This window comes from Phragmites australis, chromosome 4 (assembly GCF_958298935.1).
Source record: "Phragmites australis chromosome 4, lpPhrAust1.1, whole genome shotgun sequence".
Taxonomy (NCBI): Eukaryota; Viridiplantae; Streptophyta; class Magnoliopsida; order Poales; family Poaceae; genus Phragmites; species Phragmites australis.
The window spans coordinates 13,441,200-13,513,288 of NC_084924.1; the positions used below are offsets into that span (position 1 = coordinate 13,441,200).

Consider the following 72,089-nt stretch of genomic DNA (forward strand, 5'->3'; position numbering starts at 1 on the left):
TTTGCAATCTCTCTACAAGAAATAGTCCCGCATTCTCTTTACTTCATTACCGGATCATCTAGCATGTACTTCAACTTTTGCTTTTGAGCTGAAATGCTCCGACATGGAGTCTTCCTAAGCGCTGGATAATCCAGCATGTACAAATTGCCCAACACCGGACCATCCCACATATGCAATTCTCCTGGACTCAGAGACAAAAATGCCAACTATATTCTCTCTGTAATTTTGGTTAATTGTGATAATAATTGCAGTACATAACCATGCTCATGCAATTCACAAATCAACAAACCAAAATAATAACATTATCGATCACTCGTCACATATAAACCAAGGCACATTTTAACTTGGTTTCTCAATCTTATCTTTGATGAGTGCATTGACAACCCTCAAAGCACAAATATTTTGGTTTGACAACTTTCAACAAGAGAAGCTCATCCAAGTGATAAAAATTCAATAAAAAGCAAAGAATGTCACTTGGTATAAGAAGGATTGCAAAAACCTGAAGAGAGGTAAAGAAAAAATTCAATGCCAATGGTCCCCCTTGATGAATGCACAATTTCATTATGCAAGATTCTTCTTTGTGATTTAGTTCATATTTTCTCCCCCTTTTGCAATGCAAACATCAAGAACAAAAAACAATGCAATGCATGAACATGCAATCCTAATGAGCTTTCACAAGTATACCACAAAGTATTTGCAAAAGGTAGAAACATCAAGGGGCTATGGAGTGTAGAATGGGGAGCTTACAATCGCATAGTGGCTCAAAAAGAGATAGTTTCATAAGAGCATAAAGCTTTACAAGCTAATTCTGAAGAATTATTAATGCATTTAAGGTCACATAGCCGAATCATGTTAAAGGCGATCACCACATAAGCATCCGCTCGTGCCGAGGAAAGACAAGCATTAAGAACTAGCAAACTTCAATCTCGAACTAAGAAAATAAGCATTTATGATAGTAGGCTTTGCAAATGCTCACATATGAAACCAAGACTTAGTTAGATCAAATGATTAGAAAAATTGATCATTTAAGCACTTTCCTTTGTAATTCATTTTATCCTCAAGTTACTCCTTATCCAAGCGAAGTATCACACGACTGGATACGGCAAATACCTCGAGGCCTCAAAGCAACCATACTGGATCACATTTGAGCGCAAGAAACTTTAATCAAGATTATTCAGTTTACACAATTTATCAAGTTTTTCACAAGATCAAATCAAGTAGTGTATTTGCGACACAAGGAAGACATGTTCCCCCAAAGTTCTATAATGAGCTAAATATTTAATAAAGACAGAAAATATAGTGCAATATTCTCCAATCTACTGTCTTGAATCAAGAAGCTTAGAGCAAAATATTCATCAAACTAGCCTTAACAAAAGCATTGTCTAAGCCAAAGAAATTACTAACATGATGATCAAGAATGTAGCATTTCATAGTCTATATGATTCATAAAATTGCAAAATTTCATCTTTAGAAAAGCTAGGGTGCTTGAAATATTTCATGTCAAAGCATCAAGAGAAACCTAAGATTAAAAGCTTGCTCCGCACAACTACTCAACTTAGTCTAAATTCAAGTCTAGCAATAGAAAATGTTAAAGAAATACAAGTCAAAGCTCAACTACTATGATTATCTTATATGATTAAATGCAATGCAAATGTGACAAAAGTAAGATGGAGTATGTACAATGACAACTCCCCCTCACACAATACCATAGGGATGACACACTCCAAGCTCTCCCCTTAAATAGATAAATTTGGTTGTATCAAGAGGCTTGGTAAAGATATTGGTTAGCTGGTGTTGAGTATCTATGTATCTCAAATCAACGTCTCCCTTCTCCTTATGGTCTCTCAGAAAGTGGAGTCTTATATGTATGTGTTTGGTTCTTGAGTATTGAACTGGGTTATTAGCTAAACTTATGGCACTTGTGTTGTCACACAAAAGTGATACACTCTTGAAGTCTAACCCAAAATCTGTCAAAGTAGCAACTATCCACAAAATCTGAAAACAACAGCTAGTGGCAACATTATATTCAGCTTCAGTAGTTGACTGCACAACACTAGACTGTTTGCAAGAAGACTAACAAACAAGAGAGATACCTAAGAAATGACAAGTACTAGAGGTACTCTTACTATCAATTCTACAACCAGTAAAATCCGCATCTGAAAAACCATAAAGAAAGAGAGAAGAGGATGCAGAAAACTAAAGACCATACTCAATGGTGTATTTGAGATACCTCAATATGCGCTTCACTGCTTGGCGGTGACATGTCCTTGGTGACGCTTGGATGCGGGCACACAAGCACACAATGAAGTGGATGTTAGGTCTTATCGCTGTCAGGTACAGGAGGGAGCCGATCATGCTCCTATACTCACGCTGGTCCACCTCATTACCATCTTCATCCGGATCAAGCACGCTCGAGGTAACCATCGGTATCGCCAGGGGCTTCACATCACTCATATCAAACTTTTTCAGCAAATCCTTGGTTTACTTCGTTTGATGAATGAATGTACCTTGCTTGCATTGCTTGATTTGCAGTCCAAGGAAGAAGTTGAGCTCACCCATCATCGACATCTCAAATTTCATACTCATAGTTTCTGCAAACTTAGCCACAAGAGCATGAGAAGAGCCACCAAAAATGATATCATCCATGTATACTGAACAAGTAGGAATTTATTGCCATGACTGAGAGTGAACAATATTTTATCGACCAACCCCATCACATACACATGCTCTAGCAAGGACTTAAGCCTATCATACCAAGCCCTAGGTGTCTGTTTAAGCCCATACAAATCTTTTTTAAGCTTGTATACTCTATGTGGGTATTTAGGGTGCTCAAAAATGGGGGTTGCTTTACATAGAACTCTTACTCTATGACTCATTTAGGAATGCATTTTTGACATCCATTTGGTACAACTTGAAACCTTGAGATGCCGAAAATGTAAGGAGGATCCTAATGGCTTCTAGTCTAGCTACCAGTGCAAATATCTCACCAAAGTCTATCCCCTCTATCTGAGTGAAACTTTGAGCCACAAGTATAGACTTGTTTCTCACTACAGATCCATTCTCCCTCTGTTTGTTTTTTAAAACCCATTTGGTGCCTAAGGTGTGAACATTTGGGGGTGACTCTACAAGAATCTAAACTTGGTTTCTCTTAAAGTTGTCTAGTTATTCATACATGGCATTGACCTAATTTGAATCAGAAAGAGCATGTCTAACACCATGGGGCTCAAAAAAAAGCAACGAATGTAGAATTAGTACAATGAGCATGATGAGTAGATTTGGATTTTGTTACCCTCTCACCAAAGTCACCGATCATCTATTGAGGGGGATGTATCCGCTGAATGTGCCAAGGGGTCTCGCATTGTGAGATCACCTCCCCCTCAAACGTAGCTGGCGGAGGCTTGAATGCACATGAAGTGGAAGTAGAGGCTGCAAGACCATCTACTGGTGTAGAAGAAGCAGAAGCCAGCTCGGGAGCAGGTGTGATAGAAGCAAGTAGTGGATCATCCTCATCATCATTGAAAGCTGAAAGGTCGCCATCTAAGAAGATGCTATCGTCAATCTCTTTGGCACCTGCACACTTGAAAGCAGAACTAGCACATGGGATTGATTCATCAAAAGTCACATCACAGGATTCTATGATGGTGTTAGTGTCGAGATTATAAACCCTGTAAAAATGATCATGAAGAGAATACCCCAAGAAAATCACATCGGAAGAATGCGACACAAACTTATCAAGATTTCCACACTTTAGGATGAAGCACCGACAGCCAAAAACTCTCAAGTGAGAAACCTTCAGCTTCCTCCCAAAGCACAACTTATAAGAAGTCAAATTTAAGATCGAGCGTAAGAAAATCTAATTGGAGATGTAGCAGTTGTGTTAATGACCTCTGCCCAAAACTTCCTAGGAGTCTTATGCTTATCGATCAACATTCTAGCCATCTCCATCAAAGTTCGATTCTTTTTTTTTCAACCACGTCATTCTGTTGAGGAACACGTTGGATAGAAAATTGATGCTCAATGCCATATTCAAGATAAAAAGCATCAAAGAGATATTTCTTGAACTAGGGTGTCATTATCACTACGAATTGATTTCAATGTATTAGCGAGTTCTTTGAACAATCTCAAAGCTAAGATCTAAAAGTGTGAGAATACTTCATCCTTACTCACATGAAAGAAGACCTAGGAGTAGTGAGAGTAGTCATCAATAATGATAAGTACATACCACTTCTCACCCACCGAACGAACTCGGGAAGGACCAACAGTGTTCATATAGAGAAGTTCTCCTAGTCGTTCAGTCATCACCAGATTGACTGGTCGGTGAGAGGTAGTAACCATCTTGCCATGCCGACAAGAAACACAAATAAGGTTCTTCTCAAACTTGAGATTGGGCAATCCTTGGATCAAGCCTAGGGATCTCAAACGAGTGAGCAAATCAAAACTCATGTGTCTTAGTCTCCTATGTCACATCCAAAGCTCAGAAGAGAGTTGAACAATCAAACATCAAGAAGAACTAAAAGACTCAGAAAAATCAGCTCTAAAAACTCTCCTAACTCTAGAAATTCGACAAATCAAAGCGTTCGAGGAATCAAGAACTCGAGAAGCATTGCGCTTAAAGCGCACTTTCAAGTCCTTATCTAGCAACTGAGATACAGAAAGCAAATTGTATCCCATATGCTCCACCAAAGCCACATCCTTGAGTGAAATTCTCACTCACTCTTATTATACCGTTGGCCTTCACTCTACCTTTTCTGTCATCCCTAAATGTGGTGTACTCATGTCGCTTGGTCGAGGTGAGGCTAGAGAACCATGATGCATCTTCGGTCATATGGCGCGAACAACCGGAGTCGATGGGCCACTTGTTCTCTAGGAATCCACTTGCCACCTACATATGAGAAGAATAATAGATGGATAGCTCAGTACTAGGATTAGACAAAAACCATCCAGTATTGGGTCATCCACCCTGAAACAGTAGAAGCAGATGCATGTAAATCAATACTAGTGCATTAAGGGCGAGTTCCACAATAGGAAAAACGTGATCTGCCAAAGCGCTGCAACTCAAAACCTCTTACACGTGAACCAAAACCATATGAATCATAGTAAGATCCACGCCGGGTACCACCTCTAGGAGGAAACTGAAAAGCACCGAAACCTCATGAGCAAGAGTAAGAAAAAGGCTCATGCACACTAAAAGAGGGCTGGTACATGTCCTGAGTACTCCACTCCTACTCACGCCACTCATCCCTCCTACGGCAAAAGTACAACCCAACTAGATGACCCTCTCTCTGGTAGTAGGTGCAGTGGTAGCGTCTCTCAAAAGCTGGACTGCCGATCACTCTAGGCTCTCTCACAGGGACTTTTATCGTTGGCTGCAAAGCTCTCTTGGGTTGTGGTGTTGGTTTCTTCTTTGTGGATTGTTGTGGGGTATTGTTATTGGATTTCTCAGCCTCAAGAGTAGTAGGCGTGGTGAAGACAATCTTACCATCCCCATTGTAAGCCATTCTCTCAAAACCTAACCCCAAAGCTATACATGTCTTATATGCGCATATTTTGGTCTTAACCAAAATCAAGTTCATCTTGCCCTTGCCTTCTGAGCATTTCTCCATAAGAGAAAGGAGATACTCATTCTCGACCATGAGCTTTTTCACTTGCCCTCTAATCCAGCTAAGCTTGTCCTTAAGGACGATACAGGTGGAACAGTTTGGTTGCACATCCTTAGGGCACTTAGCACTCTCTAATCTAGACTCTAGCTCATTTATGTACTTGGCTTTCACATCAACATCCTTTGAGAGCAAAGGAAAATTTTTGCAAATGCCTAAGAGAGTAGGTCTAGACTCCTACTCAAGGAGCTTCTTCTTGGTAGTCTCAAGCCGACTAGCAACTTGAGCATGTAAAGTCTGAAGCTCGGTAAGCTCACTCATGATCACAAGAAAACTATCACACTCCTCATCCCTGGTCTAGACCTAAGCAACTCAAGCTCAAAAGATGAACATTCTAGCCTAGACTTGAGTTACTTGACTTCACAAACTGCTTTCTTAAGCAATCTATCCTGGCTAACAAGCGTATCATTCAAGGTGTCAACTTGAACAGAAAGCTAGTAGTAGGAGGGTGATACCTCAGAAGAATCAAGCTCGAGGTCGTTGTCATTGTCGTCCACCATGAAGCAAAGGCCGGTGAAGTCTTTGTCCTTCTTCTTGTTCTTTATGGGCAGCTCCTCCTCCAAGCTTGAGGAAGTATCGACATCGCTGAGTGCTACCACAAAAGCTCAAGATGTCACCTTGGCCACCTCCATGGCTAGCTTTTTCTTGAAGAAAAGCTTCTTGTTCTTCTTATGCTTGTCGTGGTTGTGGTCACGATCTTCTTTCTTCTTGAGCTTTAGGCAATCAGCCTTGAAATCAGTGGTATCACCACACTCATAACAAGCCCGAGAGCCATCTCTCCTCTGGTCTCTTTTGTTATTGTAGAAGCGGGTGGACTTCTTCATGATCAAAGCAAGATCTTCATCATCAAGTGTGTCCACCTGCTCCTCTGTGATAGAAACCAAGGAACACAAAACAAAGCCACTGGGTGAAGGGTTAGCGCAAAAAAAAAGCCAACTCTAGCAGGACTATCACCACTAGATCCTGAAACCAATGCTATGTTCTGAGATAGGGGGTTTCCTAGACCTATTCTAGCCATATTGGCTATCTCGATGGATTTGAGCTTGCTGAAGAGTTCATCACAAGTCAATGTATCATAACTGGATAACTCTTCAATGCTCGAGATCTTCACTTCTAATATGCTACAGTCAAGAGTATAGAGAAGCTTGATCACCCTCTCATGATCAGAGTAGGGCAAAACACGGATGAATCTAAGGTTGTTAATAATTCCATCAAATCTAGCAAATATAGCATCCAAAGATTATTTGGGCCCTTGCACAAACATTTAATATTCTTGTTTGTATGTGCTTTGCCATCTAGCCTTTATCTGATTAGTTCCCTCATAAAATACACTTACAGTAGACCAGATCTCCCGAGCAGTATGGATGTGCTGAACCATATCAAATTCATTCTGACTCAGGCTGGTGAAAAATATATTCCTAGCATTGTTGTTGGTTTCATATTGTTCAATTTGAGCCTAAGAAGTACGAGTAGCAGGGATCTCATAATTGGAGTCCACAATCTCTCATACTGTACTTCCTTGGTTTAAAAAATAAGCCTCCATGCGCACCTTCCTGTACGAGAAGTCACGACCTTCAAAGAGCAGAATCTTCCCATGTCTCTCTATGTCACCTACGGATCACAAAGCCGGTTAAGGTCAACTAGTAATCTAACATGGTTCTAAGTGTAGGACCGAGAATAGCGACTAGAGGGAGGGTGAAAAGGCATCTTACTAGTTTCTTTCGAAAAGAATGGCCTTCTCATTTTTGTCACTCAACACACCTAAAAAATCAATAGTTGAAGCAAAACCGAAGAGAATCAAGTTACTATAGAAATTTCTAGAAAAACCCATGGCTCTCGTGGATGTATATGAACCCTAGGTTCTATTAAAGCTCATCTCACGGGTCATCGCCACAAATACTAGCAACTTGAGGAAAGAATCTTTTGAATCAAAGAAAAAATCATTAGAAGAAGAAATTCTCAAGTTGATGATCTAGGGGCAAGGGAATTCAAGACTCAATTGTATACATTTGTATGTGAATTTTATGCCTCTAGCAAAGAGAAGAACAACTTTCAAAGGTGGGAGAATTTCAACTCAACAACCGAAATAAAAACACCACCGGAAAAAAAAAACTCGCAACAAAGCAAGAGAGTCAATAGAAGTAAACTAGAAAGAGATGAACACAAGTATCAAAGGAAACAATCTATTCATTTCTTGCGGAAGACAGCCCTCTTTTCGGCAGATTACAAGATATTTTTCTCACAAAAAGCTCTCACATATTACAAAGACTAAGCTCTCATCTTTCATTTCCTCTAAAACCCTAGCATACAAACTCAAGTGGCTAACTCAAACCTCTCATATAGCCTTACCCCTCTATTTATAGACCTAGTGAGGTTGCTTAGCCCTTAAGCTTCATTGTTCCCAATATACCCCTCTCTTCCTATGGCCTCCTACCTACCACTGGGATATTTTGGTCTATTTTTCGCTCCATCCATCAAACGGTTGTGACTTCTTCATGACTTAGCTTCACCTCGATGCAAGCTTTGCGATGATGCCACGTGCACTCCATCCTTCCATGGCTTTGAGGCCAAACTGTAAAACCATCTCACGCGCTTCTCAAAGCATGACTCATTGCCACTTGCTATCACCTCAAGCAAGTATCCTGATGTCGACGCATGTATTCCATCTTGCAATCTTGACCAACGGTAAGGCTCTCCCGCTCTTGATCCCTCAGGCCGCTTTATCACTTGCACCGGCATCCCCTTCGCTTGACTTTGTAAACACATCATCTTCATCTACCTTCTCATTCTTTGCTTGATCTCCATATGCACGGCTAGGATCATCCTTGACTCCACCCGCATCCTCGATCATCCGGCACCAAGCACCCCGCTTGGCCCCGATCATCTCGTCATCAGCCGTCAAGTTGCATCCATCACCTGCATAACACTAGACAAACAAACATGCATCTCCAATACCATTATGGATTATTCCATACTCAAAATCCTCAGTTAAATCACATCTCAGAAAAATTATGAACGCCGGATGATTCGGTGTTCACAGCTTCTGAGCGTCAGACCATCCAGCGTGTACCTTTTGTCTGGACCAGCCAACTCACAATCTCTCTGCAAAAAAATGCTCCGATGAAGCATCTGGCGTTCATCCCTTTAAACCTTGAACCATCCGGTGAGTACATGTCCACTAGAGCCAATTTCCAACCTTTCTGCAAGAAAAGCTCCAGCGTTTACTTCACTCCATAGCCGAACCATCCTGTCTACACTCCAAGCTTTGCCTCTGGGATGAAATACTCAAGCGTGTACATTCTTGCCAGAACCCATTTTGCAATCTCTCTGCAAGAAATAGTCCGGCGTTCTCTTCACTTCATCGCCGAATCATTCGGTGTGTACTTCAACTTTTGCTTCTGAGCTGAAATGCTCCGACGTGAAGTCTTCCTGAGTGCTGAATCATCCGATATGTACAAATTGCCCAACGACGGACCATCCGACGTATGCAATTCTCTTAGACTCAGAGAAAAAAATACCAACTCTATTTTCTCCACAATTTTGATTAGTCATGATTATAATTGCAGTATAAAACCATGCTTATGCAATTCATAAATCAATAAACCAAAATAACAACATTGTCAATCACTCATCACATATAAACCAAGTCATATTTCAACTTGGTTTCTCAATGAGGAACCTCTGCACTCCAATTTAAATGGCCACTGTGGTATCTCAACTGCCTCGGGGTCTGGTCCTTTCGAATTTCGAGAGGTTGTGCTTGGGGAATTGAAATTCCCTCAGGTCCAACGCCATTTTGTTTTCCCCCACGTCTCTCCCTCTCTCTATGAACGTTTCACCTCCTCTTGGGATGCGGTTTCCTGAATCAACCCCTAAAGCGGGTCGCGTCGACGACCACTCCCCAGGGTGGACATGCGCTCACCTAGGGCCTAAGTGGCGTGACCAAAATAGACCACAACCCAAAGACACATAGCGACCATGGCCCCTACGGCAAACCACTCAGTCCACCACGTTCGCGATAGAGCTTGGGGGCTACTGTCTACGTAATAGGTAAGGGATTACCCACCGGGCGGGTCCCAAGCTATCAAATGTCAGCCGTCAGTTGATATCCTCAAGACCACGCCTTCACCCTACAACCAGGGTAGGGCTCATTCAACCAGTCCCTGCTTGTTATGGAGCAGGTATTCACCTAACCAGTGAAATCTTATTAAATATTGTTCACTCAAGTTTTTTCCTTCTCTAGGCACCTCTTTTCGGTGAGTATGGTCATGGGCAGGTGTAAAGTTGGAGTGACTCATCTTGTAGCATGTAATGCTACGGGATTTAATGCTACGGGACGACCTAGTAGGTAAGCGTGACAGCGCTTGGTGGATGTGACAGGGCATATAGGGCTCCCAAGGCAGGTTGGGAGTGCATGTCCTCTGTAATGATGACCTAGGAGTAGTTGGTTTCGTCATGAGTAGGTTTGCTACAGAGCTTGACACGGTCAATTTGTATGTACTTATTTTCCCTTGTTATATAAAGGGGAGGATCCGACTTATAAAGAGGGATATTCTGTAATAAGTTCACTCAATTCATAAGAAAATAAACATGATGTAGGGTTATTATCTTACGAGAGGTCTGAATCTGGATAACTCCCTACGTTCTTGTGTCCATCCGATCCCACCACAAAGAAATGCCGATCAATGCGAACATCGTCCAGTACACCCTAGATTCATTATCAGGGATCATCCCTGAAAAAAGTAATGACTATAGACATGACGTTCTACTTTGGAAGTGTAATGTCGTATTGCCACATACTCTCTCCTATCCGAAATCAGTGTCGTTTTAGACATCAACACGGTCGCAAAAATACAAATTTGACTACTATTTTTTGTTGTAATATATTAATAAAACATAGCAAAAGTATAATATTATAAAAGTATTTTTTGAGACAAATCCATTCATGTCATTTTCAAGTATACAAATTCAATACATAAAAAGTAATTTGTAGCTAAAATTTAAAATAGTTAATTATATGTAACAAAAATAACATTTATTTTGAACTGGAATGAGTAATTCATAGAAATCGGTGGGGTGTTTTATAAGGGTGTTGCTAACGTTCTACTACCTCCGGTCAAATTTAATTGACGTTCTGACAAATCACTGTAGCACAAATTGCATTGTCCATCCGATCGGAAACGTCAAGCTTTTCCGACTCCGATCGGCAAGTCAAGCTTTTTCGACCAAAGGGAGTAGCTATTAGGCAATCCTAATCATTTTCTCTTTATTTCATTTTATTTTTGATTCTCTTTTTCATTATTATTTCCTTTATTTTCACTCCATCTTTAATAGCTTCTCTTCGAGAGATTCGTGAAGAGAAAGAGTGAAGAGAAAGAAAAGAGAATTTTAGAATAAAGAGAATGAAGGTGAAAATTCCTTTATAATAGAAATCGCAAAAAAAAACTGTTAGAATACTAAAGAAAATTAAAATCTCTTAAAAAAAATCCTAGGAAGAATCCATTGAAGATGGCCCTTAAGCGTTTCACTCATTATCACCGCTCGACATCCTTCTCCCTTGCCACCCCTGTCACCGTACCATCCTATATATTGTATTTCCAGTGTTATGTCACCTATACTCACCGTCGGTCGCCGCTGCACTCTCTGCCTACACTAAGGTCTTCGATTTGTTGTCGTTGTGCCACCAATTGGAACCCCCTCTAGTTTTACCCTAAATATATATACCCAGTACCCCTTACTTCTTAATCCGTAATTGTAGCATAAACTCTTCATCGGCAGTTGGCCATCACTTGGGGAAGCAACTCATGGTCGAATGTTCATGTGGAAGCCTTTTTTTTAATATAAAAACGAGACCTAGCCTGAACTAGGTGGGTTTTCATTAACAAGAATAGACATCTAAATTCAATTTGAAAATAGCTCGAACCTGAGAGCATATTTGTTACAAGATCAATTTGAATTGGCTCTTGGCTGTTTAGAATATACGGTTCAAAAAAACTACCCATAGAGTATTCATACATCAATCCAAACCGACTCTATAAACTTGGGTAACTCCAACTTCGATTTTATTAGTAACTACTTATGAGACTTTTTTGTCGCATACCCTTTCATCCGCAGTTAGCCATCACTTGGGGAAGTAACTCATGGTCGAATGTCCTTGTGCAAGCCTCTATTTTAATATAAAAATGAGATTCAACCTAGAAGAAACTATGTGCTTTTTTATTAAAAAGAAATAGACACTCAAATTTAAGTTGAAGAAGACTCAGGGTCCATATTTGTTATAATATCAATTCGGACTGGTTCTTCGCCATTTACAATATGTGGTTAAAAAACTATCCATAGAGTATTCATAGTCAATCAAAACCGACTCCACAAATTTTGGTAACTCCAACTTCAACTTTGATTTTATTAGTAACTATTATGAGACTTTTTTTTGGCATATACCATTATCTCAAGTTTTTTTATCAAACTAATCCATCAACACAACTGTTCATGAGAGAAAAGTGAGTTGTTTAGGTCCTGGAGGATTGACGGAGTCTCAGTTCCTCTTTTGATATAAAAAAACCCTAAAATGAGAAGCATTAACTAAAAAGTTTATTAAACTGAACAGTTTAGGTCCCATTCGGAACTAAGAAATGCAAAACAGAGGAAGCTTGAAAAACGTAGGAATAAGATAGAGTGAAAAGTGTAAAACTACAGAATCTAAAACACAGGAATGAAAAGTTTAGGTTGTTTGGATGGTAGGAATTTTTTTATTTTCACAAATGACATGCTACTTTCTTTTCTCTTTTCTTCACACACGCTGCCTCTGGCGCACGGAAAGAAAATCAAGAGATCGGAGTAGATTTTTGTTTCCCGTGAAATGAGCATCTAACTACAGTAAAACAGAGAAAGTAAATCAATACTTCCCGTGTTCTAAACACTCAGTTAACTTCCTTTCCTCCGTTTCCTCATTCCTGCGATTTTCCTTTGAAAATCCTTCTATCCAAACAAGGCCTTAACCGTGGTTTGCTTGGATAGAGTGGGAGTAGACCCAATTTACTCGGACTAGCAATTAACTTATTATGCTCTTCAAATCCGAAAGTATTGCGCATAATCCCATCTGATTTTGCGCACCATTTGGAGAACAGGATAACAAACCCGCCCAGTGTAACGCTCACCAGACCCACCACAATATACTACTGTTTGTTGCTAAAAGAATCCTGACGAATACGCTACAAGGCGCAAGACGATAAAAACCAGCCAATACTATCAGATTTCTATTGTCAGACACTACTACCGTCAGGCATTTGCACCATGCTAACAGACAACGTACTTTATGATCTACTCCACTCCACCCATGTACAAAGAAGAGAAGCTTTGCTACACCCACACTTGATTTTATCTATTTCTTGGTTGATGCGTGCATTTTCTTTTACATCACAAAGAATAAAATCGTCGTGTCACCGCTTTCCTCACAACTTGCAGCCAATTTACACTTAACTTATCGTACAAAAGATAGCACAATCATGATCGCAAGTACGACCGCAATTAAGTAGCGGTGGTTAAGACATTGCACTTCTATCAGCAAACATCACATCGAATTGGCATGTATTCAAGCAGAAAATTTAACAAATTTCTGACGATTTGTTGGTCTGATTGATCATTGATGTATGAGTCCCTCTCTGCGCGGGTGTGTGCAGGTTTTAAATAAGAGCCCCCTCTCGTCCTCCGTTTCCCCTTCCTCAGGACGAAGGAGAGGAAGCCCTGCTCAAGAACTGTTCTTCCCGTTTCCCTCGGGGAAAAAGATTAGCAGAAAAACCCACGCTTCCAACTTGTATAAATACCCAAACCCCATCACCCAAGAGCAGCAAAATCGAGCATAAAGGAGACGCCTTTCCGGGAGTTCCCCTCCCAAAGTTGCATTATTGGGTTTTTCGATCCGGGGGGCCTCTGTTCTTGTGGGTGGTTTCCGGTGAAATTTTGAGTCCTTTTTGTTGGTCTAGATTCTTGGTGTGGTTTCGTTTCCTTGTGTTGTTTCTTCTTCGTTCTTGCTGTGTACCTTCCCATTCATTGATCGGAATCCGTCGCCGGCGGGCTTCTTGTCTGAGTTTCTTACGTTGCTGGGAGAAAGAGAGGGAATAATGAGTAGTAAAATTTTGGTTTTCGATAAAATCTGAGACTGGGGCAATGTAGTAGAAGCAGCCATTATAGCCGGAGTTTGATCCATCCAAGAAGACCGCTTTCTGGTGAGCTTTTGCCTCCGCGTCGTCTCTGTTTATTCTTTAAAGCTACACACAACAAAAGCTCTTGCAGCGGTTGCCATCTTTTTTCTTTCATGATTGGTGATGGCATGGCCTGAACGCACAGGGACTCCCGAGGCGCGCGGGATGCTGCGCAACAGATCGAGAAGAGCTGTTGCTGCCAAGCAAGGAGGAGGCCTCATGTCCGAGCCACCGGTCAGTGCCACTAGCGCCCAATCCCCGAGGCACCCTTCTTCCGTTGTTGCTGCTGCTGGTTCCGCGCTCCCTTCCCCGAGGCCGTTCATGGCGATGGCGCTGCCACAAGCCGGGTTCGTTGACGGTACGGAGGGCCCCTTGTCGGCCATGAGCCCCACCTCCATTCTGGAGACCACGCAGTTCTGCTGCTCCCCGCTGCCCCCGTTCTTATCGGAGAGGAGCCTGAGGAGAGCGCATATGCACGCGGCCGCTCCGGAGCCGGCTGGCGTCGGCCTCGCCGACGTGCTCCGGGAGCACGGGGACGCCAAGATTGGCGGCGGCAAGGTGGTGTTCGGGTCGCAGCTCAGAATCCAGGTCCCCTCCGGCAGGGCGGTTGAGCTGGTGTCCTCCCCGATCGAGTTCGGCGTCAAGAACAGGGACGCGCAGCTGGCAGTGCTGTCGCCGGCCTGGAGGTTCCTGCCGGAGGTGGTGAGCTCGCCGTCCGCCCGGGTGTTCGCCGGGGGCGTGTCCCCGGGGGAAATGGCGATGTCGGAGGACTACACCTGCGTGATCTCGCGCGGCCCCAACCCGAGGACAAGGCACATATTCGATGACTGCATAGTTGAGAGCTGCGGGGATGTGCTTGTGGAGAAGATGGACAAGGGGGCCGGCGCCGTCGATGACGGCGGCGCGGCTGTAGCGAGTGGTTTCTTGAGCTCTTGCCATGCATGCAACAAGCAACTTGGGCATGGCAATGACATCTTCATCTATGGGTGAGTAGATGCTTATGGAGTTCCCTCCTAATTTCCTTACTTCTGTTTTTGCAGTAATGCTTCCTGTATGAAAAATGAAAATCCATTCGAGATCTTGTCAGTTCAGAAAATGGATGCTTTTTTGAGCTACTGCCATTAACTGACCACAAGAACTATTCGTAGTATTTCAGTGGTTGATTTGGGTTCCTCTGCTCCTTGCTCACATGGTTGCATACATAAATGATTTGTTCATACACTAGGAAGGTGAATCCGACTACTGCCTGTGCTAAAGGAAGCATGAATGAAAAGTACATAATGATCTTCTGAAGTTAGGACACCAACTTTGACAACATGACCTGTACCACACAACAACAAGGGATTCAGGGACATCTCTACATAGTATATGCGCTATGTTTAAAGCATAAAAGCGTTGAGAAGTGAGAAATTAGTATTATATACTAAAATTGACATCATCCTATTTTCTCACTGTACTTATTTTCCCCATTAATTATGTAGGAAATAAAAAAAAAAAGCATGATTCCTGAACAGCTAGTTAGATGATAATGAATATATGACATACAGTGTAGCTCGATGGCCCAAGGTCTCAAATTCTTATCTAGTGTTATTTGACATGGAGATTACTTCCGTCGTTGCGAAGTTTATGCCATCACCGATCCACATCTTGGTGATCCTTAGATGGTTCGCATGCATGAGACCTCGATGGCTACTTCTAATGTTAGGATCATCAATAATTTTCTGATTGAGGTGTGGATTATATAATACACCTGTAGTGGATCTTATCAAGATTATATGGGCTTTTATGTAATCAATCTTCGCTGATAGTTTGATTCCCTTTTAGTTTAATAGTAGGCCGTGTTTACTGGAAACTAGTTACTTGCTCATTTCAGATTATGATGTTTTGATTCCCTGTTGCTTTCTATGGGAGACTGCCCCTTGTTTCAGCATATATATTTTACATTACAGTGCTATTAGGAATCAAGAGTTCCCTCTGTTTACTTGTAGTAGGTGCTTGACATTCACAATTCTAGATTGCGATGTTTTGCCTTCCTTCACATAGAAAACTATGCAAATAAGCTTATTATGCTAATGCATCGAGGTTATATTAACAATTTCCAAGGGAGTAAGGGATTAAATTATATGGTGTCCATTGATGTTGCTAAATGAGGTCCATGTCCCGAGCTGTGATGGTCTTGGTGCTCCTACTCCTGACCATGAGCAGGACCAGTTATCATCACTAAAAACAAAGGTTTCCACATCGTAGTTGCAAGTTTGACAGCCTTGATGCCAAAAGATATACCGAATTTGCTTGGATAAGACGGTGAAAGGGATTTTTTCTTGCTTGCTGCATATGATCCATGGAACTGCTAAACTTGAGCTTTAAGATGTGCTCGCAAAACATTTTAGTTTCACATGTTCTGATGCTATCCTCAGCACTTTATGCCTGTGCTTTTTGCAAAGATGTAACATGAACAGCAATTGTCTCGAAAAGGTGTAAACGTTTTATAATTAAGTAGTTAGACCATTACTATTCTTTTATGATATAATTGGTCCTTTTCTCTTTTCTCCAGAGGTGATAAAGCATTCTGCAGCAGTGAGTGCCGGTACAAGGAGATGCATTTTGACGAAGCAGTGGACAATTTGCGCTAGCTGAAGGATGAATGGGTCGTTTCATAAGAGGATGTTAGTGGAGGAAAGGCATGATCCTAAATAACCTAGACGAGACTTCTTTTTTCTTCTTTTGTTCTGTCATCTTTGCAAGATTGGATGCTGTTTTTGGTCAATGGAGGAGGGAATGATTTAGTCTTTTTTGCGGATTAAAGACCTTTGCCCACTTTTGTAAGAGGTTGAAGATTGACGACCTGGGCTTCTTGTTCGTATGACTTTCTGGTTAGTTGCAAGTTGATGCTCCTGATGCAAGTTATGTTTGGCAAGATATGGTCTTATAAACTCTGAATGGATTCCAAAGTAAATTGAAAATTTTTATCCCCTTCTCTTTGTGATTTATTCAGCCAAAACAAAACTATTGGGTCGGTCATCATACTGTGTGCATGCTTCAGAATCAGATTTGTATCTATCTGTTAAAAGGAAGATGGACAGGAAAAAAGCACAACTTTTTCAGTGATTCAGGGGACAAAAGAAGAGCTAGGCCATCGGCAGCCATCTTGAGAAAAGGTTCATAGGTTGGGTGGAGCTTGTAGCAGCTAGCCATGGGGGCCTGCCTGAGCCAATCACTTGTAATAAACTGCAACAGCCTCCGCAAGAACATTTAGAGCTCAACAACCCTTAATCATCATAGTGTTTCTGTAATTGGAGTGCTGGAGTGTGCTGGACCAACGCGATTATGATTTGTCCTGTCATTGTTTATGGGTTCAACATACTTTGCTCTGTGGATGATTTGATTCTTCCATTTCTTTTTTCCTTTGCTTTTGGTTGCTGCGGTGCTACTACATTATTGCATTGGTACAGGATATGAATTGTGCTTTAGCAGTTGTTAATCATTGGCAAGGACATTGAAGCTTTTGACCCTGGAACTGGTCTGGCCATCTGAGAGACTTAGAGATGGAAGTCTGTGGCCATTTTGGCTGCCTGAGTTTATTTGGGTTCTCCATTTAAATATTGCAATGCAGTTTATTTAAATTTATAACATCAGTCTCTACCCTTAGAAAGGAAATGTTTTAATTGATCAAATAATTCCTCATTATCTTGGGTCATTTAATATGAAGTGTAGCACTCAGAAGTCAGAATATTCGTACTTGATATCGAACATTATTTGAGAAATGCTAACAAGGTCGTCTAGTCCAATACCCAATCTATATATTCCGTGACATTGCCAGGCTTTTTTTACTACGCGTATACAAGTTTTGTGGATGCTTACTCCAGAAGACACAAAACAAAAATTTCTGTCATTACATCCCTCCTTTGTCACCACAACCACAACACCGTGCAATTGGGATGGGAGGTCAGCTAATCCGGGCCCTCGATATAAAACGATGGAGGGTTCAAATTAGCCCACTCTCTGTCCCACATCACTTCTGCAGTGCTATCCTTAAAACGATGAAGGATTCATAATCAAATGGCTAATAATCTTTTAAGTGTCAAATCAATTTATTCGTTCCAAACGCCCTATAGGTGCATAAGGTTCGTAGCGAGCGGCTTGTTTCCTCCAGAACTTTTACCAAAATCTTCCAACAAAACCATAAGTTTCGTACCTGACCTGTCTCTTTCTACAGTTATACATAATCCTATTTTTGCAGGTGACCTGTCTCTTTCTACAACAAAACCATAAGTTTCGTAGCACGGCTCATTGTATTCTACATGCACGATTTTTTTGAGAATTTTTTGGAACACACAAGTGCACAAGATCACAGGGGAAGCTCCATCGTTCTACAACTACCAGGCTACGAAGTTTCACTTCAAACCAGGCATCACTGTTTCCTACTTCCATCTTCCATTCCATGTGCTGGTGAAGTTCTCTGCCATCGAGGACCACAGCAGCGCGCGTGTCGCGAGTCACGCGCGGTCCGACGACAAGAAGCTGTAGATCACCGCGTCCCTGGCCTCGCCGCCGCCGCGGCCGGCGATATACCTCCGCAGCACCCCCTCACTCTGGAAGCCGGTCTTCTCCAGCACCCTCTGCGACCGCACGTTCTACACGTCCGTCACCGCCTCTCGCCGTTCCAGCTGCGGTAGCTCGTCGAACACCTTCCCCACCACCTGCGTGTGCACCAACAACACCATGTGGCAAAGAACGTCGTCAGCTACGTGATACTAGTGGTTTACTTAGCTGGAGGCTGGAGCGGTACCATCCTGGTGGCGGCGGCGACGATGCCTCGGCCCCAGTGGTCGTGAGCCAGGGCGTAGTCCAGGTTGGCCTTGCGTCCGCCCTCGTCGGCGTACGGCCACACGGCGACCTGGCCCACGGGGCGGCCGGCGACCCAGATAGCGCGGAACCACGGGTGGCCCAGCACGGTGTCTCTGATCTGCACCACGGCCTGCTCCCGGGTGGCGCAGAGGGGCCGCTTCAGGAACCGTATGACGCGGTCGTCCGACGCCCACGCCATGAGAATATATATATTCAAATATTTTAAGATTACATGTTAAAAAAATAATGAGCCATCCGTTGATTCAACGAGATTTTATGGACCCTGGCTGCCAGTGAATTTAATAACCGGTGAGAGAAATATCTCGCCTGTTAAATAGGCGATACCTTCATCTCACCCGTACAACAGACGACATATTTGTATCGTCTATATTCAATTTAATTCAATTTAAAAATATATGTATAATTAGTTTTTAATATATATTTGTATTCGGTAAATTAAAAAATATTGTAAATTCATTTGACGAAAAACGGTAGTTATGAATACAGTTGTACAAACGGTTCATTTTATTCTTAATTTTAGTTGATGTTATTTTGTCAATATTTCTTTATTTAGTTGGTGTAAAAGTGTGTGGAAGTTTTTCATGAAGTGACTTTATGAAAATACAAAATCTAACTTGTCGAACAATAATAGCTATGAAGCACAAATATCATATAACCCGACATGGAGTTTACATACGCTGATAAACATTACATGGAATATAGAGTTTTTCATCGCTACGCAAATGGACCCTAACCATAAAGAGATGACAACAAACGTTGGCATGCACAGTATGCCTAAAGACTAATCTAATAGCATGCCGCTGCTAAACCTAACATATCTTAAGGAATAAAAAATAGGTTGGGACACAATAAATGCTCTCTACTAAGTGCACCTAGGATATTTGCCCTTTCTGCAGACATTGGGGCCATCCGCCTTATCATGATGGGTCCTCTCTCGCTTCCTTTCCCTCTCTGTTTTGCATGCTTCAACCGCGGCGCACTCTTTCGCTGTCTTCCTCATGCGCTCCTGTAAAATTCCAAATTTTGGCCAAATCGAATTTCAAAATTTATTCAAACAAATTCTTTCAAATCAATTCAAAACCATCTCAAATCTTTTTTCCCAAAAATCCCAAAACCTCAAACCCTTTCCCTTCCCTTGGGCCCAACCTTCTTTTTCCATCCATCCGGCCCATTTTCCTTTTTTCCCCTACCTCACCTGGCCAACCCACCCATCCATCTGGCCCGGCCGCTTCCCTCCCTCCCTGGGCCGCCCTCACTCGCCCCTCCTTCTCCGGCCCACCTTCCCTCTCCCTTCTTCCTTTCCTTGTGCAGCGCTAGCCCGGCCCGCGGCCCCCCTTCCTCATGTTGATCGCGCCCCTGCAGTACGCACATGCTAAGAGCTCGCACGGCTACATACGCGCGTGACCCCCCCTCTGCCTGCACGGTGCGCACACCCTCCCATTGTGTTGTCCCTTTTCTCCTCCCTGCACTAGCTTGTCATGTCCCGCTGTACCATCGGCGGCCGTGCCTAGGAAAGCCAGCCGCCGGACGCCTCCAACCTCGTCGCGTCGTCCACTCGCCCCCTGGCCCCCTTTCTCCGTGCCAACACACCCGCGCACGTGCATACGGGGTTGCCAGAGCTGAGTCACTCGGCTATGACCACAATTACGCGCCTGTACCAAGCGCACCAAGCCGTCCTCGCTGTCGTCCTCTCACCGGCAAGCTCCCACCCCTTCCCTGCCTATAAATAGCCTCGCCCGAGCTCTACCCGCTTCATCGCGCCCACCCAAGCTCCTTCAGGCAAGCTCCATTCTCTCTCTCCCATCCTCTCCCACTCTCACTACTCTCTCTCTCTCTCTCCACCGATATTACCTCCCCGGCAATCGCCTCGGCCGTGCTACCAAACACCGCCATTATTGACCGCCTAGAACCGCACCGAGCACCTCCACCCATTCCCTCACTCCTCTCTCCCTCCCATACCCTCACCGAGCTCCACACCGAGCTCAACGAGCCGCTGTTACAGCTGCAAGCCGGTGGCCGTCTCCATTGCCTCCCCAACCCAAACTCTACCCAAAACCGAATCCCCTCCCCCCCCCCCTCTCTCTCCCGGTGTGCTCACCGTCGTGAGAGACAGCTGAAAAGGCCGTTCCGACCATCCTCTGGTGACCCCGCCACTATGGTCTGACGAACAGAGCGGCGGCGCCACCCAGTGCTCGCTCGACTGGGCGCCGAATCCCCCTCAGGCCGCTTGGACCGCCCCGGTCAGATGGCCTGCAAGGCTGACCCAGCTCAACCAAATCCACCAGCCCACAAAGCCAGCCCACCGGCCAAATACCGAAGCCCATTAAACAAGTGATGCACAGTACCGTTTCCTATTTTCCCGAAAAACCAGATTTACAAGGAATATTCCTTTCCTTTTTTATTTTCTCGATTTAAATTCCCGCAAACTTTCAAAGTCCATAACTCCTCCGTTTTAACACCGATTTTGACGATTCTCCCATAAAAATTCATCTAAATTCAAGCTCTATCAATTCATACCATTTTCATATTTATTTCAATTTTATTTATATTTATATTTGTGTTTTAATTGTGTGTTGCATTGACTGTGTGTCGCGACTAGACGTCGGAGAGTTCGTTAAGTAGGAGGAGGAGGTGCTAGGAACTCAGAAGTTCGAGCAGGACTCCCTTGAGGACTTCAACGAAGGCAAGTCTCAATCTGTTTCCCTTTGACCATATTGAACTCAATTTTATCAACACAACACGTAGTAGCCGTTTTACTTTGATATAATGCATGCAGTGTTACTAGTTGGCATGTTTTAAACTGTTGATCTAGTTATAACCTAATGTAGCTTAGCCAGCCATTTGTGTTTATCATGTGTACTTAATCTTGGTAAACCTAGGATATCGCCATAGCTAATTTACTTATGCCTAGGCGATTACCTTGTACTAGTATGCTTAGGAATGATAATCTTTACTGTTACTTCATGCTTAATCATATCTAGCTTTTCAAAGGTGTAAAACTTGGTGTTGGTGTTGTGTGGGTTATGGTCGAGTAAAACCTTGTTGGATGATAATGTTAATTTCTGAGATGGGGTTAGAGCTGGGGCAAAATCAGGGTTCCTTCAGGAATGCCTAAGGAGTAGAAGCGATGTCCATGAGATAGGCTTCGAGAGGAGTTTTCCGAAAAACAACTAGCATATGATATTTAATACCACACCATGGTTGCCTCCTCAAGTAGACATTTCTCGTGGACATCTAAATTATCAATGATAGCCCTACACACTATGAGGGAGACCCAGGCTAAAGGTGACGATGTGTTCAAAGAGGAGAACCTGAACAAAGTGTTGTCGAAATGGTAGACCATGACCCATTGTCTCTGTTTCATGATGGAGGAATGGCGGCGAATGGTAAGCTCTGTGACCATGGACCTAAATACACACTTGTTAGAGTACCATCAGAGATATATCAGGGTGTGCGAACTTGCCGACATTGCAAAGTGTTTTAGCAAGTGAGCACACACCATATTTATGCACTCTCAGCAGTAGGAGGAGCACATTAAGGTACGTTTACCGTTATTACATGTCTCAGTTATTTGTTTGGTTGCACTTCTAAGACACATTTCAATTTTTGTATGCTCTTTTTTATACTAGGTATTCCTTCATGATGAAGAGTTGTTGAACCAACCCATCGAGAACATTTTAGGGCTGCATCTCCTCTTCGGTGATAGATGCCTACCCAGATATAACTGGAGACATAGAGGTGGTCATTCGAGACCTTCATTTCATTGCGATAGAGGCCGTGGTTTGAGCCACCATGAAAGAGGTGGTCATTCAACAACCACTGCAAGAGGACCTGATTCTACCACTTTCGCCCCAACCGAATGGGTTAGTTCCGATGATGATGACTTCATGCTTAATCCTCAGAGAACTCCATGCCGTTGTGATTTCTCTGACGACGGGGCAAATGATCGTGATCCTAACTTTTATTATTTTCTATATACACTGGCACCACATAGACCAAAATCCCCAGAATACGATTACCATTGGATGAACCGGGAGATAAGGCACAAACAACTTTAAGGGCCATTTTGTCCATAATATTTATGCTAATAATGTTTACCTTAGTATTTTTTTATATTGTCTTGTACTATGTTGTTCATAATTGAATAAATTGTATCCTGCCATGTAACGTTTTATTATAGTTGCAAGTGTTATAGTAGTAGGGTTTTTTTATGCTAGGGCTTTTTATTTTGAAAGTTGCAAGTGAACGATTTAAAAGGTGATATGATTGCACGATGCTATGCTTTGGGATGGATCGAGAACACATTTAATAAAAGCATGACTGATAACAAAGATCTGATATAAACATCCAACATGATATGACAACCACATAATATAAATACTAGCACAGAGTACAAGTAAAACAGTAACATGGAGTACCAGTATATAACACCATGAAACTAACAATAACATAGAATCCTACAGGTTACATCCCCTCTTAGTGATGAGGCCCCTAGTCGCATCTGTCCTGGGGACCCTACGCCTCCTCACTCACACTTGGTGAGTTGAGTACATCAGGCCGCTCAGGTCGGCCAGCGGGCGATGGAGTGGCATACTCATCCTGGAAGGGCCGAGTCCCCGAGAGTGGCGCACCCAGTAGCTACGATGCATCAAGCTCATCGATCTGTCCAAAGATGAAGTCGTACCTGAGAACTAACTAACGTACATGCTAAGCAGCTCCATGTAGCTACCATGTGCCTCTACTTCCTTGAGATCATCGATCTCTACACATGGAACAACAAAGAAAACATGTTAGCACTGGTAAACTGACATATGTAACAATATGGAATGCATGAAGTGAGTGTCATACCTACGCCGAGAGAGTGAGAGCTCGAAGGACTAGGGTCCGCAGAGGAAGGGTACGTTGCATCGTTGTTAGCGTGGAAGTGGTCACGGGCACCGGTGGAGGGTGGTCTAGACATTGTGACACCATAGGGGGGTTCACCAGCACCGGAGAATGAAAATCGAGGCAACGTGCCACTGTAGTGGGGTGACTAGCCCTAGTGAAAGACTACCTCATCGTCGTAAGGGTCGAAGAGGAAGTCAGTGTCAAAGTCGTCCTCGACAACTCGACGGCAAAGGTCAGAACTACCGATCGGTGCAGTGACACGGTGAAGGTGCCAGACGGTCGTGCCGGGATCGAAGCCGATGCTCATGGTCCCATTGCAATATCCGAGGACGAACTTTAGCTCATCGATCTGAAGGCCTTGGCCACATTTCAGATAATCCAGCCAAACTCCACGCTCATCTCATTCCTAGGGACCTCACCGCCACTGTCGAGCCATAGTTTCGACGCACATGCCTTGGCATCAATCTGGCGCAGTATGTCCCTCTGCAAAGAAAAACTTCATTTTGGTTTACAATTATTTAACTAATAATTGAAGTAAATGAGGAATCATGTAGGGTTATTCGTACCTCAAGCAAATGAGTCTGGTCCCTGTGCGTAGGGTATGTGTCATGCACGTCTACCACATGATGTGGAAACTCAACCATTGTGTACGTCACCCGAATCTGCGTCTGATGCATGAACCACGAGAGGTACTCAGTGTACACCTCCTCCAAGTGTGACCGCTTCTCGTCCACGATGTGCTCGATAGCTTGGTCCCATTCTTCAACCCACCTCTACACACGCGGCACAAACACGCACGTGAAATGGGCCCCCCTCTATGTCAACCTGCAGAAACATAGGTCCATGTGTACAAGTGGTTCGTATGAAAATATAATTATAATGTTACGCACATGTGTATGTTGATAGGCACCGACCCAGTCACCGGTAGCAGGCACATCTGGAACTTCCCAAACTGCCGCATCACACTATGTGGTGAGTACTCCTCGACGCAGATGTCAAAGATGAGGGAGCGAGTCATGAGCCAGTACTCCCGGTCACGTATGCAGTGCACCGAATGTCCAAGCAGAGCATGTCGAAGTACCTCAGCCTCTTTGTACGGCCACCAGCGCACACAGTCCACCGTCAGCTCATCGAACTAACGAACGAAGTCCGTGTACACGCGGTGTGTTTGCACGCTAGTCCAACTCGACTGTGCAACCAAACTAAGTTAGAGAACAAAATGAAGTAATCAATATAAATGTACACAAATAGCATAGCACTTACCCTATGTTTGCACCACAAGGATCCCATGGTCGAGTCATCGATGTTGTTTGCAGCATACTGGTACGTGCTAAGGTCGACAGCGGGCCTGCCGATTTGGATGCGCTCGTATAACCACATCTGAAGCAATAGAGGACACCCGGTGAGGATCGTGTTGTCATCGGTCTTCGTGCACCCATCGCATAGGCCGCGGTACGTCATAGCCTCCTCCAGGTCAGCGTCTGTAACCTCTCTGGCGTAGGGAATCATGCTCCTCGAGACCGTTTTGTTGTGGGTCTCGGTGAACATGACCCACCCGAACAACCACAGGAGGTACGCCTCGAGGTGTCGAGAGACGTTCTCGTCGCCTACCAGCGGGTGGATGGTGCCCGCCTGTCAAACAAGGAAGAAGTATAGATATTTGCATCCGTTAATAATATAAAGGAGATGCCAAACCATTAAAAGACATGCGTACCACAAACTGAACGAGAAAGGCCTTCGTTGGGCCTTGCTTCTCGGTCGCTGGAAAAAGCCTGAACGGGACTACGTCGTCTCTCCGTTATACGATGGAGAAGCGGCCCAGCATCTCGTCCCGCCAGCCCACGCCCACATCCTTAGCCCCAACAGAGGCACCCGCAAGGCAGGCTCATCAGGAGCGAGACATCCTCGAGCGTGGGTGCCATCTCGTCGCACGGGAGGTGGAACGTGTGCGTCTTAGGACGCCACCTGTCAATAAGGACCGTGAGGAGGGCCCTGTCGTAGTTGAACTACATTGCCGCCTCCGAGGCCCCCGCCAAAGCGTCCACCTCCACAAGCCGACATAGTGAAATTAGGCCACCAGCACGCAACTTGCAAACATACTACAGTTAGCAACCAATATCGTGTCTAAGTCCATATGAAACCATAAATTCAAAATTAACAAACCTTGGGATCCAGCGCTCATCAATCCCCATGAACTCAACTGACACACGAGGTTGAAGTACCAGGAGGTCCTTCGCCTACACCGCGATAGAGTATGAACGATGCCTAATGTCGATCTGGGGGTTGAACAGCTCCATCTGCGCCATACTTGCATGTTCACAAGTTATTTACATTTTTATATGCAAAACAAACAAAGAGTAAGAAGTGTCAACCGGTATAGACCTGGTATAAACTGGTCTTTATTTATGGAAATTGAATAAGTAACCGTCCAACATATAACATGATATAATAGATTGTTCAAATCGTACACAAATATGTGAACAAATCATAACATAACACGTTACAACCTTGCACATTGTGACCGTCTCGTTACTAACAAAGTAAAGTACAATGGGGGTGCACATGAATATCCATCATACCACAAATTACAACATTAATCGATCTCAATGAGCAAACGAAGTCGACGATCGACGACTATGAGGACGTCTCCCATCTACAGCACCGGAAGGACCTGCTTCCGCAGGGTTCACATTTGGGACACAAACGGTGTATTTCTTGTAAGTGTGCCTTATTTTGTTGCACTTATTGCACCATTTCGTGACATACAATTTTTGCTTCATCCATATCATTACGGAGCCTTGTGGTTCTGTGCTGCCCCTTCTTCTGCTTCATCTTGTCGGGATCAGGTATGAACATAGCATCGGGCCCAGGTTCCTTCGTGAAAAAACCATAAATCCTGAAATCATAGACCTCATAGTTTCAAGCGTTGAACTGAGCTTTCTTCTTGAAGTAGTCGGAGACATACCTTTGAGTCCTCATCTCCGTCACAGCACACGTGGCAATCACATGGGTGCATGGCTTATGCAGTAGCATCAACTTGTAGCAAGTACAAACACACCTATCATCGAAGATGGTGCACTCGTGGATAACTCTATCATGCTTGCCCATCTCCTTCGTTTGTTCTTGCATAGAATTTCGTATCTGTACTGTGCAGTTCCCATGGTCTTCACCTGGTTCATCTTTGTCTTCTCTGCCTTGTCTTCCATGTACTTAGTCATCTTCGTCCCATAAATCACACTAGCATTATTCATCGCAGTGTGCGCTACTACATAACAGTCCCTGAAATACTTGCATGTTCCTTGAAGTATGAACTCTACAATCCCCACCAGCGGTAACCCTCTCACACCTTTCATCACCTAGTTATAAACATTTGCTAAATTGTAGTCATAATGTCATACCTAACCCCATTTGTGTCTTAGAGAAGAGCCCACTTCTCCTTGGACTCATTCCCAATCCACTTGCTAAATGACCTGGTAGATGACCCGCTCCTCCGTGTGATGTCAGCTTCATTGTCATTTGGCAGGGACTCAAGATGTACAAATATATCCTCTGGTCCCGTCACGGGTCTTCTTGCATGCTCTTGTGTTTGCTTATTCATTAGCTCATTCAATGTCTTTCAAATAGCATCAAACTTATGCTGCTAGTTCTGATAGCACAGCCTCTTGAACATGTTCGTGATGTTCTTGTTCTTGAATTGGCGTAAGAAGTTTGTACCCAAATGCCTCATGCACCACCTACTATGTAGATTTGGCCACACAGGTCCAATCAAACCATTATACGTTCTATTTTGCAACTCCATAATTGCCTTGAGCATCCCTACATGCCGATCATGTATAATGCACACGTTCGATCGAGAACCAACAATTATCATCCTCACATGGTACAGGAATCAATACCAACTATTGGTGTTCTCACTCTGCACAAATGCAAAGGCCAATGATAGAACTTGATCGTTTCCATCCACCTCAATAGCAGTCACGATCTGTCCCGTAAACTTGCCGGGTAAGGAAAGTACCGCCGATGCACAAGATAGGCTGACAATGCTTGAAAGCTTCAATACATGCCCCTATTGCGAAGAAACATTGCTTTAAGACGTACTCGCTAGATTTGGACAGCAATGTGTACTTATCAGTATCGTAATATGTTCCCGGGTTCCTTCGAGCAATGGTCTACAGCAAATGTGCCAGATTGTCATATGATGCTTCGTAGGTCCCGAACCTCATCTCAATTGCCTTCCTCTTCGCCCTCCATGCCTTGTTGTAGCTGATAGTGCACTTGTACTCCTCCTCAATTTGCCTGATCATGGACCCTAGTTCGTAGTTCAGGTTGTTTACAATCTTGGCGTACATCATATTGGTGACAAAGGCTGAGGTGATATTCCTATGGCTAGGCTCAAGTTCGTCCATCATGCAAGTGTGGTCGACCACAATCGACACCTCACAATAGTCAACCCACTTCCCTTGAGGCCGTGCACCCACCACGGGCAACCCTCATTCGCTCACTTCACATCATATTCCTTCTTGCTTGACTTGACAACATAAAACTGTCATCGAAGCAAGGTCGCCCATTGAGTCACAGCATCCTTCATGGCGTCACTAGTAGGATACCTAGCACCTTGAGTTACCTCATTCTGCGTATACTCCCAGGCCACTTGATTCCCCTTATTTATCACAAGGCTGTTCAAGTTTAGATTGTTCCAGTCTGCAAGAACCAGAGCATCGTTCTCATCATCCAAGATATCATACTCAAGAATTTCATCAGCCTGAAGATCATCCCGCTCCATCTGTTCAATTAGAGAAGGAATTTGTTCCTCCTCGTTTGCCTCACCGATCGGTTCAGTCGGATAATCTGATGAATGTGTATCATCCGAATCGACATCTTTATCATACTCTTTCTCATCACTCTCCTCCTCCGCGTACCCTCCACCCTGCATCTCCCCAACTACCTCCTTATTCTTCCATTGCAAAAGCAACATAAGAGGCCAACCTCTATGTATAACATCCTGTAGGTACCTGTTCCACACTTTATCTTCCCAGAGCGGAAACACCTCTCAGTACATATCTTCTCTGAAACAATTACCCATAATACTAATGGTCATCTCTTGAAACTCATGGTCTATTTTGAAATCCCGCACCAATCAGTCATATAATGTCCGATATTTTTATGTATTGGTCTAGATATACCATTATCCATTGACTTAAATACGGACAATACTACCCCTTTAGACCATATAAGATTTTACTGTCCCTGTAAAAGATCCTAAACTACCACATATCTGACATACCTGACAATCATTGATAAAAACTATGACATTATTGCGACGGAACAAAAAAATCATATTAAACTACATCTACAATGCAAAATTCATTATAAGTGTAGCCCAATATGTAACATATACTACAACAACATATTCCCAGTTCGCTACATCAAATACATCTAAATCATACATCTATCATATCAATTATGACTATATTATGTCTAAATCCTACATCTAATATCTAACATATGTCTAAATACTATATTTAATTGCTAAAATATAAGTATAAACATAATTAAATTGTTGAACTATATCTAACCCTAATTATAAAACTAGATCTACATTTTAGCCTACGTCTAGTGGCTATTCTACCAAGTTTGTAAAACAAAATCTAGATCTAACATCTAACCTATGCCAAAATCTAACACTAGTTGTTATCCTAGCGAGTTTGTTAAAAAAATAGAAAAAAATTACCTCTTTTTCCAGCAAAGCTTCACCGCACAAATATCCCTCCCCTCCCTCTCCTCTCTTCTCTCAGCTGAATGAGAATGAAATGAGATGCTGATATCGACAGACCTAAATACTCAAAAGATCCTACTTGTTGAACAGACGAGACCTTTTAGTGGGCCCGCACAACGTCAGGGCCACAAAGGTCTTGCCTGTTGAACGGGTGAGATCAAGTTCTTGCCCGTTGAACGAGCGAGACTTTCCTCTATCTGATTATTAAATTCATTGGCAGCCAGGACCCACAAAGTCAACGAGTGAGATCTTATCCTTATCCGATGAACAAGCAATGATAGGATCGATGTCGTTATTTTTCAAACGGATATGTAATCTTGAAATATATATATATATATATATATATATATATATATATATATATATATATTCCACGCCATGAAGTCGTCGGCGTCCGCCAGGCCCAGCGGCCGGAGCAACACGACGGGCGCAGGTTCCATCGCTGGCTTGCTTGGTTTTGCACTTTTGCCTACAAGCTGTAGCGATTAGTGTCAAACGAGTCACGATCATATGGATAAGAACATGATGCTACAACTAACTAACAATGCATGCGCACTATCGGATGATCTTATCTTGCACTCCATACCCTTTTTGACTTTTCGATTCATACGGTTCTTAATTTATTTTGCACTCACATATCATATGTGACAAGCGAAAGAGAACACAGAGCGTGCTCATGCCCTGGAAAAAAAAGGAGAGAAGTTTGCGCTATTCAGGCTCGCGGTCCATGACATCGGAACGCGAAACACTAGACAGGCCCATGGGACTCCACGGGCTTCTGGACGAGATGATCCGTGTCGACGAGACTGAACATGACCATGTCCCTGGGGCGGCCCTTGAGCACGATGTACCTCCGCAGGACCCCCTCCCTGACGAACCCGGCCTTCTCCAGCACGCGCTGCGACGCCTGGTTCTCGACGTCGGCCACGGCCTCCAGCCGCAGCAGCCACGGCCACGCCGCGAACACGGCCTCCACGGCCGCCCTCAACGCGTGCGTCGCGACGCCGCGGCCCCAGTGGGCGTGCGCGATGCGGTACCCGACGGAGGCCCTGAACAGGCGGCCGTCCTCGACCGGCGCGGGCTTCACGGATATGGAGCCCACGGGGAGGCCGCCCAAGCAGATGGCGCGGTACCAGGGGTGCGGCAGGACGTGGTCGGCGATGTAGCGGCGGGCCTCGTCGAGGCTCGTGTAGGCGTCGCGGCGCTGGAAGCGTACCACGCGCGGGTCGGACGCCCACGACATGAAGGCCTCCGCGTCCGCGTCGGACAGCGTGAACTCGCGGAGAGTGATCTCCGGCTCCGCCTCCGGCGGTCCTCCCTGGAGCTCCATGTATTGGTCACCTCAAGGCTCGAGCTCCAGTGGGCCGTACGTTACCTGCGGGCACACTACTCCGGCGTATCCGCCCAAGGCTCCGAGTGTATATGTAGTACTAGTAGCGGTTGGACGAGCCGGCAGGATTGACCAGAGACGAGAGGTGTCCATGGTGGTGACTTGAGCCTTCAGAGACGATGTGCGCCAACTTCTGGTTTGGATCCTTGATGAATCATACGGTGATATGAACTAGTGCACACTTTGTTTCCAACGCAAACTTGAGACTAAAATGTCGTGCACACACGTAGATAGATTACTCCTGTCTGCCAATATGCTATCTCACGAACACTCTACGAAGAGAAGGGAGATTTTTTACTTCCCTCTATGCGCGCCACGATTTTTTATTTTATATTTTTAAATAAAAAAATTATAAATATATGTGTCTGTTTCGAAATATTACAAATCTAGACTACGATAGGTAGAGAGCGACATGTAGATATAGTTTAAGAATTGATTGTTTTTGGGATATTGATATCGCAACGTACATCGAACGATTGGTTAGAGTCCTATATCGCGATGCTGACGGAGGGATAAAATCAGGATAATAAATCGAATGTCCATAGCAACATAGCAGAATAACATACCTATAATATATGATACGCGTAATATAGTCCATAAAGTAGTCCCTAAATACATCACCACTTGGGGATGATGCATCTATACTCAAAAGGCCGCGGCACCCTGCGGCCCGGTGCTTTAACTAGTTCGTTGAGTACCTAAGCGGGTCAGTTGGTAACAGCTGTTCGTGAAGGCCGACCGTTGGGAGCTGATGCCGTATAGTCCTCCTATGTTAGCTGCGCGCCTATGGGAGGAGTGCCGCCAAGCTAGGAGACTGATCTCATTTTGTGTACCACTTGAGCTGAGGAATGTGTCAAAGCCAGCTAGGATATTCGTCATGCTCTCCCTAATGACTTTCTCCAGGTACTCAATCGTCATGATGTTATCGTAATATGCGAACTTTGCAAGTTGTTTATGGAGCAAAATATATTAGCACGGATGAGAAAGTATCAAGACCCATAGTCGGAGTACCAAGAGCTTAGCCGCCTTATTGGTAATCAGGTACGAGCAATGCTTCTCATCCATGGCATGAGTCAAGTAGCTTCGGGTGGTCAACAACTATAGCTGGATCTTTGTTGTAAAAAAAAAATATCGACTACCAGTAAAATTATATAAAAAACCTAAGTCCAATAGTTAAAACTATATTTAAAAAATCTAGATCTAACCGCTACAACTACCTTAAAAAACATAAGTCAAACAATAACAGCTATCCCTAAAATATTAGATCCGACAGTTACAACTGTCTTAAAAAAAACCCACGTCAAACAATTACAACTATCTCTAAACAATTAGACCCAACAATTACAATTATCTTTACAATACCTACATTAAATCAATACAACTATTCTTAAAAATTAGACCCAACAGTTACAACTATCTATACGAAACCTATATCAAATAAATACAACTATTCTAAAAACATATGTTCAATAGTTACAACTATTAAAAAACTAGGCCTATCAATTACTCTACGTTGTTATAAAAATCTATACTAAAAATCTATATCTAATATCTCTAAATCTTATATTTTACATATAACCTATGTCTAAAACTGGACACGATGATTAGCCTAACTGATTTGTTAAAAATTATTAAGATAAAAATATTTTACCTAGCAACTATGGCTTACGACAAAACTTCACCGCTTTCCTCAACCTCTCCTCCGTTCCCTCTCTCTCTCCTTGCATGCCGTGAAAACAAACTACTGAGCAAGCAACAGTGACAAGCGAAGGTCCACATGCGTCACTTTATACTCAACTTATCGTCCTTTCAACGGACAAAATAAGTTTTAATTTACAATATTTTAAAATAAACTTATATATTTATAATTTTTTTAATTTAGAATATATAAAAATAAAAAAGTGCACGCGCCACTCCCTATCATTTGCTATGGCATAATCTATTACATACATTAAAAGATCTAAAATTAGAATAATCTAGGGCAAAACTACTGCAACTACTGCTCATATGGTCCCGCATATATATATATATATATGTATATATATACTAGCACGTATATATATATATGTATATATATACATGTACATACCTATATCTGTATATATACATACATATAATTTTTTTTTGAAATTCTAGAAAAATAGTGAAAGGAATAACAGTTATATTGATAAATCGGTTGAAATAATCTAAAATGCATAGAAAATATCTGAAACTCAAAAAAATATGAAACAAATTTAGTTAGATTCGTATTACTGTCGTCTAGATGTTAAAATTATGTGCATATATGAAAGTACCACCGTTTTTTCCATAATTAAATGAATGTGTTAAATATTGATAAATTTATAAATAAATATTGAAATGCCTAAAATTGGTAAATCCAATTTTTTAGTCTTGTTTTATCATACTCTATTTAAAAAAAAGGGTGAGGTAGACACATCAATCTACTACTCCCTCCGATTACAAATGTAAGTCGTTTTAGATTTGTGCACAAGATTTAAGAAAGTAGATCAAATGATCTTATTACCCTTCATTTATTCTGCATTAGAAAAGATAATTCATTCATTTATGAGAGTGATAGTATTTATTAAAAAGAGTAAGACGGGAATAAAAAAAATGTATAGAAATTCGAAAATAATTTATATTTAGAGAATAGTTGAAGAGACTTAAACGACCTATATTTACCACTAGAGGGAGTAGTTGTTTTTACTAGGCTACGATTGGACCAACTAATTGAGCCCATTTAAACTTCGATCAGGTCGAGCAAGTTATTCGCTTTCTGACCCTGATCCGAGTCAGATCCAGCGGCAAAATCAAAAACAAAAAAAAATTACAAAAACACACCTGCAAGTTAGGGATGTTTTAAATACCCACCTACAAGTCTAACACCCGTAAGTTCTATGCGTTTTCAAATTCCCCCTGTGCCCGTTGACAAAACGATATAGTTGTCGTTTGGTGTCTAGCGTTACTCATCCCACGTACCATGATGAAATGGTAGAGATGCTCCATACACGAATAATTATATCAAAACTCACCTGAGTAAAAAAATCATATAGTGCAGCGATGATACCCAAACTCGAGAAAAATGAGGTCGGTTTGGATGATAAACTTCACGAACTCCGAAAAAATTCTTTGGCAAGGTTAATAGAGACAAACCAAATCACCCGTGAGGCTATTCGACAACTCTATCGGTTGATCAACGGACACACAGGGTATTTGAAAATACGTAAAATCTGTAGGTGTTAGATCGTAAGAGAGTGAGATGCTGGTGGCTATTTGAAAACCCCCTAGTTTGCCGGTGTGTTTTCGCAATTTTGCCAAAAAAAACTCGAGAGACGGCAGACACCGCCGAGCCTAGCGGCGGCGGCCATGGATCCCCTCGCCGTGCTCCGGGACTACGCTGCCCGCAACGACCTGGACAAAATCATCTTCTCCGGAGACGACATCCTCTTCGGCTCCGACTACTCCTTCCCGGCATTCACACCCACCGCCTTCACCTCCAAGCAGTCGGGCCGCCCCTACCCGCTCTCCGCCGCCGTTTTCCTCGCGCAGCACCACGACCTCAAGCACACCGACTTCATCCAGGCCGCGCGCCTCCGACGCATCCCGCCCGTCTCCCTCCCTGACCGCAAGACCTTCCTCGACTTCCTCCGCTTCGGCCACAACTCCCTCCCCTCCGCCGACCCGCTCCTCCCCTCCTCCTTCCCGCCGCCGCAGGAGGCAAGCCAACACCTCCCGCCCTCGCCGCCACCCGAGGACCCTGCAGGCGCCGACGAGGTGACCACGGGGGCCCAAATCCGCGCCCTCGAGCGACCCTTCAAGGACCGCAACGCGCTCCTCGACGCCCGGGGCCGCGACTTCCACGCCGTTCTCCAGAACGCCTTGCGCCGGCAGGAAGAGCAGCGCAAGGGCGGCAAGGACGCCGCGCCGGCCTCTCGCCACGAGCCCTCCGCGGCCGCCGTCACCCTGGCCAAGCCCAAGGTGGAGAAGTCCCTCGGCGAGGGCGTCGTGCCCATCATCCTCGTGCCCAGCGCCTCGCAGACGCTGATTACGATCTACAACGTCAGGGAGTTCCTCGAGGACGGGGTGTTCGTGCCCAGCGAGGAGAGGATGCGGGCGATGAAGGGAGGGAAGCCGGAGAGCGTCACGGTGCAGAAGAAGCTGATTCGTGGGGAGAGGGCGGGCGCGGCGGGAGGCTCGGTGTCCTTCGAGGTAAGGGACAAGCCGGCTTCACTCAAGATCGATGATTGGGGGCGGGTGATGGCCGTGTTTGTGCTCGGCAAGGAGTGGCAGTTCAAGGACTGGCCCTTCAAGGACCATGTAGAGATCTTTAACAGAGGTGAGGGTCTCGCCCCTTAATTTTACACGGTGTCGTTTCCTCATTTGCGATCTGTTTGAGATGGCCGTAGCTTCATTGTGGTTAAAATTTGTTGATATGCTTGTAGCTGCATTTGAGAAGTAGAATGTTTGATCTGCACTACAGGATAGGTTTGCTTTGGTGTTATTTTGTACAGATAGGAGTGTTGAATGCTTACCTTGTTATCGCAATTGAGTTAAAGACTTGTTTCACTATTGGCTTTGAGCAAGAAATAAGTTTATCTGCGGTGTTCGTTGCCTCTTCAGAAACTAAACAGCAGCATGTACTAGTTGAGATTCTCTGTTTGGCTTCTTTACAGTAGATATAGTTTTAGTGTCACCTACTAGACATTACCGACGTCCCTTCTTCTGAAGGGGTCTATTTGTTTTGCGCTGGAGAAATGCTTTAACGCTTGTAAGATCACCATAATCTGTTATATACATTCTATAGCTGTTAGTGAAAGTGTTACTGACTTACTGTAGATTTACTCGCTGTGATCATTGTGCTGGACATATGCCATCATTTCTCTGGACATTGTATTGTTGCATTTCAAGATATGATTTACTTGGTATGAAAATGCTGTATTGGATGCAAAGAATGGGAGCTATTGCAAGATTGTTCTGTTTCTCATGCAGCATGATATGGTGATGCTATTCATGTGGTCTGACATCTTGAAACTTGCCTCAGTTATTGGTTTCTATGTGCGCTTCGAAGATGATAGCGTGGAGGCAGCCAAGGTAGTCAAACAGTGGAATGTGAAAATAGTATCTGTGAGTATGGGATAAAAGTTGAATTTGTTTTGGTTACAATCAAATTTAGTTTTGCTAATGCTTACGTCTACATGGTTGTGTTATGGTGCAGATAAGCAAAAATAAAAGGCATCAAGACAGAACAGCTGCCCTTGAGGTATGGGAGCGCTTGGAGGAATTTATGCGCGCGCGCACATAATTGAAGTACCCTGTGTACCATAACTGCATGATCATGTAAGCCTTCTGTTTTTACTTTTACCAAAACGAAGATCCCGAGTTTCTTGTTGAATTTCACAACATGAGTCTAATAGTACCATGTGTATTCATTGACATTTTATTGATGGGGAATAGTCTACTCCTATGGAATAATCAACTTTTGGTTACATAGTCAAGCATACTATTGTGGGCCTAATCCCCATAGGCCAGCTGGGCCAGCCCGACAAGGAGGTGGCAGCCACCAGGGTTAGGGTTGCTGCCTCCCTGTCCACACCGCTAGGGGAGGGGTGGCCAGCCTAGGGTGAACCCGCACCCTTCCCTCCTATGCAAGCCGGTCCCGCTTGCGAGTATCGTTTATTAAGTATAAGTATTAGAGATATGATCGTGTCTATGAGATCTCAATCCCTTAAGGGTCAAGTTATTATGTCGCTTGAGGGTCTGTCGCTTCCCTCCCTCTCCCTGCCCTAGTGTCGTCGCCTATCTACCTGTGCACGAAGGTCTCCTCCACCTCGCCCTACCACCCACCACTATTACGCTCTTTGCATGATCCCTACCTCCAATATTGACCCTAACAGCCTGGTATCAGAGACAGGCCTCCCATCCACTTCCATGGCAGACAACAACGAAGTGCCCGAATTGTTGGTGTTCTGGCAACGCTTCACTACATTCCAAGAGAGTCTCATCAGTTAATTGGATGAGTTGGTTGTGCAGAATAATGGTCGTGGAAAACCGCATGTCCCTCCAAGATGGTCGCCTTGCGATCATCGAGAAGGGCAAAGAGGACCCCGTCGACCACTTCGTCGACGACGTTGCTGCATGTGCGGCTTAGGCAGCCATTGCGACTGAGGACAATCGTCGTTGTGCTACCGTAGCTGACACAACGCGTCACGGCTGCGCTCTGCATGTGGCAACGGAGGCCGCTGTCCTCGGCGAACCGACGACAAGAGCAGGCGGCTCCTTTGCCATCCCCACCATCTTCAACCAGGTGGCCCGCATTGCCATCTTGCTGCTCTTTGGTGCTTCTCCTTCGTCGGATACCCACATATTCCTGGTGCCTGATGGTGCTGGCGGCATGGCAGGTCAGCACAACAACATCTTTGCGTTCCCTCACTAAATTCTTTTGTTCCTACCTATTATTTTATTATTTGGTATTGTACCACATACTGTAGCGATAAATTTGTCCCTTTCATCTTCCATCCAACGGTCCAAAATCATCTAAAGTCATGGTATTGTATTAAAATTGGTTTTTTGTCTTAAGGTAGAGGATCAATCCACTAAAAATAAAGTTCCTTGTGTTAAATTGCCATCATGCTAGTGTCAAATAAATTTATTATTTTACAATTTGTCGTTAAAGTTGTAGGGTATTCACGTACAATTGAATCTAGTATGTATTCGGATGCAGATTCGTATTCGAACAATCAGATTTATATTCACATTCGAGGATATTTGGATTCGTATATGTATTCGTATTAAAATATGGATAGTAATGCGAAAAGTGAACTATTCGGTTCGTATCCGATCCGTTTCCATCCCTAGAGAGAGAGATGAGGGAAAACCCTTTCTTTCTGTTTGATTATAAAGGGGTACAACTCCTCTCTTTATATAGAGGCTCACACGACTTGACCCTCAAGCAACCTAAATAACTTGACCCTTAAGGGATCAAATCTCATGGACACAGTCTCATCCATCATAAAATGTGCAACTTTCCTAAATGACCATATTTCTAATACTTAATACAAGATACTTGCCGGTAGGATTGGTTTGCGGAGGAGGGAAGGGTGCGGCTGTGCCCTAGGCTGGCCACCCCTCCCTTAGTGGTGTGGATAGGGAGGCGGCAGCCGTAACCCTGGCGGTTGCCGTGTCCTAGTCGGGCTGGCCCATCTAGCCCATGGGGATTATGCCCATAACATTACACATTTATTTGTTCGCACTTTGCTATTGCTAGTGATTTAATGGGATAGTTTTGTGAATTGAATACCCTCCTATACACTGATACTCCATTTAGCTGCCGTATTCGTATCGGATATGGCGTCGATACGTATCTACGAAGTATCCGAAAAGAAAATAAATCAACAAAATGCGGATATGTCTAGGATACTTCTGTAATACAGCCTGGCCCAATATCAGACTCTTTGGTCTGTAAGCAACCCTAAATGACTCGTCTCGCCATACCGCCACTCGCGCACCCGTATAGCTGCTGCTCCCTCTCGTCTCTTCAACCGCCACTCGCGCCCCGCACTGCTCCCTCTCTCTCGTCGGTCGCCACTGCACCAGCGACTTCGTGCGAGCCACCGACCCTTCTGTTTGTTGTCCTGTCGGCAATGAGCCAGAGCCCGGTGACAACCGCATGCCTAGACGCCTGCGCCTCGACCACTTGCTGTCTGCTGTCCCGCCGGCGGCGAGTCGGAGGCCGGCAACGCCTTCCACTTGGATCTAGTGAGTTCCTCACTTCCTCTCCTCTCCTCCCTTGTTTCTTCCTTTTTTTGCCTATCCCCTGTCGTGCCCTGATTTGAATGAGTCTGTTTGCCCTAATCTGTTTGCAAGGAGACCAGGATGCCCGACCACCTGCACGCCTCTGTCTCCAGCACTTGTTGTCCTGCCTGTCAGCGGCAAGCTGGCGCCTGGTGACACCCTCCACCTGGATCTAGTGAGTGGTCCATTTTTCCCTATCCCCTTTCCTGATCTGGTGATAAGCCCTCTTTCTTCCTTCTTTTCACCGTTAGTAGCTTAAGGTCCCCTTTTTTTCCTTCTTTTCACCGTCAGTAGCTTAAGGCTTAAGCTTTTGCTCACTGGAGACTTGAGAGGTGAGAGCTCAGAGAGTCAGAGCCTCAGCAGAATGTGGAGTTAGTACTAGTAGGCCACCTATATGTGGAGTGCATACTGAGGTGACAGCAGAATGTGGAGTTAGTACTAGTAGGCCACCTATATGTGGAGTGCATACTGAGGTGACCAATTGGCCATAGGCTTGCTGTGTTAGTAGGTCTGGTACATAATTGCAGTAATTGTAGTGTTCATCTGTTAACATGCGTGCATGCTTGTGTGATATAAACTTGACTGGGATACTACTTGTCTAAATTGTGTAGTAAACTAACTCTTATTTGGAGTTAGTACTAGTGGTTGCAATTGTGCATATGTGATGCATCAAATGATCTAATCTCTTATTTGCTGATGAGTAATGCTGGAAAATTGGATTGTAGTTGCCAGTTGGACCCGAAAAGCTTCATTCCTCTATGGAAAAGTGACAGAACAAAAGTGTTTTCTATTATCTTAATCACCTTACTGCAGCTGAATTATATGATTTACTGCACTTAGTAGGTAGGTTGTAACTTGTTACTTATAAAAAATATAATTAAAACATATCCACGTATCGGGTTTTGGTGCTGCATAGATACCCTCTTATGGATTCTTTTCCATCTGGGAAGCGTTAGAATATGTGTCATATATCAGTAAAATAGGGCTTGCTAAATGTTAATTTAATTGATTTGGGGCACAATTTGGCTTGTGTGGACAACAGTTCATGTCTGTAAGTGTCAGTGTATACTGTTTTAGTGGCTATGCATGAGGATTTATTAACTGAGCAATGCTATCATTTTGTTTTTGATTCTACTGTTCTTGTAGCTATGTTAGCTTTTAAAGAGTTCCGATTTTATTAAAAATTATGGCATGTTACTGCAATTCAGTTGTTAAGCCGCTTGCCAAAATTTTCAGTCAAATTGTCGTCACTGTAATTCCACAATCTGGTATGAGGTTGTAATAATTAATAAGTGATTATTTGCTGATGGTGGCAACTGAGCTAGGAATTGTGCAAGTGCATCTTATTATATATTTGCCACCTGTTTACTGTTGGGGGCCGTGATATTTATCTCATATTTTTAATAAATTTAGTGAAGAATTTGCGCGATCTCATACTTCTCAGTGACATTTGCTTTTCAATGTCATTTTCAGTCCAGCTATTAAAGATCCAGATGTTACTTTGAGCTGGAGGCAGACTTTATGCTTGTTGAATTACTGATAGGCAGAATGCTGGTGATAGTAGACGGCAGAACGGTATGGCTGGAAGCTACACCCATGAAGATTGCAACTTTTGTATACTAGGATATTAGGCTACCATGTGCTCTGTTTATTTCTAACATTGTCCTGCAGACTACTAACCTCTTATTTTCTTGGCAAGTGCCATATGAGATATGCTTGCAAGTATCACCTGTCATTCTCAAAGCAAGTACTCCTGTCATGCTTCTATCGTACAGAGTTGCTGGAGAGAATGTTATTGTGCTCCTGTCATGTTCTATGCAAGTGTACGAGATATTTGCATTCAATGTTTTTTAATTAAAAATATCTTCGAAATGTACGCACCGTCTGATGTATGGACTATGGATCTACCAGGACTTGATCTCCGGGGAATTTGCTCGACTACAGTGTAGATTCTGTAGAATAAACGTTTTTATTGCAACAGCACAGTAGAGTGCAGTTTTAACTTATAATGTATCGTATGTTACATCAGTACATTTGTTATTGTGGTAATAGTTTAGTGGCAAAAATCTAAAAGTATACAACATATGGCATAATATTTGCTAAATGAACAGCATGTTAGTGTAGTTACAAATTTAGCATATGCATTTGACACTTTATTTAAATAGGTTTTCGGTACATCGTACACCAAAAATTCTCCGGTTCCACCTTTTTCGACATATGAGATGTTGAATATAGCACCGTGCATTGTATTAAGTGCCTTGTGTGCTGAAAGCTCGCATGTGCTGAATACGGTCACGTCACGTCAAGGGGAGCTTTCGGTGTGGACACATGCTGCTATTTTTTCCTGTGTTGCGCGCATGCATGTGTGGTGCACTTTCCCTTTATCTTGGCCCTTGTATGCAGGTTATAAAAGGAGAGGAGGAGCAGCGTTCAGTGATTAGGAGTAGTGAGGACGAGCAGCAGCAGAGCAGCGAGGAGAGAGGAGCAGCAGCGTGAGGCGAGGAGCAGTAGCGCAAGGAGAGAAGCAGCAGTGTGAGGTTGAAAGCAACAACGTAAGGAGAGAAGGAGCAACAATATGAGGAGTTTTAGTTATAGTAAATACTTAGATTTTGTATGTAATTAATACATAGATTGTAACGATAATTAGAGTAAGAAAATTGTTTTTTTTCGTTCAAATACATTTGTTAAATTATATTAAGCTGATAAATTAGAGTATTTAGATTATTTGCATAGTTTGATTAGTCGATGTAATTAGATTATTTACTTAATTTAATAATATGAATTTTGTTAATTAGTGTAATTAGATTATTCTCCTAGTGTAACTATAAGTATGCCATCAACTAGCATAATTAGAGTATTTACATAATTTAATAAGAGTTATTTGAGTTATATAATTAATTAGATTAATTAGTTTAATTGACTAATATGATAAATTAGCATACTCACTTAGATTAAGTAGAGTAATATGATTAAGTGGATCATTTAAATAGGATGCACAATGTGAATGTATTTATTAGTTGTCAAATAATTATGTAATAAGTATTTAGTAAATATTTATTAGTACTTTTAGTGTTTACTAAATATTTAATCACAATAGTTATGTATTAATACTTAGTTATTGTTTACTAAATAATTTATTCAATATTAAAATATATTAAGATGATAAATTAGAATACTTAGATTATTTGCATAGTTTGATTAATGAATTTGATTAGTCAGTGTAATTAGATTATTTACTTATTTTAATAATATGAATTTCATTAATCAGTGTAATTAGATTATTCCCTTAGTATAATTGTAGACATGTCATTAACCAGTATAATTAGAGTATTTGTGTAATATAATCAGAGTTATGAGAGTTATATAATTAATTGGATTAATTAGTTTAATTGAACTAATATGATTAGTTAGCTTACTCACTCATGTTAAGTAGAGTAATATGATTAATCTAATTATTTAAATAGGGTGAGTACTGTAAATGTATTTATTGGTTTTCAGAAATTATGTAATAATTATTTAGTAAATATTTTTTAGTACTTTTAATGTTTACTAAATATTTAACCACAATAGTTGTATATTAATACTTAGTTATTGTTTACTGAATAATTTAATTCAATGCTAAATATTAATTATTTCATTTGAATTTAATATTGATGCTTTAATTATTTTTAATTACTTAAATATTTAGCATTTTTAAGTACTATACTATTTAACTTGCATTGTTAATTTACATTTTTTTAATTAGTTGTGTATCGTATATACATTTAAGTACTTATTTTGTTACATATATCTTTGTTCAGCAGATACGATATGATTATCCATATTTATTATGGAGAAGATCCTACTATTTTGCACATGAGGCTTGTAAAAATTCAAAACTGCAAGCATATAGCTAGTACGATTGAGCTACCTATTGATCTAGATGGCTTGAAATTACATATTATGAGCCTTTTATGTGTAAACTAGCAGTCTCATATTGTTGTGCTGGAGGGTTTGCGACCATGAATTCTTCCAAACAGCTCGGTCATTGTCCATACGTCGTTCGAGATGAGAAGAAAAACACATGAGCTTTGTACACACGTAAGATATTGGAGGAGAATATTGAAATGGGGGTGTACGTAAATATAGTGTCACAACTGGTGCAAAGTGATGAAGTGACTAGGGTGGAAGGATCAGGCCAGTAGGAGATGCATGAACAGGAGGGAGGGCATGTCGGGGAGGGCAATTCCAGTACAACGGGAGCCGGAGTGGATTCTTCTGAGGTAGATGTAGGATGCATGGATGATGAAGCCGATGATAGCGAGGATGAAGAAGCTACTGACAATGATGACATAATGGCGGTGATCCAGTACTTTCGTGGTGATGGGCTGCCGAATTGTGTCGTCGTTGAGTACAACACCTTATCTAACTAGGGATACCGGAATAATGACATCCAAGTTAGACAACGATATCGTAATAGGGTTGAGGTCATCCACTTTATTAGCAACTGTGTTGTAATTACAAGAAGGGATTATAAGTGCGCTCAGTCTAACCCTATGGAGTATGAGGTTAGGTGTATCAAGGACCCGAATTGTCCCTTCTTCATACAAGCACATAACCCGAAATATGAGAACTATTTTATGATAAATAGACACACCCCACATACATGCAGGGAAGAGTCTATTAGAAATGTGAGCTACACCGTTGATGTGAGGTTCATAGCCCAACTCATTATCACCTTTGTTGGCACAAACATATGTTTGTCGCCAAAATTGATTATGCAGGAAGTACGGACTAAGACATGTATGCTAATCAATTACCATACCACATGTTGAGCGAAGCAGAAGATGTTGAAAACGCTATTTGGAAGCTTTGAAGAGTCTTACAACAATGCTCCAAGGCTACGGTAGAAAATTGCCATGACAAATCTAGGGACGCAGTGGGTCATGGCGGATGAGCTGATAAAGCTAGAGGATGGGTCATACAATACCACTGACCGATACCTCATTAGATTATTTTGATCCTTCAGACAATGCATCGAAGCTTTCAGACATTGCAGGCCGGTTGTATGTGTAGATGGTACATTTTTGAGTGGCAAGTACCATGGTACTCTTATGATAGCGATGATAGCGGATGTAAATAATCAGATCATTCCTCTTGCCTTTGCAATGGTTGAGAGTGAGAACAACGATAACTGGTTGCGGTTCCTCATCTTGGTGAGGACACATGTCGTTGGCAATAGGGAATAAGTCTGCATCATCTCAGATTGCAACAAGGGCCTTCTGCATGCATTGGATGTGCTGCATAATAGCACAAATAACTCCATTACATGGCTTGATATGGAGAGAAGGTGGTGCATGCGACACTTGAGCGCGAACCTGTACACAAGGTACCGCAATAAGTCTCTTGTAAAGAGATTTAAAGGGTTGTATCTTCAGAACCAGCAGACGAAGTTCAATGGGATATAGAGAGAGTTAAATGAGGCCACTTGCAAGATGATGACAGAGTAGCAAGCGCAGGAGGATCATCCTTGGACACAAATGGTGGGGGGCTAAACTATCGTTAGCCATTCATGTGCTACGTTTAGCCAGTGGATAACGGGAAAGCCGACGGAGCGTTGGGCACTAATGTATGACACTGACGGTGCCAGGTTAGCACATAGCAGTTGAATGATCATATTTTACCCTATCATATGCGAATTGCCCATCTAAAATTTTTGTATGGCATGTTAGGTACATCATCATGACAACGAACATAGTGGAGGCATTCAACAATGTACTAAAGGGTGTACGAGGCCTCCCGCTGTGTGCTATCATTGAGCTCATATTCTATAAAATGGTGGACTACTTTCGAGATCGTGGTAAGGCTGCTATGGAGTGCAACACACGCTTCGCACCTAAGGTGGTGGAGATCATATCTAGGAGGAGGAACAAGGCACACTTTCATCGTACCACATTCTACGACCTAGCCAACAATCATTTCGAGGTCATGTGCCACCGTAGGTATGCTTTAGGGTATAGAGCAGGGGACACCATACTTCAATATCAACTTGGGCCTCACGAGGTGAAGTGCACATGCAACAAGCCTAAACTGCACTATATCCCGTGCTCCCATGTCTTGGCCACTTGTGGACATGAGCGACAACGACAGATCACAATACGTATAATTGTACTTCACGATCGATGCATCGAGGAACACATGGCTTTCATAGATGTGTTCGTTCAACATCGAAAGCAGTTACAAATCAATTGAGGGCCTAAGTGGGTACCTTATCCTCGAGCGCGACATACGGATTCTGGAAGGCCAAAAGCCACTAGACTGTAAGGTGACATAGATGCAGCGGATGCTATTTGTGGCCTATGCAAGTGCAAACTATAAAAACAACCTGGCCATGATAGGAGGACTTGTTCGACCCGACAGTGAACTATCAGAGCACTATTGTACTGTATTGTATTAGAGTTGTTGCAATGGAGTTTGTTTTATGAAGTTATTCGCATATATGGTATGTACTTTAAATTATTATTCACCTATTAGTTTTACTACCTATTTTGTAATATATCGCATGTACTGACATCACAGACAATATTTTTTTATTGATCTATGAAGCTTGAAATTATTGTCACAGCTCATGGTGCTCTTCCTGAGCTTCTTCAGTAGCGGTATGATGAGAACCATACGGGAAGATGATTTTCACAGGGTGGCAGATACCATAATTATATGTGATTTTTAATTACCACGATAATTTGTTACTTACTTACTTTGTATATGTTTTGAATACCTTTTGTAGTTGGTTCCGTTGCGGGCCCGGAGTGTGCACACGCTTAATGGGTTAGACCCTCGATTCCACGAGGCACTCGCACATGCAGGAATACTACCTTTTGCTCTCATGATGGCCGAAGCTCACATGGCAGGCGGTGGTTGGACACCTCTCCCGCCGATTGAGGTGACACTGCTCACAGGTCTCATGGACCGATGGCATCCTAAGATGCACATGTTCCACTTTGTTTTTGGTGAGATGGCCATAACATTGAGGGACGTGGCCATACTAATCGGGCTGCCGATCAGGGGTGCCCCATTAATGGTTTTGGGACTAGCAAAGGAGGATTGAAATGGTTACGTTGAGAGCAGGTAATTATTTGTTATGTAATGCACTTCAAATATTCTAGTGCTATTCAAGCTTCATTGAGCATCTACATATTGTAGGTTTGGTGTGCAGTATGACATGAAGGATGTTAGACTCTCCATGTCTTGGATTCAAGGGCTGCCACAATTTGGTCCATGCCTACAAGATGCAGACGATGCTACAGTTATGCAACACTATAAGGTGTACTTGTATATTCTGCTTGGAGGCATCATGTTCTGCAACACGGCAGGCGATTATGTCCTCCCCCATCTTGTATAGTTAGCGGGTCGGTTCGCGTCACATCCTTACAAACTGACATCTTATAGTTGGGGATCTGCTGTGCTTATTGCAACCTGTAGAGGCTTGTGTGTTGTATCCCAAAGGTCAAAGAAGAAGGGATCTATTATAGGGTGTCTACACCTCTTACAGTCGTGGAGTTGGAAGTACCTCCTGGTATGTCGGTCTTGGGTGAGCAAGAGTACTATCCAGTCCCCGTCTCTGATGGCATTGTAGATGACATGAGACCTACGATGTGGGTACCAATGGATTCATACCAGGTTGAGATGGAGTCAACAGCAAGACCATGGTAGCTACTCCCAGATGATCAGTGATTTAGACCTCCTCAACGCTGATCTCATGAAGTGGGATCCATGGGGTATGTCATGAGTAGCCAAAATTGCGACCAGAGGTCAGATCACATCCTCTTGTTTGCGTGACTCAAACTTGTGGATGACCAGATGCTGTTTGTTGTATATGAACAACGTGAAAGTATATCCTCCTAAGCATGTGCAGAGGTAGTTCGATTATCGACAAGTGGTACTAGTACCTCCCCTACGAGATGCTGAAAAGACATACGAGTAAGTGTGTTATTATACATAGCATTAGTATCCTAGTTGTTCCATGTTACAAGGTTCTAACTGTTTATGTCTCATACAGGAGGAGCGCACAAGGGGCGGAGCCTTGTAGGACTAGGCATCCGTGAATGTCGAGCACATACACAGGTGGACGAAGTCAGCTATGGTGGATGTTGTCATTTCTGTTGGACAATACAACGATGTTATGTACTTGGACTACCTTGCGTGGTACCATCCGCACACACGTGGCACCTTACTCATCGGACTTGTAGAAGTGGCCTGCAGACCCTTCCCCGAGGATTGTGCCTGCTTTCTTCATGTTGTGGTAAGTGACACGGTACTTCTAAAGATTTTTATTGGTTCAACCTCCGTATTACTCACATCACCCTCTTCTTATACAGACTAAAGAGGCGTACAAGATGCATACGCGAGTAGAGCAAGCTTGTGGGGAAGCAAGCGGTTTATCAACACGTAGGGATCAGAACCCTCTCTAGGACTACATAAGGACAAGAGGGTCCAACTTGTTATCCGTTTTACGTGGTCTAGATGGTTGTGCCCTACGTTTGAAGGGGTATGACCTACTAGCTATGGACCTATCCCGTGCCTCCCACAACAGGTGCTCGTCTAGTGCCCATGAGGAACCCGTTCAGTCACAGCCGTGAGAGACACCTTCAGCTCCGGTGCATCATGTGTCACATTCCGGTGCTGAGGCCGATGAGCACACGTATGCACTTGAGCCTGAGGAGTGTACCCTAGGTTCACAGCACGCGTAGTGGACACAACCTCCTCAGCCTACCATGACACCTTTGCATGTAGCATTGACACATTAGGAGGATGTCATTAACTGCACGTAGCATATGCCTAACTAGAGCAACACACATAAGTTTGGCTGGGATGCTGCAATGCAGGCCTCCAGCTTCCCCAAGCTCCTCAACGGACAGTTCCCCAATTATCCCGATGCACCTGAGAGTTCACAATGGTATCAGCAGGGTGAGCCTTCGTCACACCAGATTCCAACAGAGTAAGTACTAGATCCATCCACACTGCCGCATGAGGATCCTTCATCTTAGTACATGTAAGGCCGAGTTAGCGGGTCTAAATACACATTTGGTAGGGTTCCCAAAGGCCAGGACGACGACGATGATGTGCAAGGGCGCACGTTGCAGAGGCCAGCGCAGGCCGCTGGGATGAGGGTCAGGCACCCACCAGCTTACACTCCCGGGGATTGCGTGCGGCGACGTCGTCATTGAGTAGCCAGTGCTACAGTGGAAAGTAATTATTTTTTATTTATTCCATTTTGTCAAATAATTTTGACATATAACTTTATTTATTAGTTATTTATAAGCATGTTTAATGTTTCTTAAATAATCAGAGATTCGTGCTTTGGTCCATAGCCAGAACATTGTAGTGAAGGAACAAACGATGATAAACATTACATAGGACATGCGAATGGCTCCTAACCATGAATAAATGATGACAACTAACCTAATACCATGTCGCTGCTAAACCTAACATGACTTAGGGAATAAAAATATGATAGGTTACAATACATGCTCCCTACTAAGTGCACCTAGGATATTTGTCCTTCCTCAGGGCATCAGGGCCCTCCGCGTTAACACGATGAGCTCTCTCGCACTTCCGTTCCCTCTCTACTTCTTGTGTTTTAGCCACGGCATGCTCCTCATGGCCTTCCTCATGTGCTCCTCCTCTTGCTGCTTCATTGTAAGTTCCTCCTGATGTTGCTTGTACTCGCAGTGTTCGTAAGCTTCCCTCCTCCACTACATGTTCATGTTGACTCACTTCTTCTGGTGCTCATTTTACTCCATGTCCACCCATTCCATGAAATCACAGATAGTTGGACGAGACTGGACAAATGAAATAAGATGGGAGATTAGTAAGAAATGGATGAAATCGTATTGAAAGTGCCACATGAGTGATCTATGTCGCTATACCGGTAGGTACTCATACGGTCCATGTTTATGCGGGTTATGCTGTTAGTTGGCGCACATGAAGAAGCGTCTACCATAGGTGTAGAAGATGTCCTAGGACTCGTGAAACCTACAAGAGTCGCCACAGAAGCACATCGGCAGTTTAACCCCCTGAGGGATGGAAGTAGCCCAATGTTTGTTGGGTGGGCATGGTAGAGCTGAGGAAGATATTGCAGTTGAGAGAGGTGAGGAATGAGTGGTCTTACCATGGTTCAGGCTGGGGTTATTTATGGTCAAGGGAGAAGAAGGGATAAAGTCACAGGCAAGTGCCGAACCTATATGTGTAGGCTGGCTGTAGCTGCAAGTGCTATGGATGTGATGCATCACGTGCTTGAGCATCTTCTATGACAACATGGAGTGGTTCCTTCTACAAACGGAGTGGTGAATTAACTTCGCAACAAGGATAAGGTCTCGCGCCCTTGTTTCATTGCTAATTTTTTGAGGTAAAAATATTTGTAGAATAGCGTCCTGTGATAACTCATTCGAGTACGGTTACATAACACAGTTGCACTGCTATATGGCACGCACATAGAAAAGTTACAATTTTTGTGGCGTTTGGTATCATGGTGCATACAAAATGTAATCATAACATGTAACCACACCTTAGGGAAAGTAAACAGCCGGCCTACGGTGGAGTCGCACCATAGTCAATCATCGCCACTTGATGCTTCTTTTTTAAGTGATTGTGCACGGGCTTCTTTCTCACGCCTCCAATTAAGCTCGTCCTCACCCCACTTTTTCATGATATCCACCCTTTCCTGGTCATTGGAGGATATAAAGTCATCGATCCACTGGTGAAATGTACATGCCCCAGTTGGTGGCTAGATGCAATTTGTTGCCTGCGGACGAAAAGGGTTAATACATGAAGGTAATGGAGAAATGTGTTTTCTCATAATGATTACCTGAGAATATTTGCTCTCTTTGGAAAGCGTGTCTATGTTCGAGCAACAGAAATACCTCCTCCCAAAGGTATCCAACTCATGGGAGCACATAACATTGCATTTATCTCCATAATGGCATTCGGGCCTCGGCATACCTTTTGGCACTAAGCGGCTGTTGAATGCGCCCCTGCTTGGATCATTTGGTGGAGGACCTTCAAATTGTTGCATGGCCCTTCTCCATCTACCTCTGTTTGCCATGCTTGGTGTTATGTTTAGATGGATGTGCCTTATATTGACGAAGGGCATGAGAAACTCTGGTAATCTCATCATCTACCCCTTTAGCGGTAGGTGATGAACTATCCATGAGTCAATGCCACAGGATGTAAGACCAGCCATGTGTTGAAATCGAGTCATAGGCGCATAGTCTACCGAATAGACTTTTCAGTGATGCCCCTAATAGGCCGGTGTAGTCTAGCGAAGACACTTTCAGTGCTACCCCTAATAGGCTGGTGCAGTCTAGCGAGTAGAGTTTTCAGTGCTACCCCTAAAAGGCTGGTGCAATCTAGCGAATAGACTTTATTTATTAGTTTTTTAGTAAGCATTGTTACATATTAATTATGATGTTCAATACTTGTTTAATGTTTCTTAATTAATCAGAGATTCGTGCTTTGGTGCACAACAAGAACGTTGCAGTCAAGGATTAATAAATCTATGGTAGAATCTTTTACTAAAGCCTTTCCATAGACACCTACAACGATCAATATATTACTTAATGCATCCTTACAGATTGTGCATGGGGGGAAGGATGATCCCTTCAAGCAGAACAACCTAATCCAAGCGATGTCCAAATTGCATGCAAGACCCTTTTATTCTGCTCTAACCACTACGCTCTAACATGTAACCACCAATGACCTTAGGGCCATCTTGCACGAGCGACGTCAAAGGTATCTCAGGGTGTGTAAACTAGCCGACCATCCTTCCGTGCTAGATTTCTCTAGGAGGCAAAGAAGAATAGTGATGTTTCTTGACCAGTATGCTTCCCACATTCAGGTTTGGCATTTCTCTATCTGATCACCATACTTATCTTTTTTCCATTTATCCAAATTCTCCTCTTTTACATTAGGTGTTTCCGGAAGACAAAGAGTTGATCAACAAAGACATCCCAAACTTTTTGGTGATGTATATGCTCTTCTTGAGGGAGAGATGCCTAGTTCGCATAGAAGACAACAAAGATCAGCGAACCTAAGGGGTACAGAGGCACCCTCTACTATTCAACCAGAAAGTGACGAGGACAATGATGATGATGATTTCATGCTACTAATGCCTCAATGTTCTAACAATAATACAGGAGAGGTTCAAAAAACACTAGAAGAGGACGTTTACGCACCACATCGAGATTCCATACAACGAACAATGATGTATGACGTGCTCCTACCATGATAGCTCAAGATGACGATTTCATGTCACAAAGACCTCTCCTCTGAGGCCTTCATCTCGGGATGACACTAACATCCCTGGAGATGAAGGTGGATTTCCTTGTACCAATCATTACAAGTTCCCGTCACCACCTCAGAGATGACAAATATCTTACCCTGATAGCATTGATTGACACGACTATCATTCTATCGTTAATTTGCATCGCCACTTTCCACCGCCATCTTGACATTATGTAGGTATTCAACATCTATGCAATATGCCTGTTCTGTTGCCAATTATGTGAGGTACTATTGTTACTTTACGCCGATACGACAATCTGCCAACTTAGGCTTCAGACAGGAAGTAACCACATAATGGAGCTTTAAATAAAAAATGACAACAACTCTATCATGACTCAGGATTTGGACACTAATTGACCACATGACAGAGCTTTAACACGACAACGGCAACACGGCATACACCGAAAGCTTGCATGCGACAAAAGGAAACAACAGCAACATGTCGGCCTAACACGCGTTGAAAGCCCTGACCGGGCAATGCGCGAGGCACCGTGAGCAAAAGTCAGGAACACGCAACATCCATGGGCCATTCACATTGAAAGCATTCATGCCAAAGCTATGTGATGCGACAAAAGTAGCATCCAAAGAGACGTGATGACATAGCTGGCCGTATTCGACACTTCTTTTACCGAATACACGAGGTGCCGAATACGGTATTGTACACCATATTCGACACCTCATGTATTGAAAGCTTCCCGTATTTGGCATATGAGGTGCCGAATATTGCCCATCACACTGTATTTTTGTTGCACGGTGTACCGAAAATCTGTCTTCGGTAAATGAGGAGTCAAATACATATATTAAATTTGCAAATACACCGACATATTATATATTTTAGCAAATAAGATGTTGTAGGTTGTATACTTTTCGATTTTTGTCTAGCTTAGCAGGTTATATTTACACGGATATGGTTGCAACAGAGGCAAGAAACACAGTGATCAATACAGTTCCTGCAGCCGTGCCCCTGGAGCTTCTCGAACCAGCTGCATGCAGCAGTTCTGGGAGTTTCGACCCGTCGCCTGCCGGCGTAGCCTGTCCTGGCGCCGTTGCAACTGCAGGAGAATCCTCGTCTGGTGCAGGAGGTGCTCCTGACGTGTCTGGATCAGCAGCCGGAGTGTTTGTCGGTTCAGACGTCGCTGGTGTGGTTGCCGCCGGAGTCGCTGAAGGTGCCGTCGTAGCAGCAGATGGTACCTGGCCGGTCGGAGCCAATGGAGTAGTAGCTGGAGACGAACTGCCTGCCCCCGATGGCGTGGAGGCTGCCGGCGCAGTGCTCGCACCGGTAGCATCTGCAGCACCACAACAAATGGCAAGTTGTCATCTCCTTTCCAAATTCTTATCAGTGAAAACCGGTGGATTGTACCATGAAAGACTGCAACATGCGTACAAGATCATGTACCATCGCATGGGTTAGGCAGGTTGCAGACGTTGGGGATCATGGCCTGGGCCTGGCCGAGGAACAGCCCGACGGGGCTCGGCGCGAGCTTGGACGCGGCGCAGAGGCAAGGCGCCTGGGCCTGGAGGAAGGTCCGGAGCTGGGAGCAGCAGGAGTTGAGCGTTGCCGAGCCGACGCCGAAGACGTAGCCGATGCACGGAGACAGGCTGAGTGGCGCCGGCGGGCAGCTGGGCATCAACGGTTGCACCGTCGTCTGCGCCGAGGACAGCGTCGCCGCCGCAAGGACGAGAGCGAGGCTTACCTCGAGCCAGCGCCGGGCCATGATGGCCGTGATTTCACGCGAGTTTCGGCGAGGATGATGATCGTTGAGATGAGGAGGATCAAGAGGGGACGGTTTATACTGCAAACTGTTGGGAAAAATGGGACGGTACGGGAGAAAAGCTTATGTGCAGCACCAAGTGGATGGGCCGGTCTATCTAACTTGCTTTGGTGTGTGAGTTTCTGTGTTAGTTCGCACGTTGCGATTGCGACTTGGGTTCTTTTCGAGGTTTATCGGTGAGGTGGTACAGAGAATGTATGTCTCTATATCTCTGACTCCGTGAGACGGAGGTCGCTCGCTGCAGAATTTGGTGATGTGAACACTCTGCGTTGGGCTCAGCTCGGATTGGTGATCAACTCTGTTCCTTTTCTATGTTCCCGATGGTTTTCTCCAACCGGCTCTGTTGCCACTGGAGAATGGCAACAGTTCAGAGCTGGACTCCACTCACCTCTTAGATGCACAGGGCTTCTTTCACTTGGTGGTTCGGTCACTAGTGGTAACTGATCCAAGACAATATCGTGAGCTAATTTTGTGCGCCCTAAGTCATACTTGTTAGGGTGTCGTTTAGTATGGTAGAAACTCGAGGCTCACTACACCGACGTCGTGGCGCGAGCTTATATGATGTCCGCCAAATCGGCGTGACATCCCTGTGGTGCCGCTAAGGCGCCCTATCGCGGTAGCGCTGTCCTCCCTGGAGACCATGGTGTCGCATGCTTGCTTGATGACGAAGTGCCCGAGATCTGGATTGTCCAGCGCGGACTCCTTCGTCTCGGGGCCTGTTGCAGCCTTTCTTGGCTTGGTGAGTGAGGAGGTTGATGTTGAGGGAGACAACAGTATCTGCCTGGGCAGCACGACAAGAGCCGCCGCGCTGGCTGTGTGGTCGGCCGTGGATGAGTTGTTGGCGGCGACAGAGGTAGGTGGCTAGATGAGGTGAGGTAGAAGAGCAGATAGCTAGGCTTATGTGCTGACCAACCCTCCTTCCTTCTCTTATCCTTTTATTCTCTGATGTATATGTGATATATATGATGGTGGGTTGGGCCAACCTTTCTCCTTCTCCCATTTCTCATTTTTTTTCTTTTTCTTTCTTTCTCCCTGCTGCTGTTTTGGTGTTTTTTTTTATCTTATATGGCATCTCTATGCCTCATATTATAAATGATATAAAATTATGAAGGTGATAGGTCGACATACCATCATAATAACTATAGGCCAAGTTCATTTTATGGAGAAGATAACTTCTTCGGAAACTTGGACGATTCTAGAGTAGGTTAGCGGTGAGTGTCGCGTGTAGGTAGTAGGTACTTTTTGAAATACAAATGCGACATGCATGCTTGAACTTAGTGCCGCGCAAATAGTACTCCTGCGGAAGCGAAGCTCACACGGTAAAACAATGATTTTGAAGGGGAATAAACGACTATAAATCGTTGCGTGTACGTGTAATCAGATTCAGTCGTCGGTAGGGAGTAACGAGAGCGAGAGACGCCATGCCAGCGCTCCTTCCCCCGCCTGGTCGCCTCCCTTGCTCTGCGTCCTCGACGCTAAGGCCCGAGCCACCGTGGACGCGCAACCGGCGCAAATGTGGTTGAACCGGTGGGCTCTGACAAGGGGTAACCGCGCGGTGGCCGAAAGGCAGCTAGCTCATCACCGCCGGCCTCTTTGCGCTCTGCAATGCACGCAGAGGTTCATCTCGATCTCTTCTTTAATTTTGCGCTTGTTTGTCTGTTGCCCTTGACATGCTACCGGTCCGTAAGTTGTAACGTGACGATTCTTGTGTTTACAGGAAACAAGGGAGCTGCGCTTGTGCGGCCCTGATACTTCGTTCATTTCGTCTCCTGCAGCCAGGCATGCAAGGCAACCAAACTGATCAGGAGATTACATATTTATATGGTATCAGGAGTAAATTCATCACGTTTTAGTGAAACTCAGTAGAGTCGTTATGGGGCTCTTTGCAGAAATATTACCACTGGAGTACGCCGACTGTTTATTTTATAAATTAAGAAACTAAATTAAGATGTGTCTTAGTTTGATTGTGATGAGTTATTGATAATATTGGTTTTGAGTTGAACATAGTTGGCATGAGTGTGTTTATACATGATTTTGCTTACGGCTAACCATTGTTGGAAAGTATAATAGAGTTGGTGTGAGTCTAGGGACATTTAACTCACTGAATCATCCGGTGCTTGGGATTTTGCACTTACTAGATTATCCGTTGTAAGGTGAAAGGAGCACCGGAGCATTTTAGTGTAGAAGAAAAGTAGGAGTAGTGCACTGTATGGTCCGGTGAGGGCAAGTGATGATATCAGGCAATTTTGTCTAGAGAAGTTGCAAAATGGAGTCTGATAGCATTGCCTTCACTGGATGATTTGGTGTTCCAAGTTGTGAACACCAGATTTTGCATCGGACTAATTCTTGTAGAGAGGGTGCAAAAGCGAATTAGGTGGAGATGAAGGAACTGGATGGTCCGGTGCTTATATCTTGTGCACACCGGACTATTCACTGTGCAAATTCTTACAAAGAGGTTGCATATGAGAGTCTGGTGCATATGAATTGATCAGAGAGAGGTTGCAAATGAGAGTCTGGTGCGTGTGAACTGATCGGATGATCCGGTGATGGACATGAGATCACCAGAGCATCTCACCGGAGTTTTTCTTGCAGAGAGCAAATTTTATGTGCACAAATAAAATTGAGCTCACCGGATGGTCCGGTGTTCAGGAGCAGAATATACAAGAACATCCTGTGTTCACGATTTCTGCATGATATGTGTTCATTTGAGGATTTTTATTTTAAGCTAATCTGGAAATGGTTTTAGAGTGGAAGAAACATGTCTCCTTGTTTCATGGTGTGCAGGTGATGTCTGCAACTTGACGATCGACGACAGGATAATCGGGGCCAAGTAGGAGGTTTGGTGTCGAACGATCAAGGAGGCCGAGCGGAGTCAAGGGTGTTGATGCAAATGACAAGGCGACCTGAGGGATCCGGAGCGGGAGAGACTTACCGGTGGTCAAGATCGCAAGGCGGAGTACATACGTCGACATCGGAGAATTGGCTTGAGGCAAAGTAAGTGGCGGCTAGTCACATATTGAAAAGCGTGCTAGGGTTTTGCAGTTTATCCACAAAATCACGGGAGGACTAGATGGCCACTTGGCATCATCGCGAAGCTTGTGTCGAAGCGAAACTAAGTCATGAAGAAGCTGTGTCCGTTCGATAGACGGAGCGAAAAATGGACCAAAATGCCTTGGTGGTAGGTAGGAGTGCATTACCAGTGAGGGGTATTTTAGGAACAAGGAAATTTAAGGGTCAAGCCACCTTCCTAGGCCTATAAATAGAGGTGTAGGACTGTAGAGAGAGGGTGAGCCAGCCATTTGAGAGCCTAGTGATAGGTTTTGAAGGAGAGAAAATGATAGTCTTAGTATTTGTAATAGGCTAGAGCTTTTGTGAGAGAAATAACTTTGCAATCTGTCGAAAATAGAACTAACCTCTGTGATTAATGAAGATTATTTTCTTACATATGCTCGTGCTTATCTTTTTCTAGTCTCCTTTTTTTTTGTTCTCTTGCCTTCCTTGTAAGTTCTCCTATTTTTGTGTTGTCTCATTTCGATCCTAGAATTGGTACCAGAGCTAATTTGATCATTTGTTGAGCTTAACTGGCTTTGTGATCTATAGGAGACATGGAGAGAAATGAAAAGATTCTGTTGTTTGATGGAAGAGACTTTTTATACTAGAAGTTACGCATGGAGGCTTTTCTTTGAAGCCAAGGAAGTGCAAGATAGAAAATAGTTGATCCAACCTATGCAGTCCCAGCTGCTCGCATGACTCAAATTCAAATCAAACAGTATGGGGCCAACAACAAGACTAGCAATATTTTGTTCACGAGCTTGAGTCGGAATGAGTTTGACAGTGTCCAGCACCTTCGTACTACCCAGGAGATCTGGACTACTAAGTGTCTTTCATGAAGACACTAATCAGATAAGGCTAGACACCAAAGCACATACAACCAAGAATATCAAATGTTTGTGTAAGGGTCCGGTGAATCGCTGGATGCTATGTTTGCTCGTTTTGATGGGATTATGAGCAACCTTAGATCCATTGGTATTTTTTCATACTGTGACTATGAGAGGACGATCAAGTTTCTCCATGCTCTTGATCGTAGCATATGGAAAGTGAATACCTCAAGCATTGAAGAGTCATCAAGTTATAACATGCTAACTTATGATGACTCTTCAGTAAGCTTAAGTCCACCGAGATAGCCAAGAGCTGGAATTGTCTTGGGAATCCCCTGTCTCAGAATATGGTGTTAGTTTTTTTGTATTAGTTGTGATAACCAGTCTGGAGGTGGTGTTTCTTGTGCTAATACTTTATCTGGTGGATTTGCTCTGTCATATCTTGTTTCTATCACAGAGGAGCAGGTGGAGATACTTGATGATGAGGACCTTGCCCTCATTGTGAAGAAGTTCACCCGCTACTACAACAACCGCCAAGATCGAATGAGGGGTGACTCTTGAGCCTACTTTGAGTGTAGTGACACCGTCCACTTCAAGGCGGATTGCCCTAAGCTCAAGAAGAGGGAGGACAGCGACCACGACTACAACAAACACAAGAAGAAGACCAAGAAGGCCTTCTTTAAGAAGAACCACGATAAGATGGCCAAGATGGCTTTCCGTGCGTTTGTTGCGGCTCTCAGTGACGTCGATACCTCTTCTAGCGATGAAAGCTCGGAGTAGGAGGAACCACAAGTGAAGAACAAGAAAAAGGTTAAGGACTTTATCGGCCTCTGCTTCATGGAGGACAAAAACAACGACAGCGACCCCGAGCTTGATCCCTCTGAGATATTACCTTCCAACGACCAGCTTTTTATCCAAGTCGATACCTTGAATGATTGTCACACCCTAAAATTCTAATTTTGGGTTGTGAGCATTTATAATAATAAAATAATATTTTTTCTAAAATTTGAAAGCTTTTCCAAAAAATTAGAGTTTAAAAAGAATCTGTTTTGTGTGATGAAAAATGTATTTATAAAATATTAGAATAGGTTAAGGAATTTCAAGGTTGGATAAATCCTTGTTCCATATTTCCTAATATCGTCCAAAAATCAACTATGGATAATCTCATTTCACGTCCTTTTAATCCAACCCATCGTGCACAGCCTTTTCTCAATGTTTTTCTGTCTAGCCTGTGGCTCCAAACCATTAACATGGCATCAACCTTGCATGTCCATGTACCTGATCATTTCCATCCACCTCCGAACAACGCCGTCCCTACACCTGACAGTCATGACTAGCCAACTAAGCTTGAGTAAGTGCTCAATCAAAATACATTGACATCCATCAAGTAATTAGAACAGGTGGCCACTCTATTCTCTTTCAATTCTCAGTAATTCAGAGTGGCAACCACCGCTTTTATGGCCATAATGGCAATTGAAGCCAGCTGTCGTTACTTCTCGTCACCCAGCCTCATCTTCTCATGTAGTTTCGGAGTTCAACACTGCCTCAAATGCAAATCCTGACAATACAAAAGTTGTAGGTCTCGTCGAGAGATTTGATTTGCACATATGGAAGTCCCCATTAGATAATGGAGCTAGGAGTTATAGCTCCCAAAATCAATGCTGCATAGATAAGTCAGAGTTCAAATAATTTATCTTGTGATGCATCTTTGGAAATCAAGATGGCGTTTCCAAAAGTTCGAATGAATACCAAAGTTGTAGCTCTTTTCGAGCACTACAATATAGAGTCCAAAAACGTTCAATTTTGAGTGCAGACGATGGGAATATCATCCTCGAACCAGAGCCATCCGTTTCGTATTCCATCCATTTGTTTCGTCTTCCACCTCAAGTTGTTTCCTCTCCCCACTTCATGGCCAGCCACACCCAGCCCCATAAATAGGTCCAGCACATTCCCCCTGCCCATTTTCCGCACCCAAAACCCTAGCAACCACCGCTATCCTACTCGGGCGCTGTTCGGTGTCGCAGCAGCCACGTCGCCGCCATTTGGCATCCGCGTTCTCAGCAATCCAGTGCACAAATCATCAAGCCCCTTCACCACTGTGAGCCCCTTGCTGTAGCACATGACTCCATGAAGCAGCATGTCCAGAGAAAAATAGAAAATGCCAGGATCTATGTTGCCATCGGCACTGCTTTGTGTCTGGCCGCGTCCAGGACGCGAACCGACAATCTCATCGGTGTTCCCGATGCTTTTAACTAGATCATGCTACGCCACCCACGTCCTCATGTAGAACGTCAAATCCCCGTTAGGATCACCAAAGGGTTTGTCCGGATTAGCAGCAATGCAGCGACAACGTGAGCCCAAATGCCAACACCGCCACTGAATTGGATCTTAGATCCCATCGACAATGGTACATTTCTACTGTGCCGACTACCACCATCGTGTGTGCCTTGCCATGTTCTAAAACTCTAGGCGAATCCTTTTTCTTAGAACCTTTTGTAACATGCCGTTCCTTGGTCCATGTCTTTTCAACCACACCGCCGTCGGATGGCATTGACATTACCGACGCTCTGACCCTCCAAACACCGCACCCCTTTGCTACTGAGTGCTCCTGGTGTTCTTACACAATAGTACAGAGTGGATAGCCTAGAGGAGCAATGACATCACCTTCATCTACGTCGTCGTGCCTGCTGCCTCACACTTGGGCCTGTCCAGCGCGCACCAGGGATTATGTCCGTGTTTCCATCTATCCTGAGGCTATGATGCATCAATCACATCACGGTGTGTTCCGTGAAGCCATCTACATTTCCACAGAAGATCTCAGCAAGATCTACAACGACGCCATCAGGAACGCGATCCCAACTTCCAATGTTGTTGCACAATCTCACCAAAGTTCCTATCAATCGATCTCCTTGTCAGGTGAAGTTCTATCCAAACCTCTACCCTAGCATTGTGTTACTGATATATATGAAGCTATGTTTTCAAGTACTTTCATTGAATTATAATCTATCTCTAGGAACGCGAATGTATTTTTTGCTGCATCTGTTCACGGTCACCACCCAAACCTAGCAGCATTCGTTGCTATTTTGCCGCTACCTCAGAACATATCTACCTTTACCAACAATACCATAGAGCTTTCCTTCTCGCATTCTACGCTATGCTTCCCTTGTTTTGCTGAAACGCCACCAAAGCCAGCATCGATGTTAGTGGCCATGTGCTCGATCGCCGCCTCTGACGAAACCTGATCCCATCCACTGTGCATGCGCCTCTATGTGTCATAGCCAAGGCGAGCACATCCTCGAGTCCACGATAACATGGCTGCCTGTTCTAAGCCGACTACTGTTGCCATCGAGCCACATCACGCTACCGACACTGAGAGCCAACCACTGTCCATCGCCCCATTCCGCTCTCTTTATCATCTCTGTTGGTCTGCACAATTGTAGAAAACCCCCCTCCCTTTCTCTTTTGTTTTTGTCTTTATTTTCTAGCCCCTGCAGCGAATTTCATCTAAAGTCTAAGCCACTTTGTAAATTCATCTAAATTTGGCAAGTTTCCAATGAATCATCCTTGTTCATGTCTGATAATTAATTGCTCATGTGGTAATATATAATTTTAGATATTATTTTAATATCTGGATGCATATCAGATGGCTTCGATGTTTATAGCTTACATATTGTTGCACATAGGATATGAATTCAATATTAAACAATATTTATAAAATTATATAAGATCTCACATGTTAATATTCTTTGACATCTTTGTACATCCTCCCCCGGTAAAACCCTAGTTTCCGTTGTCTTCATGTTAAATCTAGTCAACCCAGTTCTTTGTTCAATGAAAGCCCCAACCCTTGGTTCTTTTCACTTTTGATTTGCAAATTGGGTTTATTTTTTATTTATTTAGTTTTTCTTTTAATTGCATATCTTCACAATTAGAGTACGACGTGTCTGGAAGAATCAATGATATGCAAAGTCAAGACTTCGGGATATTCCAAGATCTAGTTTACGAAGATCATGAACAGCATCCAGACAAGTGTTCTTGAATATCTTGTTCCTATTTTAGGGTTTATATGTTAGTTGTTTATATTTCATTGCGTGCTTGTCTAAATTGAAAGCCTATGATTAGGGTTTACTAGATTTTGTATGATTATCCTTGTTGCCATTGATGAGTCATAGGAAATGAAGAGTAGGTATGCTAGTCACTGTCATGGTTGGGGAAGATGTTAAACTTGACTAATGATTATGCAATATGAACTGGGTATGGTAATTTTATAGCAACATGGTATAGGAATTCTAACCAGATGGATGCTTGATGATGGTGCAGGTATGCACGTGTACGTGGAATACACGGTTGGTTTGTGGTTGTTTCTTTGTGGGATCCTAAGGATTGGTTCTTGAAGCCAATAACCAAGCTAAACCGCAGTCATCTATGGGGCCTATATGGGTGCAGCCTAGCCAATTAATTAGCCACCCCTCTGGTTCTGTGAGCACCATTGGTCGGTTGAGTGGCACAAGAGGGAGCTTTTGCAGTGATGGAATCACTGTTAGTGGTGAAATCTCAGTGGGTGCTTGCGAGTTGACAAGAGCTTTGTAAAGGCCTTGTAGTTATCTCCTGGCAGCACACTATAGGAATTGTGAAAGTGCTTGATCAGACAACAACATGAAGACTGTCACCTGGTAATGCGGGTGATGAAATCATGACCCGTGGGGAAAGATGGGTAAACTCTTTAGAGTATAAAACTGATCAATCAGCCATTCTCACAGTCAAGAGCGGCTTGGACTTCTTCTTGAATAGTTGCAATCATAGATGGTTGGTTTTGGTAGTTAGGTGGTGGTAACTCGATGAGTTGGTAGCCGGATATGGAATATCTAGTGATTTGGCAGTCGGATGGGACCCAATGAGTTATTCCTCTTGTTTAAGTTGTGCCTTCACACTTAGTAAATAGGAAGCCCGATTCTTGCTGTTATAGGTTAAGGTTGCTTAGTGCAATAAACCAGTGTCTAACATTTTCTTGACTTAAGTCCCATATCATATTTTCCACACTTGTGGAGTATGATATGTAATTACACTTGCTTTTTTCAATAATAAATGCTGGTTCATTGGAGAAGACTACAAAGAGATCAAGGAAGCTGAAGACCGTTGATTGGAGATAGAGCGTTCCAGGTCGTGTTGCCCCTAGTCGACTTCCTATAGTATGCCTAGAAGATCCATAGGAGTCCTCTATGTTTTTCCGTTGTTGTCTTGTAAACTCTAGTATTTATTTTAATAAAGTTGTTTTGTTCGATATAGAACTATATATCATTGATAATGTCACCGCATGTATGATGAAACTGATCCTGACATACATGTGGAATGCTTCTGGTTAGTCTTTTGAAAAACCGGGCGTGACAATGATGCTCTCATTAGTCAGGATAGGTTACTTAAAAAGGCTGTGCGTGAGTTGAAGGAGCTTAGGCCTAAGTATGAGTTTGTTTCTTCTGAGCTTGAGTTGCTTAGGTCTAGGGCCAAGGTTGAGAATGAGGATTGTAAGAGTTGCTTGGTTGTCATGAGTGAGCTTGCCAAGCTTCAAACTATGCATGATCAAGTCGGCAGTCGGCTTGAGACTGTTGAGAAGAAGCTTCTTGAGGAGTCTAGACCTACTCTCTTAGGCGCTTGCAAGAATTACCCTTTTCTCTCAAAGGATATTAATGTGAAAGTCAAGTGCATAAAAGAGCTAGAGTATAGATTGGATAGTGTTGAGAGTTTTACGGATGTGCAGCTAAAATGTCCCACCTGTATTATCCTTAAGGACAAGCTCAGCTAGGTTAGAGGGCAAGTTGAAAAGCTCATGGCTAAGAATGAGTACCTCCTTTCTCTTGTGGAGAAATGCTCAGAAGGCAAGGGCAAAATGGATTTGTTCTTGGCCAAGACCAAGATGCGTTCTGATAAGGCTGGGTTAGCTTTGGGTTTAGGTTTTGAGAGAGTTGCTCACACCAGTACCTCACCCACTACCCTAGAGTCAGAGAAAGCCAAGATCAATACCTCACAATCTATGCTAGAAAAGAAAAAGCCTACATCTCAACCTACAAAGAAGAAACCCACACTCAAGAGAGCTCCACAGCCTAAGATGAGGGCACCTATAAGAGAGCCTAGAGTGATTGGTAGTCGAGTTCCTGAGAGATGATACCATTGCATCTACTACCAGAGAGAGGGTCATATTGTTGGGTTTTTCTTTTGCCTTAGGAGATATGAGAGACATGAGTGGGATTGGAGCATGCGGGACATGTATCGCCCCTCTGTTGGTGTACATGAGCCTTTTCCTCACTCGTACCCACGAGTCTCTAGTTCTTTTCAGTCTTTTCCTAGAAGCATTGCCCAGCATGGATCATACCATGGCTCATACGGTTTTGATCCATGTGCTAGAGGCTTTGAGTCCTAGTGCTTTAGCGGACCATGTGTATCCCATCGTGGTACTCATCCCCAGCGTGTTGGTGTTGAGTTGCATGCATCTACTATTTCTACTTCAGGGCGGATGAACCAGTACTAGATTTCTAGGAGATTTTTGACTAACACCTAGTACCGAGCTACCCACCTTCTATTCTTCTTGTATGTAGGTGGCAGGCAGAGACCTGGAGAACAAGTGGCTCATCGACTTCGATTTTTTACGTCACATGGCCGGAGATTCATTATGGTTTTCCAGCCTCACCCCGACAAAGCATCATGAGTACATAATTTTTGGGGATGAAAGGAAAGATAGAGTGAAGGTCAATGGAACAGTAAAGGTAAATAAGAGTTTCACTCTCAAAGGTGTAGCTTTGGCTAAGCATATGGGATACATCTTATTTTTTGTATCACAATTGCTGGATGAGAACTTGAAAGTGCTCTTCAAATGTGATACTTCTTGAGTTCTTGATCCTTCTGATGCTTTGATTTGCAAGATTTCTAGAGTTGGCAGAGTTTTTAGAGCCGATTTTTCTGAGTCTTCTAGTTCTTTTCAGTGTTTACTTGCTTAACCTTCTTCTGAGTTTTAGATGTGGCATATGAGACTAGGGCACATGAATTTTGATTTGCTTACTCGTTTGAGAATTGATCTGAGAATTGTCCAAGCTCAAGTTTGAGAAGAACCTTGTTCATGCTCCTTGTCAGCATGGCAAGATGGTTGCCGCTCCTCACCCACTAGTTAATCTGGTGTTGACTGAATGATAGGGAGAACTTCTCCATATTGACACTATTGGTCCTTCTTGGGTTTGTTTGGTGGGTGAGAAGTGGTATGTACTTATCATTGTTGATGATTACTCTAGCTACTCCTGGGTTTTCTTTCTTGTAAGCAAGGATGAAATGTTCTCACACTTTTGGAGCTTAGTTTTGAGATTGTTCAAGAAACCCCCTAGTGCATCAAAAGAAATTTGCACTGATAATGGCACCGAGTTTAAGAACTATATCTTTGATACTTTCTTCCTTGAACATAGCATTGAGCATCATTTTTCTGCCCCATGTGTTCCTCAGCAGAATGGCATGGTCAAAAGGAAGAACAAGACGTTGGTGGAGATGGCTAGGACGATGCTTGATGAGCATAGGGCTCTTAGAAAGTTTTGAGCCGAGGCCATTAGCACAGCATGCTACATCTCAAATCGGATTTCCTTGCGCTCGATCTTGAATTTAACTTCTTATGAGTTGCGCTTTGGGAAGAAGCGGAAGGTTTCACATTTGAGAGTATTTGGTTGTCGATGCTTCATCCTAAAACGTGGCAATCTTGACAAGATCAAGTCACGCTCTTCTGATGGCATTTTTTTGGGCTATTATCTTTATAGTTATACTTACAGGGTTTACAACCTTGACACTAACACCATCATGGAATCCTATGATGCGACTTTTGATGAGTCAACCCCCTATGCTAGTTCTGCCTTTGAGTGTGCAGGTGATCAGGAGATGAGCGAGAGTATGTTTGTAGATGGTGACCTTTTAGCTCTCAGTGATGACGAGGATGATCCACTAATTCCCTCGACCACACCTGCTTCAGAGCTGGCTCCAGCTTCTTCTACTCTAGCAGAGGGTCCTGCAGCCTCTATATCCACTTCAGTTGCTCTCGAGCCTACACCGGTTGTGTTTGAGGGGGAGGTTCTCTCACGATGTGAGGCTCCTCAACACATTTAGCGGTGACACCCACCACACATGATGATTGGAGATCTCAATGAGAGGGTAACTAGGTCCAAATCTGCTTCTCATGCTCATTTTACTGATTATGTATTTGTTTCTTCTTTTAAGCCCCATGAGGTTAGACATGCTTTATCTGATTCAAATTGGGTCAATTCCATGCATGAAGAGTTAGAAAACTTTAAGAGGAATCAAGTTTGGGTCCTTATAGAGCAATCTTCCAATGTTCACACTATAGGCACCAAATGGGTTTTCAAAAACAAACTGGGGGAGGATGCATCTGTAGTGAGAAACAAAGCTAGACTTGTTGCTCAGGGTTTTACTCAAATTAAGGGGATAGACTTTGGGAAGACCTTTGCACCCGCAGCTAGGCTAGAAGCTATTATGATTCTTCTTGCATTTGCGGCATCTAAGAGTTTTAAGTTGTATCAAATGTATATCAAAAGTGCATTTCTAAATGGTTTCATTTAGGAAGAGGAGCCTCACGTCAAGCAACCCCCAGGCTTTGAGCACCCTAAATACCCACATAGAGTATAGAAGATTCAGAAAGCTTTGTATTAGCTCAAATAGGCAGCTAGGTCTTGGTATGATAGGCTTAGGTCCTTCTTGCTAGAGCATGTGTACGTGATGGGATTGGTAGATAATACTTTGTTCACTCTCAGGTATAGCAAAGATTTCCTAATTGTTTAGATTTTCGTGGATGATATCATCTTTGGTGGCTCTTCTCATGCACTTATGGCTAAATTTGCAGAAACTATGAGCAGGAAGTTCGAGATGTCGATGACGGACGAGTTCAACTTCTTCCTTGGATTTCAAACAAGCCATACAAGTAAGGTACATTCATCCACCAGACGAAGTACACTAAGGAGCTGTTGAAGAAGTTTTATATGAGCGATTCCAAGCAATTGACAACCCCTATGGTTACGTCGTTGGTGCTTGATCCGGATGAAGATGGTGAGGCGATGGATCAGCGGGAGTTTAGGAGCATGATCGACTCTCTCATGTACCTGATGGCGATGAAACCAAACATCCACTTCGCCGTCTGCCTCTGTGCTCGGTTTCAAGCTTCATCGAGAACGTCTCACCGCCAAGCGTTGAAACGCATTCTGAGGTATCTCAAGCACACTCTCGAGTATGAACTCTAGTTTCCTACTTCCTCTTTGCTTTCTCTTCGAGGTTTTTTCGATGCGGGTTTTGCTGGGTGTAAAATTGATAGGAAGAGCACTTCTGGTACTTGTCATTTCTTGGGTACTTCTCTTGTGTGTTGGTCCTCTCATAATTAGTCTAGCATTGTACAGTATACTGCTGAAGCTGAATATATAGCTACCACTATCTGTTTCTTATAGATTTTGTGGGTAGTTGCTACCTTGAGAGATTTTGGGTTAGATTTCAAGAGTGTATCTTTTGTATGACAACACCAGTGCCATAAGCGTAACCAATAACCCAGTTCATCATTCTAGAACCAAACACATAGATGTGAGATTCTACTTCTTTAGAGATCACAATGAGAAATGGGACATAGATTTGAAATATATTGATACCCAACACCAGCTAGCCGACATCTTCACCAAGTCTCTAGATGCTACTAGATTTGTCTATTTGAGGGGCGAGCTTGATGTATGTCATCCCCATGTCTTTCATGTACATACTCTATATTATTTTTGTTGCATTTGCATTGCATAGCAATTTATAAGATAAACATACTAGATAAGCTTCACTTATATATTCATTGCACTTTCTTGCACTAGGTGTGAATTTGTGTTAACACATATTTTAGCCTAAACTTAAATATATGTAATATTTAATAAAATAATGACTAAAATCCATTTGAATATGAACTAAATGGACAATTCAAAATAATCATGCCTAAAAAAAAGGAGATTAATATAATCTAGCATCTTTAGCAAAATATGGGTGCGTCAAAAATATTATGGTTGTCTCAAAATAAGAAAGAAAAATTATGCATGGTGGTCAAAGCGTGCGCGCATCCGTATGTAGTAGTTACATGTGATACGGCTTGTTGTGAAGACTACACGGCACATCGGCAAACCTCCGTGTATGTATGGACATATCTATGTGAACTAAGTATTTCTTCGTCTAATTAATTAATTAGTCGATTCGAATGATGAAACACATATGTTCTGACACATATGTCGATCAAGTGAGAATAAAACAAAGGAAAGAAAAGAAATCGGAATCAGCTGAGAAGTGATTGGCTGATCCATAGGTTAAGTGCTTGCATGCATGCATGTATAGGCATTCTTGTATTACTTTTCTCGCATGTCGTGAGGAATGGGCAGCATATTAATTGAAAGAGGTTTACATCTCCTAATTATTCTCCCCAAGAACTAATTAGCCAAGTTATCTTTTGATTAACCATATGAGATGACCCACACGTCAGCCATACATAGTCCAAAGTGCATGACTAAATGCTCAACTGAATGAAAAGTACCTGCTGCCACGTCGATGAAGAAACGGCGCTCGCGCGAGGCATGACTGCATGTAGAGTGGAATAGATTATTTGCTCCCTTAATTACGTAATTTAGGCCCACACTCCAACCAAAGCAAACAGGATGTGCTGCTCTTTTTGATTAGTTAGCAAATAAATAAAAAGGAGAGAGAATGGATGACCAAATCTCCATGCTGCACGTCCTGCACACATGCAGAGTGCAAGCCGATGGTTAAGCCCCCACTAAGCAAGGAGATTAGCCAATAAACAAAGGAGAGAGAATGGATGACCAAGTCTCCATGCTGCACGTCCTGCACCCATGCAGAGTGCAAGCTGCCGGTTAAGCCCCCACTAAGCAAGGAGATTAGCCAATAAACAAAGGAGAGAATTGCCGGTCAAATAAAAATCTGCACGTCTATGGCCTGCACGGGAGTTGCAAACCACCCATTGCTCCTGCTCTATAAATACCAGGGGAGCAGTATATGCGAGGGGGGAGAAAAGAGTGAGCACGCATATACCGAAAGGCTGCCGGCTTCAGTGCACACAGCAGAAGCTTTGCAGCGAAGGAACACTCGAGAGAGAAGAGAGTCCAGGAGGGGAGCGCTCAGGGAGAAAGTTTCCGTGCGCGTAAAGGTATTGGACAAGGTGATGTTCTTGCCCTCTTTGCCGCCCTCTGATTTGATCTGTTGATACAAATCAAGAAGCTAGCTATCCTCTTTCCTCGACTCTTTTGGTTTCTTGTTCTCGCCTCCCTCTGATTTGATCCTCTGATTTGGTCTGTTGATACAAATTAAGAGCAGGTACAAAGTCTCATTCGCTGGTTTGGTTCATTAATACAAACCACATACGATGAGATGTGGGAAGGCCCCAATCTTCAGCTTGGTTATATGATACAATGCCATGATGGAAAGAGCCTTGTTTCTTCGTTCCAGTCTTTTGATACGAATCAAGAACAAGTGCTGCAAAAATCATCTTTTAAAAGCTAACAAAAATATGCCTTGACTGCACTCCACGTATGGGTTCTGTGATCATCGCGAATACCTGCCATGAGTAGTAGCTGGCGTTGCCAAAATCATACAAGAAATTGCATCGGTTTTGGTCACGTTACGGAAAGGGATAAATCTTGCGCTCCTCTGCATATAGCATGGATCTATAATCCTATCTTGCTTAACATGTTTAGCACGTGGTTCCATGATCAAGAATTTCACGCCAAAGTAACAGCACGGGTGTAGATAATAAACAAATAATCTATCACATTTACCTTACGACCATTGCATGGTTATTGACGTAGAAAAATAGTAAACCTTGTCATATTGTTTCCTGCGCACGTGCACGACATCATTTAGGGTCATGTCATGCGAATAGCAGGGGAGAATAATCACACATCTAAGTTGAGCCAAAATAAACAAGCTCCATTACAGTACTACGTTCTGCACATGCTGCATCCGTCAGAAGTTGGCAGTTGCTAGCTTACTCTGCGCACGGGTTCTTTACCGAAGAATACCTGCCATGAGTAGAAGCGAGCAATCTTAAAATCATAAAAAAAAACTGCTTTGGTTTGTGTTACAACATGCATGTATATGCACATACCATGCTAGTAAACAAGCTAGGAAAACAAAACAAATCGCATACGTGCTGCATGCATAATAAATCATATTGATTGGTCACCGCCGAATACATCATGTCCAGAAATATATTTCAGGTGTTACATATATGCCAGTCTGCTCCGCACATGGGTCCTTTCTTTGATGGATACCTGTCACGAGCGATGGTATAGAATTGGCGTCCAGAAATATATTTCAGGTGTTACATACATGCCAGTCTGCTCCGCGCATGGGTCCTTTTTTTGATGGATACATATAACGTGAAAAACAGACAAAAAAGACACTATATAAGTAACGGGTCATGATAAAAATAATATGTTGTAGTTGTGACCTATTACTAATGTCAGCCATTGGTGACGGATGAAAATTTGATCCGTCACCAATGACGACTCATCACTCACAGGTCATTGTAGGCGGGTCAAGTTTTGACTCACCACCAATGACTAACTCATCGGTAACGGGTCTCATAGGCATGTCATAAGTGACGGGTCAAGTTATGACCTGTCACTAATGACGTTATTCAGAAATACAGAAAATGATTCAAACATTGCAAACAAAATTTATTTTAATTTTATTTTTTTCTCACTTCAGAAGCACTAGAATATGAATCATTGTACATTTCTACTCAAGTTTGATATAAGGGGTAACGGCTATGGACACAAATGCTCATTTCGAAAACTGTGCATAAACTTCCGGATGTGAGAACTCAATCTTTCAAGCCATTTTAGGCCTCAACAAATTCGCTGAATCCGACAAGTTCGGGGAGACACAAATGTAACTTTTTCTGTAGATATCCATAGAATCAAAAAATGTTGAAATCGGAGTCCGTATGCAAAAGTTATGGCCATTTAACCGAAGGCACTCCGAGTCAACTAGTTTTTATGTCTATTGTAAAATTAACATTGTATGACCCGTCACTTATGACCCTCGGCAAAATAGCTAAAAGGATCTTTTATCCGAGTTCCTTCAGGACGCACACGAGGTTGAGGTGGTTAGGTAGCTACGCGCATGAGGGGCAGTCACGAGTTCGATTCCTACGGAACACACATTCTAAAAACAGCTTGAAAAATAGGTAGAGACACGTGGCGAGTAGTGATAGGCCTGAGTTGGATTGGCTTGGGTGAAAAATATTTTTTTAACTTTTTTTCACGTCCAAAAAACGTGAAAACCGTATATCAGTCATAAGTGATGGATCACAAATAAGTCATACGTAACGGGTCACAGTCGTGACTCATCACCAATGACCTTAATAAGTGACGGGTCAAGTTTTGACCCGTCGCCAATGACATTATTGATGACGGGTAATTACATGTCATCAGTGACGCGTTCGGGGTGACGAGTGCGGGACCCTTCACCCATGATGGTTATAACCCGTCACCCTTGTCTATTTTTCACGTAGTGCCATGAGTGAAAACATGAATATATAATAGATAAATGCTATCAAATCTTAAGCCTAGATGCTTCAGCGATAAAGCATAAAACGTTCAATTATGAGTCGTAGGCTCTGATACCAATTATAAGGACCGGTGACGCTCTAAAAGGGGAGGGTGAATTAGGGTTTCTAAATACTATTTGGTTTAAATCAACAAGATAAACCTAAATTAATTAATATCTAAATATAGTTTAGGTTTATCTAGTGTGGCTACCCTTTTACAACAAACATTTGCACCCTAGGTTCCAGTCTTAACAACCACACATGCAATTTTAGGAAAGGTAAATGCAGAAGATAAAATGGTGCAATAAGTAAGTGCAAAATGTAAATGATATAGAGAGCACAAACTTGGCACGATGACCTTTTTCGGCGATATCGGTGAGTTGCCTCTCACCACAAGTTCACGTTAGAGCCCATCGGAAGGGCCAAGCTCCATGGCTGGATAACTCTATGGCTCTAGCCGTTAGAGCTCCCTACACTCCAGTGGATCTCATACTACGCGCACTTGAATGCTCATTATTGTCTTCACTAAGGTAGTGCTTTGTCGCTCCAGACGGGCGGCTCCTCCCTCTCACAACACTTGCGGGCAGTCCACAAAATCGATTGGAGGATCTCACAAAACTTATCGTCGCCAAACATCATGAGTAATAAATGTGGATAACTCACTTGATCAACTCTAGGCTAATCAGCTACCTAGATGCACACTAGCCTAACTAACACTAATTAAGTCTTTAATATTATGTTAATTGTCTTGATCTTCAACTTCAACTCTAAGGTGGCTCAAACCCTCTCCAATATATGTGTATACCATGCAGTGGGAGTGATCAACCTCAAATGGCAGGTGGACCGGGTATTTTTAGAGTGAACCCCAAAATCTTGTCATTGGGGGAATCTGTCTCAAATTCGTAGTCACTATATCATATGGTGAGCTCACCTGCGGTGACCCCCTTTTCTACAGTTCAAAAGTCAACTATTGAAACTTGTTAGAACCTCATTGCATCATGCGGTGACCTACCACATCATGCGAGGAGACTTCTCTTCTAAAGTCTGAAACCTTCTAAAATGAAGTACGCTACACCATCATATGGTCACTACATTATACGGTGACTTCACCTTGGATCTCCTCGACTTGAAACATCTCTGCAACTTACATACAATGCACCATCTCATAGCCCATTGTATCATATGGTGCCACCGCATCATACGATGTCTTCATCTCCAAAACTTGGAAATATTTTTGCTCAATCGGCCCATAGTCACCATATCATGTGGTGGCCTAACCGCATCATGCGGTGACCCCATTGTATCATGTGGTGAGTAGAATTCTAGGGAAACTTATCGAATTCAATATTTTCGCAAGTCCTAATCTCTGTGGTTTCCCTTTCTTGATGTCTTGGATCTTCATTATGTATATTAGAACTAACCAAACCTAGTGTGCAACATCTACTAAGTAACTAACCTAATATAAAGACACTAGATCAAGCTACTAAACATAAATCCCTCTTCATAGTACGGTCAAAGAAAAAAAAATATCTACACAAGTGATGCTCTCAATATTATGATCATTTGTCCAAACAATAGGTTATTATATCTTCATGAAGCTCTTATTTGACCTTCTTCATCCCTTTGAGGTGTTTGTAACCCAAAGTTCATCATATAGCATCAATAAAACTAAATCTTATGTACTAATAAATAATGTTAGTTATATTGACTATGTTGACATTAATCACTACAATTACAATGACCCAATACTAAGGCCATTGATCTTTCACTTTGCATATTGTTGGGTTGGGTCCACCTGGCAGCCGAAGACAAGTCAAGGGAATAAAAGATGGTGGACTAAAACTTTTGTTTAATCAGGCAATGCAACACGTCCAAGTCTACCTAATTAAATTGCATTGGGTGATAATGTTTTATTCCTATTGATCTAGC

General features: G+C 43.2%; 4 protein-coding genes and 1 pseudogene across 6 annotated transcripts; 2 read left to right on the plus strand and 3 right to left on the minus strand.

The window, feature by feature from the left end:
* Nucleotides 1-13,239: 13,239 nt before the first annotated feature.
* On the plus strand, nt 13,240-17,290 carry LOC133915748 (FCS-Like Zinc finger 8-like). Of its 2 annotated transcripts, XR_009909386.1 has the most exons (4): nt 13,240-13,882; nt 14,004-14,844; nt 16,413-16,731; nt 16,854-17,290. XR_009909386.1 is itself a non-coding variant. In XM_062359032.1 (3 exons), exons 2-3 carry the CDS (start codon nt 14,024-14,026, stop codon nt 16,489-16,491), a joined length of 900 nt encoding a protein of 299 aa, XP_062215016.1. In that variant the 5' UTR covers nt 13,240-13,882; nt 14,004-14,023; the 3' UTR covers nt 16,492-17,288. The 2 variants fall into 2 exon arrangements, 1 of the variants encoding a protein (XP_062215016.1); XM_062359032.1 differs by having other exon boundaries at nt 16,413-17,288.
* An 841-nt stretch (nt 17,291-18,131) lies between these two features.
* LOC133914608 (uncharacterized) lies at nt 18,132-18,905 on the minus strand (annotated as a pseudogene).
* A 10,970-nt stretch (nt 18,906-29,875) lies between these two features.
* Nucleotides 29,876-30,966, minus strand: LOC133914213 (uncharacterized). Its single transcript, XM_062357347.1, has one exon. It carries the CDS (start codon nt 30,718-30,720, stop codon nt 30,139-30,141), a length of 582 nt encoding a protein of 193 aa, XP_062213331.1. The 5' UTR covers nt 30,721-30,966; the 3' UTR covers nt 29,876-30,138.
* Nucleotides 30,967-34,060: 3,094 nt separating this feature from the next.
* On the plus strand, nt 34,061-40,447 carry LOC133915749 (protein CDC73 homolog). Of its 2 annotated transcripts, none has more exons than XM_062359033.1 (4): nt 34,061-35,116; nt 35,822-35,904; nt 35,996-36,117; nt 40,045-40,447. In XM_062359033.1, exons 1-3 carry the CDS (start codon nt 34,147-34,149, stop codon nt 36,080-36,082), a joined length of 1,140 nt encoding a protein of 379 aa, XP_062215017.1. In that variant the 5' UTR covers nt 34,061-34,146; the 3' UTR covers nt 36,083-36,117; nt 40,045-40,447. The 2 variants fall into 2 exon arrangements, with proteins under 2 accessions (XP_062215017.1, XP_062215018.1); XM_062359034.1 differs by having other exon boundaries at nt 35,822-35,871.
* Nucleotides 40,448-51,714: 11,267 nt separating this feature from the next.
* Nucleotides 51,715-52,655, minus strand: LOC133914214 (non-specific lipid transfer protein GPI-anchored 5-like). The gene is made up of 2 exons (XM_062357348.1): nt 52,289-52,655; nt 51,715-52,178 (listed from the first exon to the last, which is right to left on the minus strand). The coding sequence occupies exons 1-2, from the start codon at nt 52,605-52,607 to the stop codon at nt 51,790-51,792; spliced, it is 708 nt and encodes a 235-aa protein (XP_062213332.1). The 5' UTR covers nt 52,608-52,655; the 3' UTR covers nt 51,715-51,789.
* Nucleotides 52,656-72,089: the final 19,434 nt, after the last annotated feature.

Bases quoted from the DNA above. Each gene is read 5' to 3' on its own strand.
- LOC133915749 (XM_062359033.1), top strand. From the start codon at position 34,147: ATGGATCCCCTCGCCGTGCTCCGGGACTACGCTGCCCGCAACGACCTG. The intron at 35,117-35,821 runs GTGAGGGTCTCG...AACTTGCCTCAG, and splicing joins TGTAGAGATCTTTAACAGAG to TTATTGGTTTCTATGTGCGC. The intron at 35,905-35,995 runs GTGAGTATGGGA...GTTATGGTGCAG, and splicing joins GGAATGTGAAAATAGTATCT to ATAAGCAAAAATAAAAGGCA.
- LOC133914213 (XM_062357347.1), bottom strand. From the start codon at position 30,720: ATGGAGCTCCAGGGAGGACCGCCGGAGGCGGAGCCGGAGATCACTCTC.
- LOC133915748 (XM_062359032.1), top strand. From the start codon at position 14,024: ATGCTGCGCAACAGATCGAGAAGAGCTGTTGCTGCCAAGCAAGGAGGA. The intron at 14,845-16,412 runs GTGAGTAGATGC...TCTTTTCTCCAG, and splicing joins AATGACATCTTCATCTATGG to AGGTGATAAAGCATTCTGCA.
- LOC133914214 (XM_062357348.1), bottom strand. From the start codon at position 52,607: ATGGCCCGGCGCTGGCTCGAGGTAAGCCTCGCTCTCGTCCTTGCGGCG. The intron at 52,179-52,288 runs GTACATGATCTT...GTGGTGCTGCAG, and splicing joins CCTGCCTAACCCATGCGATG to ATGCTACCGGTGCGAGCACT.